The sequence below is a fragment of the Uranotaenia lowii genome, chromosome 2 (assembly GCF_029784155.1).
Source record: "Uranotaenia lowii strain MFRU-FL chromosome 2, ASM2978415v1, whole genome shotgun sequence".
In the NCBI taxonomy this organism is placed as follows: Eukaryota; Metazoa; Arthropoda; class Insecta; order Diptera; family Culicidae; genus Uranotaenia; species Uranotaenia lowii.
Window position 1 is genome coordinate 360,989,495 of NC_073692.1, and position 72,089 is coordinate 361,061,583.

General features: G+C 36.5%; 1 protein-coding gene across 1 annotated transcript; it reads left to right on the forward strand.

Annotated features, from left to right (window-relative positions):
• Positions 1-13,966: 13,966 nt before the first annotated feature.
• LOC129748496 (zinc finger protein sens) lies at positions 13,967-41,524 on the forward strand. Its single transcript, XM_055743146.1, has 6 exons — positions 13,967-14,515; positions 23,346-23,481; positions 23,540-23,692; positions 23,766-24,571; positions 32,329-32,479; positions 39,245-41,524. Exons 2-6 carry the CDS (start codon positions 23,346-23,348, stop codon positions 39,709-39,711), a joined length of 1,713 nt encoding a protein of 570 aa, XP_055599121.1. The 5' UTR covers positions 13,967-14,515; the 3' UTR covers positions 39,712-41,524.
• The last annotated feature ends 30,565 nt before the right edge of the window (positions 41,525-72,089 follow it).

Sequence of the window (72,089 nt, forward strand, 5' to 3'; positions counted from 1 at the left end):
TAGCCGATGAGCGCTTAAGCGCGTACTTAGTCTTCCATCACGGGTACAGTCTTCGTTACAGGTCTGGATGGGAATTACGGCCAGAGGCTCCAGTTGGGCTTTATGACGTAGAGGTACATAGTATCTAGAGTCGACCAATTGCAGCCATGGACCCAGAGTAGCATACTGGGGAGAGGCGGTGGCTCACCGTGCCTTGGCATGCAATCCGTAAAAAGGATTTCCCTCCTGGTGGATCAACTGAAAAAAAAGACTAGGACTAGGACTAGGACAAGAACTATGACTAGAACTAGAACTAGGACTAGAATAAGGACTAGGATTAGGACTAGGACTAGGACTAGGACTAGGACTAGGACTTGGACTAGGACTAGGACTAGGACTAGAATTATGACTAGTACTACAAATATGACTTTGACTATGACTATGACTAGGACGTAGACTTAGACTTAGACTTAGACTAGGACTAGGACTAGGACTAGGACTAGGACTAGGACTAGGACTAGGACTAGGACTAGGACTAGGACTAGGACTAGGACTAGGACTAGGATAAGGACTAGGATCAAGACTAGGACTAGAACTAGGATTAGGACTAGGACTAGAATTATGACTTCGACTAGGACTAGGACTAGGACTAAGACTAGGACTAGGACTAGGACTAGGATTAGGACTAGGACTAGGATTATGACTAGGATCAAGACTTGGACTAGGACTAGGATTAGAAATAAGACTAGAATTATGACTTTGACTAGGATTAGGACTAGGAGTACATAAGATATGTCTTTTGGACCGCTATTTTGAATTCGAAAAATATTCACATAAGAGTATAATGAACTTATTACTGTACAGTACCGTTCATAATTGTACAGAAATTGGAAGCACGCGAACTGTCATTTCGACTTTGAACTTCCATAACTTTTTACTTTGTTGATATTTTTTGATCAAATTGATTGCGAAAGATGGATCAACTATCAAACTATTATATCACAATATTTGAGCTTTATAAAGTATGTGTGGCCTGAGATACAGTTAATCTATGAAAATCGGACTTTTAGGACTTCTACCATTCAAACTGCAACCTCTCGAATATTGTGCAACGCTTTTTATTGAAATTTTGAAGAGTGATTGCTGAAACATAAAGTGAGCATGCTGAAGTTTTTAGAAAATTCTATCAACAGGATCAAAAGTTACGCGAGTACAATATTTCAACCATGCACCTAAAATGCGATTTCTATTAAATTTTGGACGCATGTTTCCATAGAAAAATAATATTTTGTGTTCAACAACCAGTAAATCTATTTAAATTAAAAACTCAAATCAATATCATGAGGTTCTGATTTCAAACCAAGAATGGATCATTTATTCCATTTTTTTTCTTTTATTTATGCTATTGTCAGACATTTTTTGACTGATTTGTGGATGAAATAGATTTTGTTCTCATGAATCGTCCAAAATTATATAGAAATCGCATTTTCAGGTTGATGCCTAAAATATTGTAACTCGCGTAACTTTTGATCCCATCGATGGAACTTTCCAAAAACTTCAGACATGCTAACTTTATGTTTCAACAATCACTCTGCAAAATTTCAATAAAAAACGTTGCGTAATATTCGAGATATTGCAAAAAGTCTGATTTTCTTCGAATAAATGTCTCTCAGGCCACACAGGCTTTAGAAAGCTCAAATTTTGTGATATAACAGTTTGATAGTTGGTCTATCTTTCGCAAAAAAATAGATAAAAAAAATATCATCAGAGTAAAAAGTTACGGAAGTTCAAAGTCATCGTGACAGTTCGCGTGTTTCCAATTTCTATACAATTATAAACGGTACTGTATGTTTGTTGGAAGTATTTAAGCCCCTCATTGAATTTTAAATTGTTTTCTTTGACTTGGATTTGTATTTGGAACTAGAACAAGGTCTTAGTTTTCAATAACTGTAGGATTTTGTTAATGAGCTGAATTAAAAAAATGCAAAATGCGCGATTGAAATGGTTTTCCAACAATAGAAACTAGATCAAGAAAAATAGAATTGTAATTATTTCCATTGTTTTTTGTTTTTGGATTTCATAATTGATTCGTTTGATTCGTTCAGAATTTTGAACGTAATGTATATAATAATTGCAAATATTCTTAATCCTGATTCAGCCCAATATACTGCACTTGAGTTATGCTTTTTTAAAGTTGTCCACAGAGAAACAGTGCTTTTTCAGCTATTCATAATTGTTCTACTTATTTCAGCTGGTTATATCAATCATCAAAGCTAAGTTGATTTTTTCGCATCCAATTATAAATATAATAGACTCAACTACAAACTTATTATTGACTTTACGCAATCAATTATGAATATAATGGATTCACCTGTAATAGATCCAACTAAATTTATATGATTGATTTTAGGCATTCAACTATAAATATAAGAGATTCAACTATACATTCCTGGTTGACGTCTCACATTTAACTATAAATACGATAGATTCAACTGTATGGTTATAATTGATTCAATCGTTCATATGATAAATTCAACTACATTTGTATGATTGATTTTAGGCATTCAACTATAAATATAATAGATTCAACTGTACATTTCTGATTGACCTCTAAAATTTATTATAAATATGATAGATTCAACTGTTGTGGTATAATTAATTTAACTGTAAGTAAGAAAGATTCAACTACAGTGGTATTATTGATTTAATTGTAAATATGATAGATCTAACAACAAATGTATAATTGATTCTAGTTATTGAACTATAAACATAGTAAATTAAACTATATTGTTATGATTGATTGTGTGGTAATTTTTCTTTTGTATGGGTTTAGAAGAGGAAAATTTACATGAGAGTAGAATAGCTTAGAGTAGGATAGCGGCAACAGAGCCCGAGGGTTCTGAAGCACCAGTTGAGGGAAGCGTTAAGATAGTGCTCGACGGACTGGGACAATTGGGCTCTACTTGAGCTTCGAGTTAACCCAACCTCCAATTCAACCGAGCAGTAACAGTATGACAACATACGCCAAAGTCTCGATATCATTGTCAGAAGGGTTCACTATCTTACCGTAGTTGAGTTATCCCTACCTGTCACCTAACTTTACTCGATTCAATAACTTTGAATTTATGATCGTTTTTACTCGAGATTAACATTGATTGGCAAATAACACATATTTCCCGAATTCAGAACAAATCATCTTGATAAGAAGCTATCCCTTAACGCAGCAATTAGTAGAATTTCGCTAAACACAAATAATAATTGTACCAATTTTTGAAAAATTAAAAATTAAAATAGAGATACAATAGTAATTTGCATGATCAACTGATAATATCTATCGTAACATCTATCTATCGTAACATCATATATCTATCGTAACATCACGCGGCTGCTCTGTAATTATATTGACAACTTGGTTAGCATAAAAAAGGAATTACTAATCAAAGGTGTCTATCACTCCAGCTTTTATAATAATTATACGTTATACAAACAATAAAATAAATAAACTGATTGACATAATAATCGAACTTAATAACCGGACCATACTGTTGATGACAATGCTGTTCTTCTAAAATCTCGAACTCTTAACAACTTCTCAGAGCAACTTTCATCAATCTGTTTCGGATGAAATAAATTACACTCCTATTTATAAATCTCCAATATTATTTTCCTAGACTATCATCTATCTTTTACTTTATTATTTGAATTTCACACCTAACCAAAAAATAGACAAATCTATCAAAAAGTATTGAAACAAAAAGGAATTATTCTTGACAGGAAACTGTCTAAACAGCATCTTGACCCAATTAGCCTCTAGTTCTTGTAAAATGCTTGATTTAAGAATAAGCCATCGAAATTCATAAACCGCAAATGCACACTTGCTAGTAGCACATTAAACATTGAATACCTAACCATGTGCCTGTTAACATCCTTATCCAACTAATTCTTGTACCATTAAATAGCCTAACTAATTTTGGCAGTTATCATTCATTTACAATACTGTCTATTCTAAACTAACTTGCGCATGGTGGAAAAGTGGAAATATCAACATTTAAATTAAAAATTGTGATATTTCCACTGCGCAATGCTGTTGTTGTCCAACGGAAGGGAGGGCAAGTGTTTCAACTCCCATTCACCTTATCAACATGGATCATCAAAGAAAAAGTTTACGATATTGAACCACCTTTTAATTTATATTCTATGATCTCATATCGAATAAGGCTACGTGCAACCGCCCTTTCAGGTTTATGTTAGTTTAGAGTCTGTTTCCAAACCGTCAACTTTCATAAACACAGTAATGCACGCCGTCGCCGTGACCCATTACAGCCTAGGGTACGGGTTATGATTGATTGTGTGGTACTTGAATACTAAAGTGTTCATACGTGTACATCGGCAAAATTAAAAAAATCGTGAGTGTGAGACCAGTACGTGTTCCCTGGAGCGATGGTATCGCTGTTTTAAGGACTCAGCCTGGCAAAGCGCAATCGCTCTCCGGGAATGGGAAAACATTTTCCTCTACCAGTTCCTGGTAGCGGTCATATAAATAGTAGACGGACAGACCCCATCGTGGCGGCTAAAACGAACTAGATGCAAAATGCAGAAACAATTTATTAAAAGAAAATAAAACGTAGCCATGAAATTGTTCCAAAAAAAATCATCTTAAGATATAATAACTTCCAATTTCAACAGAATTTAAATTTACAATATTTATAGTTAACTATCATATTTATAATTAAATCAATTTGTTATTATTGTTGAATCAATCATATTTATAATCAAATCAATCAAATAATTATAGTTGAATCTACTATAATTGTTGTTGAATGTATGACATCAATCATACTTTAGAGTTGAATCTATTATATTTATAGTTGAATGCACAAAACTTATCATACAACCATAGTCGATTGTATTATACATGTTGTTGAATGTACGAAATCAACCAGATTGTCTATTATATGTAATGTTGAAATTTTGATAATTATAATTGGTCGAGAATCAATCAGATATATGACTGAATATAAGTGGATTATTGTTGAAAATACCATACTTTTTTCTCCGTGATTGGACAATTTTTTATTTCAAAAAACGTAAATCGTTTCTATAAGTTTTTTTTTAAATATCTCTTTCTCTTACTCTTTAACATATAAATAGAAATTAGTATTTTTTTAACTCGTAATACCTTCTTTAAAATCCAACAAAACGCAATTCATAATTATCAGGGACCTTTATTTCAGTTCATTTACGTAAATACTGTAAGGTTATTCGTTTACCTTTTCATTTTAATTCTCGTTCAATATTATTTTCTATTTAGTATTAAGTGATAAAACTAGTACAGTTTCCTGCTATGTTCATATGTGTAGGCATAATAAATCTATTTCGTTTAAAAAAACTTCAACTCAAAAGTCCCCAGTTCAATGATACGAGTTCAACTCTCATCCTTCGGTCGTTTGTTGCGACAAAAGCCGTTGACTTGCCAAAGGTTTCATCACATCGTTGAACTTGCTGGTCTCGTCTCGTATATATGTGCTCAAAATATAAAAATCTAACAGCAGCAAGTCAAAGGTAGGTATGACAGTGGCAAGCTTAAAAAATGCGGGATACCCTCATTTTCAGCTGCCGAAGCGAAAAAAAACAGTCTAGAAAAAAAGAAAAACCATTTACAAATCAGCTCATCCATCCTCGGCGAAACCGTTGAACCCCTACTTTAGATAGTTAGGGTGCCCTGAATGTCTGACTCTCTCGCATATAAGTAGGTAGATGTATGGATGGGGGAAAACGGCTTAAAATACAAAATAATGCAGTCAACGATCGGGGTTTTTAGTTTTCTATCTCGTCTACATTCACCTTATCTACCTTCCTCTTTCTCTCGTGGGACCATCTCCTCCCCATCTTCCTTCCAACTGGGGTGAAAATCCTCCACATGGTCTGCGATTCGTTGAATGTTTTTTTTCTTTTCCTATCGTAAACAGCCATAACCCGATGAGCTGATGGATGGGCTCAAATTCCCAAAAGGGGTGAAAATCTAACTTATGTACAGATGTGTTGTGCTTGTGACTTTATATTTTAGTTAGGCATCAGGTCAACCTGAGGTGCATCACTTTGGCTTCGCTTTTCTCTGCTGTGTCGTTGCGTTTCTGTCTTGTACGTTGGCATCATTATTGTCATCGGCAACCATCATCATCGATGTCATGTAACTAGTCATTACCAAACTACGTTTATTCTAACCATTCGAATAACCAGTCATCACGTTGGTTATATGAAGGGTTAGTTCAACACTCGCCCTCGCATAACTGCATCAGATATTTTGGATTAAGTTTACTGAAATCTTTATAGGATTCAGTTTTCAATTTGCATAAATAAAGTAAACATGTATTTTTAATATTTATCAGGTAATGATATCAAAGCAAAGTTGAGAATTATCAAATCGTGAATTCATCATACAAACCATTAATAGAACGATTTAAATCCAGACAAATTTAGTTTTAAACTAGAGCTGCATCGAATATATAGGACTATCCTTTTACTTTTATTTAATTATTGGGTGAGACGAATATTTGATTGATTATTTGGTCCAAAAACCACAGGAGCAATTTTACCTCCATGTTCCCTTCGCGTTTTTGGATATTCTATTTTCTACAGCATCACTGTTTTATAATTAGAATCAGCTAACTGAATTCGTAGAAGAATTATTACAAACGTACTTAGATTTGTGATTTAAAACGTGATTTTCACATTTTTGCTGTAACAAATCGTGACAAATTACTTTAAATACCAACTTCAGCCTCGTTGAGCGTTTTAAAGTTAGATGAAGAAATCCCTGTGCGACCGGCGCGTCTCAACAGAGCAGACCGAAGAATTCACAGCGTGGCATTTTTCAAGCCACTCGGGTAGAAATGGACAATCATATCTCTGATGAGGTTATGAACACCATTAACACTCGCGGACAATAATGGCAGATCCTTTATAAAATTGACGTAAAATATGATACAAATCGAACAACTGCTCAGAGAATTTGAGTTCAGTGAATAGATCAAGTGATTTAACAGTCCAAGCCTAAGTTCAAGCAAAAAGTATCATCGCTGTGATAAATATGAGCTATACTACCTATTTTCCTGAAAAATATATAGGAAAGTGACTGAAACCTAAAATTTTCATCTTTTTTATCGAAACACGTTAGCAGCGTTCAATTATCGTTACAAACTCCAAAAAAAGCCAAGTTGGATAAAATAAGCACAGAAACATTGAGCCTAACTAAAATCTTAGTTTGCTTTATTTGTCCGCTTTATTTTGAAAACCCGGGCCTGTCCAAATAATTCCTGAAAATTTGGAATGCAAACCCTATACAATGAATAAAACTTCACTGTATTTATTGAATGAAGAAAATATTTCAGAAGTTTCCTGCGAATCAAGCATAAGATCCTGATAAGGAAGCATTTTCTCCTCATCAAAATAAAATTTAACGGCTTTTACGGGGGATAGATTAACTTTTTCTTAGATTTGTCAAAACTAATACAAATACAAAAAAAAATCTGTTTTTCAAAGAAAATTTACAAAAATTTAGAAAAATGGAAAAGTATTTTACATTTAAAATCCTTTAAAATTGTAAATTTTCTTGGGCTTTGTTGGGAATAAAAAAAAGAACCAGGCAAATTGGAATACTGAATTTTGCTTTTAGCAGCTCTAATCAGCATATTCATTTTTAATTATTTGATTGATTCTCCCGCAATTTTTTCACGTGCTGAATACCAATTATTGTTCGAAGATATCAGAAATAATGGTTATTTGAAGGCTATAAAACGAATTCTTTAGAGTTTCTTTGTTAAGCATACAAAATATTATGTGTTTTCTGGGACAGCGTATGATTTTTTTTCTTTTAATAGGGGGCTCCTATGTAAAATTGCTCCAGCCCCCCGTTCTGGCTTAATCCGGCCCTGCCTGACATCAATATTTTTTAAACTAACCAATCAATTAAGGTGCAAACTTTCATAAAGGCATGATTTTATTTCTCTACATTTATGTAAATACTGTGCAAAATGCATGGGATAGATATGAATGATAATAAAATCAAAGTTTAGTGTTGTAGTGGAACTTTATTGTAGTTGAGTATTTTATGTCTATTTTGTCGGCATTGAACTTGACATACTTATGCCTCATTGTGAACTTGAAGCTTTCAATAGGAACTTATAAGAGTTATATTAATAATGTTTTTGATTCACCGCATGTCCCCAGGTCAGGGGAGGGGTTGGGGGGTTAACCCCCCCCTCTTCCCCATGAGAGTCCAGAAAATAATAAGCGAGGTATACTACTATGCACTCAAAATTTGAAATTCTTCTTATTCAAATTTGGATTATTTAGTAAGGTTATGTTGAAGTAGCAAATTTCACTCAGAACTGATGTCAAAATCTCGAAAACTAGTCATTTTACATTGAAAATTCTACTGAAATTTAAAAAAAAATCACTTGTTGATAGAAATTCAGTTTTGAATATGAATATTAAATTTGCTCACCTCCTTTCAGAGGTTCTGGTTCCAAACTATCACAATTGCACTTCTGTTTTAATTTTCCGGATACTGTATCCAAATTTAGATTCATCATTAGTAATTAGAAATGAAAATTTGTATTGAAATCCTGATTCAAAATTGAATTTGTAATTCATTCAAAATTTTATTTGTGATATTTGAAACTCATAAGCATTTTCAAAATTTGGATGATAATTTCCAAAAATGAAAAAAATAATATAAGAATGAATTCTGTTTCTTCTTCAGTTTTGAAGTTTTTCTCAAGTTGGATTAAAAATAAACAATTGAAGTAATGAGTTCCGATTGAAACCAAAAACACCAAAATTAGAGCTTTCCAGAATAATTTTCGCACGTAGCCAGGCCGGAAAATTCCGGGTAATTTTTTCATAATATCCGGAAAAATCTGAGCAAATTTCAAGCAAAAATCTAAAATAAATTAAGGAAAAAGTGAAAAAAAATATTTCAAATTAAATTTATTTCTTGAAGAACATTGACAGCGTTCAACTCGTTTAAGGCATTAGAAAAAAAATTGGTTTATTTAGGTGAAACAAAACATTGAAAAAAAAACTTTTTGACGTATTAATCAAAACTGAATCTGACATTTTTGTTTAAAATACCAAAGAATGTGAATAAAATCGAGTAAAATCCGTGCAGTTTTCTCCAATATCCGAGCATTCGGGACGGACCGGACTTGTCTTGAAAATTTCATTGAAAACCGGACAAACCTTGATAAATCCGGACAATTTGGTATGCGTTATCATTATTGAGTGGAATTTGAAACAAATTTCACTTCTTGGTTAATTTTGGAAATTCTGAACTGGATTTTAGATTAAGAAACAATATGGAACTTCGAAAACAGATCCATTAATTGAACTTGAATTCAGGATCATTGTTCAGTTTAAGAATTAATATTTATAAAATTTTAATTCAGATTAGCTCGTAAATGAGTTATGCAATCAAGATAACAATAGATGATTTTTTCTTTGATGAATTCGAATCGCAAGAGCAGATTTATAATTTTGATTCTTAATAAAATTCCAAATTGTTTACCCAAGTCTGTTTGTATACACAATTCAGCTAAGAATAACAAAGGTTAAGAAGAATTGAATGTTCTTTGGCAAGAGTTGTTTTATAAAATACCTTAATTTTATTTTAACACTCTTTGTACCGGAGGGGGTAAAATGACATTTTTTTTTTCAACTATAACTCCTATTATAATTGTTTTTTTTTGCAAATTTTTCTTGATGACTATTTTTGTTTCAAAAAGCACGTATTTTTTCATTAAAATATTTTTTTTTTAAGTTTGTAGATTTCGAAAAACTTATGTGGTATAAATATTTATACCGCCGGGGGTCAAATGACCCCTAACACCTTTTTCACTAAAACTCTCTTAAGCTAAAGCTAAATCTACAATCATTGATTTCAAAGTTATTCGAAGTCTAAGAAAAAAAAAATCCGAAAAACATGCTTCGGGGAAAAAAGCTGTAAGTCATTTATTAGGAGCTCGACAAAAAATCACTTAGTGCCTAAACAAGCAGGAGTTAGAAGAAGTATGTTGCACATATGAAAAAAAAATTGTTGAAGATCATGAACAACAAAAAAAAGTAAAAAGTGATGAAAAATTGTTCTTTTTATGAATCAATCGTCAAAGTTGATTTGGAAAATTGACGTAATTTGTGACATTTTGGCATCTTTAGATTCATAAAACACGGATTCTGTGTTTCGTGTTTTATAAATTTGAACATGCCAAAATGTCACAAATTAGGTTAATTTTCTAATTCACTTTTCAAAAAAAAATTCTACTTTGACTGGAACAGCATTGGCGATTGATTCATTAAAAAGTACGATTTTTACACCACTTTTTTACATTTTTTGTGATCATGATCTTCAAAAATTTTGAAAAAAAAAAATTCTTTATGTGCAACATACTGCTTCTAACTTCAGCTTTTTTAGGCACAAAGTGAATTTTTGGTCGAGTTCCTAATAACTGACTTAAACCCGAAGCATGTTTTTCGGATTTTTATCTTAGACTTCGAATAGCTTTGAAATCAATGATTGTAGCTAAATACTGTCTGACAACTATATTTAAGTCACGGTACAAGCTTTCCAAAACTGTTAATTTTGTAATAATCGGTTGAGAAACAAGAGAGATTTAGCGGAAAAGGTATTGGGGTCATTTGACCCCCGACAGCATAAATAGGTATATACAGAGTGCCGGTATGTTTAGTGTTAATAAAATTATCCCCACGATTTTATTTATGGAATTGTTGTTTAAAATATTGCTTATAATGAAACTTTAAATTTTTACGTAAAAAAATCTGCAGATAAGGCCATATTTTCTCGATGTATTGCTAAACTTTATAAATATTGCAGCATTTTTTTTGGAAAACATCGTAATCCATATATTCTTGGTTTTTTCTTTCACAGAATCAAAATTTATTACAAAGAATGTTGTAAATTGATAAAAACTTCATTTCTGCTTTGTTTAGAAATAGGAATTGTTCCAACAGAGCTGGTATTGAAACACAAGAGCGAATAGAATAATCGTTTTAATTGTGTATCAATTTTGTTAATCGGAATAATTAGCAGGTCAATTCTGAAACTCTGTTTTTCTTATTTTAAACTCTGTTGAAACACTCTTCCAAAACAAAGCACGAATGAAGTTTTTATCAATTTACAACATTTTTTGTGATAAATTTTGACTTTGTGAAAGAAAAAACCAAGAATACATGGATTACGATGTTTTCCATACAAACATCCGTCCAAAAAAGAATGAAATCGTCTGCTGGGCGATAGTAAACCTGATTTTCTATACGGCACCATTTTTGATCATCGATTTTGACGAAACTTGGCCTGGTATTAGATTAAATATTTTTACATCTTTGGACCAAATTTCAAGATTTTTCAATGAAAATGGTCGAAGATACAGCAAGTTTAGTGAAGGAACTCCAATTTTCCCTTTTTTACGGAAAGAGCTCTATCTTTGTTTTTCGTCATTGTAAAGACTTCAATTTTCGTAGAGTGTTAGTTGAATAGTTGAACTAGATTGTGTGAAATTTTCATGAAAAAATATCAACCGAGAGAGAAATGGCAGCTTGTCAAAGTTGGAAGTGGGTGCGTAGCGTTTCGCGATTTCATTCTTTTTTGAACGCAACTGTATTTGTATAATAAAGCTAGCCAAAAATAAGCTTACCATTTTAAAGTTTGTAGGAAATATTTTTAAAGTAACTATATAATACGAAAAACTTTAGAAGGAAAAGAATTAATAAATGAATATTCAAATAAGTACCGTAAACTAGGGGAACATTGATCTCTTTTTTAACTCATTTTCGAATATTTTGGAAGGGGGTGTTTTTTTGTAACACTTAAAAGTTTTATAATACTTACTGAGGTTAGGAGTATAAAGCATGATCATTGATAGCAGAATATTCAAACGATATTAGTGGCTGTAATTAAATGTTTATTACAATTCCAGATTTCATGTTTCGGGGTAACTTTGATCACTATGGTTGTTATGTATCTCAACATCTTCAAAATTATTGATTCGATGCCAATTCGCACAGAATACTTAAAACATCAATAAGAGTTTTTAGTCACACCAAGGTCTTTTTTTACACTGATATACGTACCGCGTAAAAAAAAAAACCGTGTAAAAAAACCGTGTTAATTCCCGAAAAACGTTTAAAAAAAGCCGTGTAAAAAATCCGTGTAAAAAAAAAACCGCGTAAAAAAATACCTAGGTGTACAAACATTTCTCAATATTTTTTGGCATTAAAAACAAATGAAATTTTATCTTCGTGCATATTCCTAAGACCTTCCATTGTTCCTATATTATTTTTTATTCAAACTTAATCAAAAATTTCATGTTGATCAAAGTTACTCCGGTGATCAAGTTTCCCCAGTTTAAGATACCAAGAATCATTTTTTAATTCATGCGTACATTTCATAGAAAAAATAAGTAACTTTAGAATGATTCTCACCTCACTTTGTAAAACGTAGACTTTTGAAAACTCACCGTTGAGAAAACTTGCTGCCGACCGAAAAATTCTCCGCTGAAAATAAAACATGCCGCACGATCAGATTGTCAACCTTTACGAAAAATATGAATTTCCTAAATATTAACGCTCGGATATTGTAAACCACTTTAAACCATGAAGCACATGATCACAATTGAATTTATTTAGCTGCTTCACATCCTCTCTATATCACATTGACTTGTCACTCTATACATTGCAGAAGCTTATTGATCTTCAATGGCAATGGTTGAAATGAGTATTGAATCCAGATAATCATTTTGGCATCTTGTGATGTTCTTGATTATTATTAGTGGTACTTCGTCTATCAGCCAATTCAAGATATGTCACCCAATGCTTAGCTATGCTTCGCGATTATTCTAGGTCTATTTAAATGCTTTTCAAGAGAATTTTTGGAACCGGCATAACATGATAAATTTTCGATTCGTGCCAAAGCAATAATTTTTTTGCAACTTGTTGCATAAATAACTTTCCTGAATGCTGATATCAAATGAACTGTTTATCAAAGAAGTATGTTCAGATGAAACTTTCTAATCAAATAAAAAGAATCATTATAATCCAAAATATATTCGACTCAAAACTCTTTAGAAAAAATCATATTTATCAATCAAAAACCTCCACTCCGACCCTCGGATTCAAACCGAATTTCAACGATATTTTCTCTAATCTGTTTGAATGCAACTGCCGCTTGGGGTGCCGAGTTTACCCCCCCTCACCTTTTCCGTTGGCACTAACCAACTAATTATCCAATGCGGGTTGATGGTTATTCTGCTTTTTTTTTTGCTCTCTTCGAAAATAAGTAGAACGACCGGGGCCGAACGCCAGATGATTCAAATGAACACCTTCTGCGTTTTTATTATATGGAAGGAAGAATCGCGCCAAAAGAGACGAGCCGTAAAGCGGCTCAAAACTTAAAGTTGCTCGGGTATGAAGTGGGTATGTATCGCAGGTTTCGCTTTGTCCGGACCGTTCCGAAACCGCGATTGGAAACCTAGTAGAGGTCTCTACTCGATGGGGGGAACCGAGTAGGTTCCCGACGAGAGGGTTAGCGGCAGGGAAATTCATTCTCCTTCTCACCTGAAAAGCGGTGGCACACGCCACACTTTTCTCATTCGGGTGGGGTTGTTGTGGGTTGATTTGAGATCGTTGCTCTCCGGTTCAGGTAACTTCGCTCTCTCTTATTTGAGTCGTTTGTAGGCTCGGTTCGGGCCATGTGGGTTTTCTCGCTTCGTGGAGTTTCGTGATTACACCATACCTAACCGTTTTTTGTTTCTGTTGTTTCTCGTTTCGAATCATCGACACATGGTGGCTCTTGGAGGCGAATCTCTCCTCGGGTTTGGTCCTGTTCCTTTTTGTGTGTGTTCGCGGCCGGACAAATCGCGCTCCGGAGGACCCTTGCTGGTGCCGATCGACGCCACCGTTGAGATCAGTCAGGTGCCGGGCACCCAATCGAACGGACGTGCTTTTTCTTGGTTTTGGGATGAAATCTTGAAGATTGGTTTTTCAAGCGGATTCGGGTCTTTCGTTTTGTCTTGGTTTTTTCGTTGGGAAAAGTGTTGAGTGATTTTTTGGAATAAGACCAGCTCGGATTTCGAACGGAAGGGATATTTTTTGTGTATCGATGCCGCAGTGCTAGTCCTGTGACGGACGACAGGTGCAAGATTGCTGGAGTTTATCTTGTTTCCTTGAGGAGAAGAGCATGGATTACGAGTTGTGATCTTTCAGTGATCGAAGCAAAGATCTTTCAAAGTGATCAGTGATTTTTGGGAATTTTAAGGATATCAAACGTTTTCCATTGGTGAAGAAAAAAATCATCAGAAGACAGTGAAGTGGTCATGAGAATTGACTAAGCGTTGAGACTACATTTAGGAGTTTCTTCACTAAGGAAGCATCTAAGGACATCTCCGGAAAACTTCGTCCAACTATCAAAGGAGAACCCCCGTCTAACCTATTGAATCATAGTTCAACGATCAACCAGTTCAAGGTGAGAGCCCAAAACGTAAAATTTCCGTCTCGTGACACTTCCTCGATCATCGCGCTGAGAGTGATCGATCAAATCACCTGTTGTTACTGTTAAGAAGTTCAGGGTCCCTCGAACACCGAAAAAATCTTTCTCCGAGCCCCGAAAAACACCTGCCGCCCTCTGTTTTGCATAAAGAGGAAACCCAGAGTCAAGTCGAGAGAAGAAACAAAAAAAAACTGAACGATCCGAGCCACATTTGTGTGTATACCCGATTGCGTCTCGAGTCAAGATGCAACCGAGATCAAACTTGGGTCCGTCTGGGCTTTTGGATCGAGTCTTTTTTTTGTGTATTCCTCACTTTTGTTGCTTTCTTAAATTCGTCTTAACAACCACAAGCAAAAACAAAAAAAAAAAAAAAGGAGAGATTTTTACGAGCTCAGCTGCAACTCCCAGTCAGTCAGGCAGAGGAGTCCGAATCAATGAATCCGCAACAACTCAAGAAAAAGGGGTTCGTGTCTTGTTTTTCGGGGTCCTGATTTGGGCGCTCAAGTCACTGGCCGGTTATTCGCCTTTTTTTCCTCGTGTTTTAGCTGTTGTTTCAAGCAGCAGTCGCGTGGAGAAGATGCGATTAATTGAGTTTCCTTCTTTTTGCGGTTGCTACCTTTAGTTTTTTTTGCGCTCCGTTTAATGCAGAACAGATTTCACGGTTTTACTTCGGTGAATGGAAAGCCAATTTTCTGGACCACTACTTGGGAGGAATAAACATAAAAAATCCTCCCGAAAAAGATTGATCTGGGCAACCGATAAGCAAGTTTGGTGGATTTACTGGGCCGTGTGTGTGTTGATAACTCCTGTCAGTGAGGTTGGAACTTGTTGAGGGACAAACCTTCTTTCTTGCTTTCTTTAATTTTTTTTCCTCAATCATTCGGATCCGCAGATTTGCGCTAATTGAGTTGTCTCTTTTGGACAGAAGTTGGTATTTTATTCGCCGATAATGTGGACAACATCATCCGGATCGAGTTCAAGCGATAGCCGCCGATGATTAATTAGCGAGTTGGAAGTGCAAACTGATTAACCGTGAAAGTAGAATTTCATGTTTCGACATTTATTTTGAAAAATGTGGAAAAATGGTTCCGACGAGAAAACTTGATATTGATGGATTTGTTTTCGATTGCCGGTTAAAATTGGGTTAAACTTTCCATTTTTTCAATAAGATAAATTAAAATTTATTTCGGAATTCATTTTCTGGGTTCTGATTTCGAATTGAAATTGAAATTTGAAAATTGCATTTTTTTAAAGTCTGAGTTTTGTTTCTAACTTTAAATTCCAATTTTTGATTCTAGGTTATGTGTTGGCTTTGGATTCTGAATTCTGATTCTGAATTCTGATTCTGAATTCTGATTCTGAATTCTGATTCTGAATTCTGATTCTGAATTCTGATTCTGAATTCTGATTCTGAATTCTGATTCTGAATTCTGATTCTGAATTCTGATTCTGAATTCTGATTCTGAATTCTGATTCTGAATTCTGATTCTGAATTCTGATTCTGAATTCTGATTCTGAATTCTGATTCTGAATTCTGATTCTGAATTCTGATTCTGAATTCTGATTCTGAATTCTGATTCTGAATTCTGATTCTGAATTCTGATTCTGAATTCTGATTCTGAATTCTGATTCTGAATTCTGATTCTGAATTCTGATTCTGAATTCTGATTCTGAATTCTGATTCTGAATTCTGATTCTGAATTCTGATTCTGAATTCTGATTCTGAATTCTGATTCTGAATTCTGATTCTGAATTCTGATTCTGAATTCTGATTCTGAATTCTGATTCTGAATTCTGATTCTGAATTCTGATTCTGAATTCTGATTCTGAATTCTGATTCTGAATTCTGATTCTGAATTCTGATTCTGAATTCTGATTCTAAATTCTGATTCTGAATTCTGATTCTGAATTCTGATTCTGAATTCTGATTCTGAATTCTGATTCTGAATTCTGATTCTGAATTCTGATTCTGAATTCTGATTCTGAATTCTGATTCTGAATTCTGATTCTGAATTCTGATTCTGAATTCTGATTCTGAATTCTGATTCTGAATTCTGATTCTGAATTCTGATTCTGAATTCTGATTCTGAATTCTGATTCTGAATTCTGATTCTGAATTCTGATTCTGAATTCTGATTCTGAATTCTGATTCTGAATTCTGATTCTGAATTCTGATTCTGAATTCTGATTCTGAATTCTGATTCTGAATTCTGATTCTGAATTCTGATTCTGAATTCTAATTCTTAATTCTGATCTGAATTCTGATTCTGAATTCTGATTCTGAGTTCTGGTTCTTTATTCTGATTCTGAATTCTGATTCTGAATTTTGATTCTTTCGATTGGCATTCTTTTTAATTTCAACTATTTCTTTTCTCACTTAATTTGAATTTCTATCAATTTTTGTAGATTTTTTTAAATTTTTATCATTCTAATTATTTTTTGTACTTTTTAATACTTTCTTTCATTTCGGTCATTTTAGAATTTTTTTTTCATTTCTGTCAAATTTGGCATTTTTTCATTTATGTCATCTTTGTCATCTTTGTCATTTTTGTCATTTTTGTCAATTTTGTCAATTTTGTCAATTTTGTCAATTTTGTCAATTTTGTCAATTTTGTCAATTTTGTCAATTTTGTCAATTTTGTCAATTTTGTCAGTTTTGTCATTTTTGTCATTTTTGTCATTTTTGTCATTTTTGTCATTTTTGTCATTTTTGTCATTTTTGTCATTTTTGTCATTTTTGTCATTTTTGTCATTTTTGTCATTTTTGTCATTTTTGTCATTTTTGTCATTTTTGTCATTTTTGTCATTTTTGTCATTTTTGTCATTTTTGTCATTTTTGTCATTTTTGTCATTTTTGTCATTTTTGTCATTTTTGTCATTTTTGTCATTTTTGTCATTTTTGTCATTTTTGTCATTTTTGTCATTTTTGTCATTTTTGTCATTTTTGTCATTATTGTCATTTTTGTCATTTTTGTCATTTTTGTCATTTTTGTCATTTTTGTCATTTTTGTCATTTTTGTCATTTTTGTCATTTTTGTCATTTTTGTCATTTTTGTCATTTTTGTCATTTTTGTCATTTTTGTCATTTTTGTCATTTTTATCATTTTTGTCATTTTTTCTCATTTTTGTCATTTTTAATTTTTTTAAATTTGACATTTTTGTCATTTTTCTCAATTTTTGGAAGTTTTTTTTATTTTTACATGTTCATCATTTTTATTATGTTTTGTTATTTTTTTGTCATTTTTTGTTATTTTTATCATCTTTATTATTTTATTTTTTCAGAAGAAAAAATTCTTCAAAACCTAGAACGACACACCTGCGCAGTGAATTTGAAATATTCGATTTATCCAATAGCCTTCACACCAATTGCTCTTCGATTCGATCCGGAAATCTATGTAAGAGTAAAGAGTAAGATTTACTCATTTTAGCAGTCCCAAGCCTTATAGTTCTGCAACCAGATGAAAAGCTTCTGAATACACTGCACGCTCCTTTTTTCAAACTCAAAACTAAGTTGTTTTGGTTCAGAAAAACGCTTCAGTGGCAGCTCTAACTTTGAGTTCGACTGGGCAATCTCAAAACTAAGTTTTGATACTCATTCATAAAACTAAGCTCGGCAGGTGATCTCAAATTATTTTTTTTATTCGAGGGCTGAAATAAAGGAAGGTTCAGAAAAGGGTTAGGCTTAATAGCGGCACGATAAACAAACGGGAAAATTGTGCCTACAAGACACTTCCGGTCAAAACATCAAAGGAAACTTGCGGATGTTAATTCCCGGGAAGTAACGTCCGAAAGTTTCCGGATAATCCAAGCCGCTCACCATATCTCAATTTTACGCTGAACTCGCTGAGAATTTTCAGTCCAACAAAGAGAGTTCAATTTTTAGTTCATAAGGTCGAACTCAGTTTTGCTCCTCGCCGAAGGAAAAAAAGGGATTTGTTTTGAGTTCGCAGATCAAACTCCGTTTTGAACCATCGCTAGGAGGAAAAAGGGAACTTAACTTAAAGTTCATAGAATCGAACAATTTTTTGAACATCGTTCAATCTCAATTTTTAGTTTGGAAAAAAGGAGCGTGTGGATTTCATTTCAACGACAAATTAATACCTAAACGTGCGAGCGAAAAAAAAAATAAACCGCACCCGATGAAGGCTTACTTAGCTCCATTATATAGGATGGAGGGGGGGAGGGAAGGGAGGGGTCAAAAGTAAACTACAAGTAAACGCAGAAATTTTTTTTACTATGGTGCTGATAACAAATGTGCTGACGGGGAAAAAATTTGAGATATTCGTAACAGAAATTGAAACGTCAAAAATCCATCATATTTTCTCATGATAATTTTTGATTTAAAATTAAATATTTAAATCACTTTAGGATGTTTCTTTGAAAAAATCGATCATATGAAATGTATTTCAAATCTGCGACCAATAAAGGGTCGTTGAAACTTACGGTTTCCTCCGGCATCCAGAACAGCCGCAGTCAACGTCTGCTGCCACGAGCAGAACCAGAACATTGTTGGTTCCTCTTGCTATGTCCAATTCGCAATTGATGGTTGTCGAGAACAATAGGATGGTGATGAAAATGACATTACAAATGTTTACATTATCACACTGTGAAGCCAAATTACTCAAACTGGGTTCTTGGTAACTCAGCAGTGTTGCTAGATGTTCTGAGTGGTTGGCTCAGAATTTTACACGAAAATGAGAACATTAATAATAAATAAATGAATAAAGATAACTTTATTTCTCCACTGAAACTTGCGTTGAATTTTTCATTTCAACAAGGGTACTGGTCCAGTACCAAAACAGTAACTCTAGCACATGTTTGTGAAACTTTTTTGATTTTTATTTTTTCACGCTAAGCCAATCAAAAGTCCCTTAAACAGGTTCGTAAGAGCTTAATCAGTTCAGTAAGCTTTTTTTCAGCATTCATGAAAAATTATGTCAATTTATCCACGTTAACTTAGTTATATTAGGCGGATGGTGATGTTTGCAACGAAAAGAATGCGTGGCTAGTTAGTCAGTAGACCACGACCATCCATTTCAATCTTATCATCAGGATGATCCAACCATACATGTATTTCTATCTGAAACTATTTCATTGAACATTTTTTTCTTTAAATAATTTCTTCAATCTTCAAACCATAGTTGTCATCACCTTTGTAAGGTTTTTCCTAAGGATATTACCCGTGTGAAAATACTTGAGTTATACTTAACCCTCAGAACGAAAATGCCATGCTTCACAAGTTACCCCTGTTAAAATTTCCACCGAATATTGTCGTTTCACCACCATAATGCCGGAAGAACAGAAAGTTTTCCACTTTCGATCCAAGTCTAAGTTTTGTTGGGTTCTATTTCAAGGCGCTGACAGTGGCGCCCGAACGAGGAAAAAGTTCCCCGGGCGCACGTCACAAATAGCTTTTCCCCTCGTAGTCAACAGCAGAACTCCTCGCCTTCGTCGGCTTCATCCTAGCCTACGATATTATCGTCTAATTTGTTAATGGTTATCAATTATGGGTGGTAGACGAGAATGAACGTGTTCATATGCATACATGTGTGGAAAACGACTGTTACAATAGAAATTTTCTGGTCGTTGGGTTTGCTTGTTCACATCGTGTAGTTACTTGGGTTTTGAGTATGGGAAAAGCGGGGGTTCCAGTCCGTCCACTCAAACTCGTATGGGGAAAACTGTAAAGGAAATTGGAATGGGGGGAGGAATCTCTCACATGCGGATTCACCGTGTAGGAAGGTGCCTTAAGTGGGTTGTAGCACGCGACCTGGCAGGAAGTGGTTCTTACAACAATTTAATATGATTTTATTTGCTTGCCTGCTTCAACATGGAAAGTGAAGTGATTGATTTTATGACTTAATAATGATGCGGCACTGTTTGGCAAGAACGGTTTTATTGAATTAAAGTTGTATCAGGTGGTTCGGATCATAAATCACTCAACCGGGCTCGATTTGCTGATGACCTTTGGCAGTTCCAGAGCGCCGTCAATTGGACAGCTAAAAAAAGTGATGACTAACGATGTGAACAATCAATAAAAGCACTATTCATTCCTGGAAAACTATCCGGATAAAGCACTGTCCTCGGAACAAGGAATTTTCTTGAGTACCTAGCAAATCCTATTTGCAATGATTCTTCAAGAAAAAATACCCTGTCCACTGTCCATCAGTTGCAGTTCAAAACATAAGACCGATAATTATAGATGACACCACATTTCTAGAAGGGTAGAAAAAAAAACGTTTTGTAGCTACAGGACATTATCGGACAGGAAATCGATACTGCCGCGAATGGAAATGACCCTTTTCCAGTTGGATAAAAAAACCTGACGAGCGAAAAGATTTGTTTGTACAATCGGAATTGTCACCACAAAACGATGAATATTTTCCACACTGGCCACTGGCCCAAGAAAGTTATCACAGGACTGCCAAGAGTTAACATTCGAATAGAAGGAATGGTAATTAAATTTGCTTTGTGAATAATCGCTCACCAGGGATGAACTCTAAGGGAAAACTAGAAAGATTTAAATGTAAATGAACTGTTAAAAGTTCTTTGTTAAATTAATCTGAAATTTAGTACAAATTCCTTTACAATCCTTTACAATCGAAATCTTCTAATTTTGGTTATTTTTCGGACTTGGATTTCAAGCAAATAACTTCCGTTTTTAAATAACCGACGTTTCGTCCATTTTTGATGAACTTCCTCAAGGGTACAACACCCTTGAGGAAGACCACACAACAATGTTCGAAACTGCGGGCATTTCAGAAAGGAAGTTGTTTGCCTGAAATCCAAGACCGAAGATCGATAACATAAACATAATCTTAACATTATGGTGTAGTGTGTGCGTGTGCAAAAAATGTGTGTGCGCATTTAAAATAATTCAATAAGATTTAAGCGAAACTTTGCGGACTGATTTTGCTCAATTTGGGCTCAAATTGTAGAGAATATTGTCTTCTAAGAAGCTTACACATTTTTCCATGCATCCCAAGTTATGTTTAAAAATGGATTAAAATATACCTCCTGCGTTTACACAGAATTATGACTGCTATTGTTCAATACACGGTATTTGACAATTTTTAACATAAATCTTTGTCTGTGATAAATCGTTTACCTTGAACGAAATGCACATCAAAATAGTCCAATTAAAAGGTTCAAAAAAGACATTTTCTCAATAAACGTATCAAAGGTTGAAAATACAAGCCAAATGATACCTAACCCACAAGTCAGACTTTACTCCAATAATGATCTTCCTTGGAGGTGGAATTATCGGCATAAGGTTCTAAGCCAGACCGGCATTAACACGCTTTCTAAAAACTGGCGTTTTTTCCCAGCGCAACCGGATTGTATATGTCTTCAAGAAACCAAATAAAACATATCCCATATCCTACCACAAGACAAAGCAGGATGGAAACAATCAGCCGGCAAGGATATTGTCGATAGATGTACCGAGTGCTGTGTATGTTTGTAAACTGGCATTAAAAACATTCTTTGTTTCCAACCGACGGCAAAAAAAAACGCCTGCCAAGATGAGAACAGAAGTTGGCCAATGCAGTGTGTTTTAAAAGATGAATATTTGACATATTTTTGAAATCAAAGGTTTGTTTATTAAGTACAATTCAAGCATAAGGAATAAGAAAGCTGTGTGCTCGATGAAGTTTTCCATAGTGAAATATAAAGTAAACTGTTGTGTAACCTAAGGTGAATCGAAAATATCTTATTTCCACAAATATTTCTGAACCAAAGCAATCGAGAAACTCAATTTAATTCAACCACGTTATCAAAGTGGCTGAATTGAAGGGAATCTTTCGATTGCTTTGATTCATTAGAATTATTCCACTAAGTTGGACCACAACACATATGAGAGGAAAAGGACATTTTGTTCGATTTGAAGGATTTAACCCTTTCAGGCGTCCCCCCCCCCCCCGGCCGAACGGAAAAATCAATCTCGAACCGTGCTTCTACCTTTGCAAACATTGTGACAATTTAATATCCTCGTCTAGGGCCGATAATTGTAGGCTACCTATATCAATTGACAGCACTTTGTTTCGGCGTACACAGTGAAAATATGTCGAGAATTAAATTTCAAACAAATTCCAATTTGGATTGAAAAATTCTCTGTTTTATTTACCGTGTCCCCGGTTGCGAAATCTGTACCCATATTGGAAATGTTTGCAAATGTAACTGATAATTGCTACCTTCGAACTTCAACCAAACCTTACCCAGTCCTTCCCGGTAACATATTCAGTGTGTTGTATTTTGTTTGATTTTCGATTCCATCAGCTACACTCTGACAAAAAGCAAATGGTAGGAAAATGTAACCCACATACTTCAAACATTGTCTGTCTGCAGGCCAGTATAGGAACAGATCAACTTTTGACTCGACTTTTGTAGGTCCTTCACTGTTCAGCCGGGGATTAGTTAATTATTCATAATTTGCGCAGAAGGTTTTCCGTCGCGGTTGGAAAACACACGCGCGTCGTTCGGTCCCATTTCTGAATAGTTACCACCCTAGGTTTAAGGCTTAGCCGGAATCGGACCGACCAATCCGACAATTGTGGCGCGCCATCTTGTGTCAATATTTGCCTATGGGTATAGCTTCTGTTATTGGTTGTGTTGAGTGATGTGATCTACCGTAGTCAATTCCTTCCACATGTATCCATAATTGATGAGATTGATTTGAATAGTGATTTCTCAACGGATCGACTTTTAATTGAGTTGAGGACACTGGTCGATGATGGTGGGAATGGGGAGAAACTCGGCTCATGGTTGTTTTTCTAATCAGTTGCCGTTCTCGGTTCGTTTATTTCAGATGGCGCATTTGTCTCCTCCTCCTTCGCCGCCGGCTCTCGCGAACCAGAATACCGATCTGGGAATGGCTTCCTCCAATCTAATGCAACGATCATCAGCCTTCAATTCGGTTCTAGGGCAGAAATGGAACGCGAGAGGTAAGTTCACAAATCTTTAACAAATTCTTAGCGCTACAACGTTTTTTTCCGAAACTAGATTTGCCACTTCTCTACAATCCCCTGTTTTACTCGGGAGCAGCATTCCTCTGGCCACAGTTCCTACTACCGCAGCAACCAATCACCCCCATTTCACCGAGTTTGGTCAGCTCCCGGGACTACACATTAACCCCGGAAAAGGAAGAAATCATCGGTAAGTTCTAAAATAAACAAGTCAAAACCTCTCCAAACAGTAACAACCATCCATTTCTCCATCCACCAAACAGACGAAGACATGCCACTAAACCTGTCGATGAAACCATCTTCTTCAACGCCAATCTCTCGCGGCTCCGCGCTTACAAGTTCCTCATCGGCAGCAGCAGCAGCGGCAGCCGCTGCAGCCGCCTCCCTAGCCCATTCGATCCACATCTGGTCTCCGGCGAGTATGTGCGAAAAGGAAACCATCTGCGACGACAGCCAGAGCAACATCGACATCGAGAACGACGTTGAAGATGACGACGACGTCGAAGGCGATAGCGATCGGGACTCGTCCAGTTGCGGAGGTGAGCTACAGATCGACGAATCGCGATGTGACGAAAGGGATCAACTGGTGCAGCAGAAACAGCACCAGCAGCTGCTTGCGATGGAGAACCATCAGAAAGCGAGAATCCTCACCGAGTACAACAATCTACTGATGGCAAACAGTGGCAGTGGGGCAAGTGGTGGGAAAAGTGATTACTACAACTACAGCAAGATTAGCAAGGGATACTTCAAGCATCTGCAGCAGCAGCAGAAGAATCTGGAAATCCTTAGGCAAAACCGTACCGATGTGTTTGTGTTAAACAGTAACAATAGTAGTCATGGTAATCTGAACAACAATCGCGAGGGAGTGAAAAATAACAATGTTGGAGTGTACGGGGGTGTGATGGAAGGGGTTGGGGGAGAAATTCGGGTGAAAAGTGAGATGGCGCTGCGACCGGACTCGACGGCTTCGAGCGGTGGCTTCGGGGATGGGTTCATGTTCAAGAGGGAACCGGGTTCGGCTGGGGAGCTGATGCGAAGCGAGGACAGGAAACCGGTGCGGCTTTATCAGGTGAGTTTGCTGTTTTTATAACTTCTTACTATTTGTCCCATTTTGGACATTTATTAAGTCCAAAATTCGCTTGATCAGATTATTAGAAGTCATGGTCTTCAAAAGTTTTGAAACTCACGGTTCCTTATCTGTTCCTCCGGCAGAAAGACGATCGGTTCCGGTAACAGCAGCAGATTTCTGCTGCCACGAGTGGAGCCAAAACATTGTTTTGGTTCCACTTACTATGTCCGATCCGCAATTGATTATTGCTGAGAACAATAGGATGGTGGTGAATGACAGTACAAATGTTTATATCATCACCCGATTAAGCGAGACTGTACTCAAACTAGGTTTGTGGTAACACAACTGTGTTACCAGAAATTATGAGTAGAAGTACCGAATTACTCATTGAGAAATGAGTACTTTTTCGGTTAGGGCATATGAGAAGAGGAAAGTAACAATTAGCGATCGCTAATGCAATTACTCAAGGACTTGACAACCAAATGTGAATGAAAGATACCTCTATTCCAGTCCGAAAACCTGCGTTTTTACATAGTTCTCAACAAAAAGAAATCAGTTGAGGTGAATTTAAGTTAAAACAAAGAAAAATTGAACGTAATAAAACAGAAATGTTGGTTTCTAACATGTTCCACTGGAGTAATTTCTACGATCCTAAAATTAGCATAGACAAATAAATCTTTTTCTGCTGGTGGTCAGTGATTCGGCAAAAAGCATTTTTTTTTAACTTTTACATCCATCCACAATTCCGCTGTTCCCTCCTGTCTTTTAACTCGCGGTAAGAAAATAATTGAGTCCCACCAACCTAAACAAGCTTAAACTTTTTTCCAAGACCTGATATTTCGGGGATGTTCCGATTGTTATGATACCGAAACAAAAGCTTAACCCCGTATCGGTTTCATTTCACGGCAATAAAACCAAACGCCTAGCAATCAGTTCAACCTTCGAGGGGAGCCATAATTAATTCATGATCCCGAGTCGGTGTCATTCGGTTTACCGTAAAACATTAGCTACCGTAAGCCGACGTTAGTTTAAGGAACTTCGAAGCAACTAGAGCGAGAACGAAATTGTAAATCAATAACACCGGAGCAAGTTCTGCCGGTCATCCCATCGGATTTTAAGTGGGGTCATCTGCTCATGAAATATTCATGAAGCCTCAGCCTTAAGAAACTTTTCGGAAGAATCACTCAACGTTCGTCTTGGTCCTCTTGGGGAAGTCCAAAAATCTCTAAACACGTGGTCGGATTGTTGTCTGTACGCGCTTGTGGTTGCCAAGATTACGCATGGAACACTTCCTGTTGTTCCAGTTTCTACGACTTCTGAAAAGAAACGCCAAGTTTTACTTTTCGGACAAAATAACAACGGGTAAAAAATTAGCATAAAATTTCGGAACACACACCGAACCAAAAAAAAAAAACAGAACAGCTCTCGGGTTCGTTTCTTGCTTTTTCTGCTACCGCACTGTCACCCAACTGAGCAAACACTCAATGAGGAGTCATTGTACATAGCCATTTAGAGCTCACCAACAAACTTTGAATACCGCAGCAAACGGACGGAGGACGTCAGCAACAGCAACCCGTGGAAAAAACTGAGCAGTAGGCGTTTGAAAAATTGACCCCCCGGCCAAAGTTTCCGCCGAGAGCGAGCAAACACCTCATTAACCGATTCGTGTCGGATTGTTTTCAGTTCATTTGTCAAAACTGTGTGCGGTATTCAAACGGGGTAAACAACGAAACGAGCTCTAGCTGGACCAGAAACGTCAAAAGCAATTTGGTCGGGGAACAATCTTCCTTGCCGAAGAGAGAAGAATCAAGCACATTCATCCGTGGAGCCATTTTCAAAAGGAATCCCGGTGCGGTGCTGCTCCGGTGACGGATTTGTTATCCGTCAGTTTTGTTGTTTTGCTGAGCGACGAAGAAATGAAAACGGGAGCACTTGAGCAAATATTGGATCATATCCGTTGAAAAGTTGCTGGCCGAGCCGAGCTAACAGGGAAAAATGAATCTGTTTGTAATCCCGGTCGGTACCTTCTGGGTGGGAGCGGCACTTTTTCTAAAGAGCAGGTATAACGCGTCCAGAGGACGCGAGGGATGTTTCAACGTTTCAATGCCAGTGGTGCTGAGAAGCCATGACAAAATTAATAAATTGATACACTAAAACGAAAGCAGGATGACAAATCAGATGGGCATTAATGACCGGCAAACATGTATCTCGACTTTGGTGGACAACAGACAAATGTCCGAGGGTGGTCTGAATTGTTCTCAACTTATACGTGATGATGGCAGCACTAGTTTTTTTTAGGGTAAAAAGTTACCTACCAAAGATTTAGTTTTTTCTATATAACACTCTTGTTTGTTAATTGATTTTAAACAAAACGATAAGGTTTTTACAAGACAACACTATCCATCATTTGAGCCTGAACTGAGCCAAATCGAGCAATCCTGTTTCACACAAACTTAATGGAATTATTGTGTCACGCACACACAAAGCCACAGACATAGCCGTTTAATTTCAAGTTGATTTTTTTTTGCAATAGCTCCCAATAATTTTTATGGGTTTGAACCAAAGTTGCATACTTTTGAGACGGCATCATCCTGCATAATTTGAGCCTAAACTTGTTCAAATCTATTCGTTCTATTCCCTTGAGGCCATGTGGAATCATTCTGCCATACACACACAAAGCCAAAGACATAAGCGTAGAGCTGGAAGTTTTTTTTCAGAATCTCTCAAATTTGTGAACGTATTCAGAACAAATTGACAAGTTTTCTAGGCGGCATCACTTTCTTTCATTTGAGACTACATTGAGTCAAATCGAACCACCCAGTTCTTCTGCGGTCTGTGGAAAAATTTTGACATACACACACAAAGCCACATTCTTAAGGGTAAAACTCAAGTTTGTATTGACAATATCTTCCAAAATTTTCTACGGATGGAAAATAAATTTTCAGGTTTCCTTGACGGTATTTTTTCTTACCATTTAAGCCTAAATTGAGCCAAATCGATCAACCCAGTTTCACACAAACTAAATGGGATTATTGTGTCAGCCATAGACACAGAGATGTTAAAATCGCGAGTCTACATACTCGCACTTTGCCCTTCTTTGCAGAACGATTTTATTTCGTTAAACTCAATCTGCAATGATGCTATCTAAAGCGGGCCATAGACTACACAAATTGGCCTGTACAAATTCGATGATTCCGCGTCGATTGTTTGATCTATGCTCGCCCACACACTATACAAACATATTTCACGCGAACACAAATGATTGCTGGCGAAAACAGCAACAGCAATAAAAAAAAACCATCTCCACCCCGGCTGGGAGAATGTTTTGTACAAAATATTTCGATCCCGACCGATTTTACTCCAACCGTTTGGGCGCTCATTCAAGCAGTGCCATACACTATGCAAATCGTGCTCACAGCGACAAAATTTCATCGAATTTCATCGCATTTGTACAAATGTTGTGAAGTCTATGGCCCGCTTAAAGTTCAACTCGGAAAGCATCAGGAAGTAAGCTTCGGGTAAATTCGGCAGGAGTAAACAGCAATCGGGGGGGAAACATCAGCGAAGCAAACGAACAGTTCTGCGAATTAAGCGGGCCATAGACTACACAAATTGGCCTGTACAAATTCGATGATTCCGCGTCGATTGTTTGATCTATGCTCGCCCACACACTATACAAACATATTTCACGCGAACACAAATGATTGCTGGCGAAAACAGCAACAGCAACAAAAAAAAACCATCTCCACCCCGGCTGGGAGAATGTTTTGTACAAAATATTTCGATCCCGACCGATTTTACTAAATCCGTTTCGGCGCTCATTCAAGCAGTGCCATACACTATGCAAATCGTGCTCACAGCGACCAAATTTCATCGAATTTCATCGCATTTGTACAAATGTTGTATAGTCTGTGGCCCACTTTAAAAAAAACCGTTTTCGTTCGGCAGCCGAACACATCAATCGGACAACGCATGGGGGCGTGGCTTAAATTGATAGATACAAGGGAACGGGAAACGAGCGAGAGAAGGGTGTGAGGAATGTTAAGTCGGTCCATCGGGCAACGATCGCTCGTGAGCATTCGTGTACGGTAAGCTTCGTTCTGTTGTTTCGTTGGTATGATTTTATTCCTGCGAGGCATGGAAAACATCAATTCGGAAATGTTCTCTTCGTTTTGTGTGCAATCGCGTCATGATTGGAACGAAGATAAAATCAATCTGCACACAACAAGTTAAACTCGGAAAAAATCAGCCGAATGATTCTTTCCGAAGCGAGTCTACACATCGCTGCATAGACATAGCCGTTTAATTTCAAGCTGATGTTTTTTTTTTGCAATAGCTCTCAATATTTTATATTGGTTTAAAACAAAGTTGCATACTTTCAAGACGGCATCATTCCGCATCAATTGAGCCTAATTTTCTTCAAAACGAAACTTTCAATTCCCTAGAGGCCATGTGGAATTATTATGCAATACACACACAAAGCCACAGACTTTAGCGTAGAACTTAAAGTTTTTCTACAATTTCACTCAAATTTGTGTACGTATTCGACACAAATCAACAAGTTCTCTAGACAGCATCATTCCCTTTCATTTGAGCCTAAATTGAATCAAACCGAGTCACCCAGTTCTTCTGAGGTCTAGTGGAACATTTTTGACATACACACACAAAGTCACAGGCATAAGCGTAGAACTCAAGTCTTTATTTACAATATCATCCAAATTTTCGTATAGATTGAAAACAAATTTTCAGGTTTTCTAGACGATATTTTTTCTTATCATTTGAGCCCAAATTGAGTCAAATTGAACCACCTAGTTTTACACAAACTATATGGAAATATTGTGTCAACCACAAACATAGTTGTTCAATTTCCAGTTGTTTTTTTTGCAATAGCTCCTAATGTTTTTAATTGGTTCAAACCAAAGTTGCATACTCTTAAGACGGCATCATCGCACATCAATTGGGCCTAAACTTGTTCAAAATTAACTGTTCTATTCCCTTGAGGTCATGTGGAATTATTTTGCAATATACACACAAACATACAGAGCGTGCGTAGAGATGGGAGTTTTTCTACAATATCACTCAAATTAGTGTACGTATTTAAAACTAGGTAATTGACAAGTTTTCTAGACGGCATCATTCTCTTTCATTTGAGCCTGAATTGAATCAAATCGAGCGACCCAGTTCTTCTGAGGAGTTGTGGAAAAAAATTGACCTACACACACAAAGCATAAGCATAGAACTTGAGGTGTTTCTAAAACATTACTCAAATTTGTGCACGTATTCAAAACAAACTTACAAGTTTTCTAGAAGGCATCATTCTCTTTCCTTTGAGCCTGAATTGAGTCAATTCGAACCAACCAGTTCTTCTAAGGTCTTGTGGAATATTTTTGACATACACACACAAAGCCACAGGCATAAGTGTAGAACTCAAGTTTTATCAACAATATCATCCAAATTTTAGCATGGATTGAAAATAAATTTTCAGGTTGTCTAGACGATATTTCTTTTTGATCATTTGAACCAAAGTTGAGTCCAATTGAGCAACCCAGTTTCACACAAACTATATGGAATCAGCCACAGACATAGTTGTTCAATTTCCAGTTGATTTTTTTGCAATAGCTCCTGGTGTTTTTAATTGGTTTAAATCAAAGTTGCATACTTTTAAGACGGCATCATTCCGCATCATTTGAGCCTAAACTTGTTCGAATCTAACCATTCTATTCCCTCGATGCCATATGGAATTATTTTGCAATACACACACAAAGCCGTAGAGCGTGCGTAGAGCTGGGAGTTTTTCTAGTATATTGCTCAAATTCGTGTACTTATTCAAAACAAATTGACAAGTTTTCAAGACGGCATCATTCCCTTTCGTTTGAGCCTAAATCGAGTCAAATGGAGTCACCCAGTTCTTCTGAGGTGGCGTGGAAAATTTCTAACATACACACAAAAAGCCACAAACTTAAGCGAAGTGCTGAATGTTTTTTTTTAAATATCACTCAAATTCGTGTACTTCTTAAATAATTACAATTTTTCTAGACCGCATGATTCTCTTTCATTTGAGCCTGAATTGAGTCAAATCGAGTCACCCAGTTCTTCTGAAGTCTAGTGGACAATTTTTGACATACACACACAAAGCCACTGACATAAACGTTAAACTCAAGTTTGTATTTGAAATTTCTTCTAAATTTTTGCATGGATTTAAAACAAATTTTCAGGTTTTCTAGACGATATTTTTTCTTATCATTTGAGCCTAAATTGAATAAAATCGAGCCATCCAGTTCTTCTGAGGTCTCGTGGAAAATTTTCGACATACACACACAAAGCCACAGGCCGGAGCGTTAAACTTAACTTGTTATTTACAATTTCTTCCTAATTTTTTTGTATGTATTGTAACTAAATTTTCAGGTTTTCTAGACGATAGTTTTTCTTACCATTTGAGCCTAAATTGAGTCAAATCGGACCCCCCTGTTCTGCTGAGGACTTGTGGAATTGTTTTGAAATGCACACACAAAGCTAAAATTCTAAGTTGAGTTTTGCTTTTAGCATTCTCAAATTTTCGAAGGGTTTGAGTCAAAAAAAAAAAACATTCTAGAAGGCTTTTTTCCTCATCATTTGAATATAAACTAAACAAATGGGATCTTCCATTTCAAATTTTACACAAATATCTTACAGATTTCATAAAGTTTGTTAAACTGTTGATTTATTCAAAAAACTATCCAAAAAATTCTTTTGAAGTGAGTAAAGAATACTAACTTTTTTGTAAACCGAATGCTAACTCAAGCCTCTATCGAGAGAAGCAACCTTTCCTTTTCTTTGCAGCTATTCACAATAGCATTGCCATTATCATTAATCAACGTGCTTTTCCACGATGAATAATAAACGCACAAAATTGATTGTAAATTGATTTTATCATGAACCGTGTTCGGCCATCTCACTCAAACAAGAACCATCCCCATTCCCAATCTACCGTTTTCACTTGTCGGACGGACGACATAATCCACTTCCGGGTGGCTCTCAGCAATTTACGAAATGACGATTCTTCTTCCTTCAGTTGATTTAGTGTCTAGGTCATTGCAATCAATCCCGATTTCCGTGGAAGGTGTCATTTAACCAAGAGAGCGGGCATAAATCCTACCGGTTGCGTTGATTATTTCCCGAAGGTTCAACACGCAAAACAACATTCATAACATAACAATTATTAATAATTTACACCGGAAAAGCGATCACCGGGAAAGTGTCCTCCTCAAAAAATAAAAAAAACGCCAAAGGATTGAATCCTTCAAAAATAGAAGAGGGGTGGACACTTATCTGTAAATTACAATCATCCATTCGTGCTGTGTCCCGGGAAAAGAATCCTTTTTTTTCCTATTTTTCGAAGGAATGGGAACCCGCTTGATGGAACTATTTAATTTATTTCTTGTTCATCCTTCCAAGCCGAGCTCGGCTCTGTGTCGTGTCTCGTTTCCAAATGGAGCTCATATTTTCATTAGATAAATAGTGTGACCCTACCTCTCCCAGCGACTGTCCATCACTTTGCCGATACCTGAAAAGGGGTGGCGCAATTTGCGTTTTTCTTCAGTAAAGGGGAGAGGTGTGAGCTAATCGAGCGATAAAATTTATTTTGATGAAATTAATCTACTTAATTACACGCGATGGTATTCTTGAGACTTTTCTTTTGATTTTATAATTTAAAATTGATTTAAAAGTTTTAATCTACAAGACTAATGTTTTGATTTATTTCTCCATAATTTTTTCAGTGTAAACAGTGCGGCAAATCGTTCAAACGCTCCAGCACCTTGTCGACGCATCTGCTGATCCACAGTGACACTAGGCCGTACCCGTGTCAATACTGCGGAAAACGGTTCCACCAAAAATCGGACATGAAAAAGCACACCTACATTCACACCGGTAAGTTTTGTTTCGTTACTACACTCAACTAAATATTGTAGTCAAAATTACCTTAAAAATAATGTAAAACAATCTGACAATTTTGTGGCCTTTTTTCCGGTAACTTATTTCCTCCTCTAAGAAAATGAATAAATAAGAAAAAAAAACAGGTCATTCAAACGTTCGTCTTCCCTAGAACTTGACCCTATCTTCACCCGACTGGTATTGAAAAACAAAAAAAAAACAAACAAAACATCTGCCAAGCACGTCCAGCAGATTCAAATTTGACTCCTGGGTTTTTTTTGTCTGTCCCGTTTTCCAAATCAAAACAAAAAACGCTAAGCTACCGACGACTCATCTTCTGACTCAACTTCCTCTCCTCAACCCGATCAGAAACATAAATTAAGCCAAGAAAAAAGTGAGTAACCCAAAAAGAACCATCACAACACGTTCTTGAAGGATTTTTTGTTGTTGTTCGTTTCGTTTCACCTTTTAGTTAGGTAGATCGAATTCTTTCCCTAAACAGAATTTTTGCGTGATGTGGCTCTCTTGCTGGTTGCAAAAATGAATAATGAAAAGCACGAGCCAACATCATTTTTTGCAAGGCTTTTTTTCTTCTGCTGGTATATTTTGGATTGCTGCTGCTGCTGCTGCTCGAGTTTTTGCACATACAGATGATTGCTGATTTTTGTTCTGTTTTGCCCATATTTTTGGAGGCCGTGTGCCGAGGATCTGATTTTTTCTTTATTTCTCGGTAAACCTTGTATTCTGCAGGGATTTACAGCTGCCACTGTTAGTAAGGGTTAACCCGTTTTGAATCAGGTAGTTGTGTCTAAACTAAAAAAAAAATTTTTACTATGAAAATCACTGAAATTTGAAAATTTTGTTCTGGATTAAATTTTTTTTATTGGTAAGCTATCTCTAATTTATCAAATCAGAAATTCAATCCTGAGTTCTAATACTGATTTTGAATGACATCATAGCCATAGGAGGCCATGAAAGACAGAAAAACACACTGAGCGAATCGAGCTATCATAGCTAGCTAGCAATTTGCAGTCAAAATAAGCTTACTCAGATCCAAATTTGGATAGGAACTGATCAAAATAAGGTTGATATAAAAATTTCTTCAACAATTTTACAATCGGATTCATTTTTTTTTGGGGTTTCCAGACCTAGTCTAGTACTCAAATTAGTGATTTTCAAAAATGTGTAGTATTCTTTCTCATGGTTTAAGCGTGACTGGATGAGACAATTTAACAAATTTTATATTCAAACTGTGGAGAATATTGTCCGTCATGATGTCATCAACAATTTTATAAAATGGTAAAAAATTTAAATAGGGATAATCAAAAAAGTTTCACTTTTTAAAAAATGTGTGTGCGTTTGTCTGTGCATTCATTGCATTGCATTGCATTGCATGTTCACACGACTCCAGCGGAATTGGACGGGATTATTCGATTCAGTTTATGTTCAAATACTTAAGAAAATGATCTTACACAGAGCTGCAAAAAACTATGTAAAAAAATTAAAATTTGAAAAAGTTATCCCAAGAAAACTGCACAACTATATTTTAAAAAACAATCATGAAAATGCAGATTGATATCAAAATGGGTTAAAAGTGTCGAAGAAACCTTCAAAAGATCATCGCCAAATATGATAGAAACTCGGAAAAAACTTAAAAATTCGCCAAAGGTTGAACAACGTGCCCAACATCGTTGGGGTTTGCGGAACAGACGATGAGCAAAACAAAATCTTGGATACGCCATCCAAAAAAAAAGAAGCAAGAGCCAGCAGCCGTTCGGTTGTCTGTTTCGCTTGTAGTTTTTTTCCGATGCTGTTTTCATTATTAAATTGAGCAGATGGCGCTCCTGCTGGGATCGGATTCATCTCCTTGGTTATGTTTTTTTTTCTGACTTACTGAATGGAGCCAAGGAATCGATTGCATTAAGGGGGGTGCTTCATTTTTGTGTGTGGTGCTCTCTGTTATTGTTGTAGCGCGTTAGAGATTTTTGTTGTGCTGCCTCGATTTTTCCTGGAGAAGATCATTAGAAACCATATTCCTTTGGGAAGTTTAGCCTAATTGAAAAGCGTTATTATATTCAAGATAAGCGACTCCAAAGGCCAGAGGCCGGACTTTTATTTTCATTCCCTCGGATTGAGCTGGAAAATTGCTTGCTGCCAACTTTCAAAAGGATGGATTGGGTACAGGGGGGGGGCCAAGGGTTACGGTATGGATAAAATTAATGTTTCTGTTGTAATTGTGGACATGATAACATGCACACAGCGCAAACAGACACGTTGATTTTGTTGAGCTGCCTGTTGCATATATATTTGGTTTTTATATTCGCTACAATTGTTCTCCCGTTCGACGACGCCGCAAACCCGGACCAACTCTTTCGGAGCGACGCGGACCAAGCCTGTGGTTTTCCTTTTATGGCAACAGTCATATTTGTTCGGTTTGTTGTTACTGTTGTTTTGGTATGCCGATTAAGGAAAATGGGCTTCGTCGAACTGTTAGTCAGTTCCCGAACGAACAAATTTGTACCTAGTAGCGACGACGAGAACCGAAAACAAAATCAATTCAATTACCTACTCCTGGTCGAGCGAGGGAAAAATGGGCGAAGGGAAATCTAGCTTGAAGCACCGAGCTCATGAATTTATTATTTGTCACAAACAATTAAAGTCGCATTAGTTCGGGGTAGGGGAGATGTGATGGCTATTAGGCTAAGTGGCTGGTTAGGAATGTTGTTTTCAACCCTCGGCTTTTGATTTGTCAAATTTTTCTGGGATATCTTTTAGTATGTCTATGTCTTTGAGCATAACAGGAAAGTTGAACAGCAATGATGTTAGCAATCGCTAGCGCAACTGATTGTTTTTTTTAAATACAGGAATCAATGAGATCAGTTGTTCATTCACTACCAGAACTCTACGTTGGTGATGATGCCAAGAGGTTGAGGTCAGTTATGCGGCAATTTTTAGTGACCTCTATAGGGCCCAGAACTGAGAATTCACATTGACGATCCTGTCGGAAGGCGCAAGTCAGTTTAGCGACAGTTTTGAGTCAACCTTAATAGAACCCAGTTATGCAGAAGTCTAGAGACGACCTAAATAAGATCTACTGCTGGGACTCCACCCTGGCGATCCTGCCAAGAGGATGAGGTCAGAATAGAGTTCACTACTAGGGTTATACACTTGATTGAGGTTAGGTATGCGGTGGTCAGGAGTTTACCTAATAAAAATCCACTAGTGGGTCTCCACATTTGCGATCCTGCCAGGAGAATAAGGTCACATGTGTGGTAGTCTTTAGTTGACCTTAATAAGGTTTACTATTGGGATTCTAAATTGGCAAACCTGCCAGAATGTTGAGTTCGGCTATTCAGCAATCAAGAGTTCAGCGACAGTCTACTAGAACTTCTCACATGCGATTAAGCCAGCAGATAGAGATCAGTTGTGCGAAAGTCTAGAGACGACCCTAATAAAGTCTAGGACTAGTCCTCTAAAGGGTGATACGGTCAAAATTTGGTCAAGGGAAAACGCGTGTAAATCGGTGAAATCGCTTATTTAAAAAATCTAATTAAATTTCTTTTCCAAGTTTAATTAGTATAAAATTCAGGAAAAATATTCAGTTATGCTTAACCCCTGCAATCAGATTTTGTACAGCCACCTTGTCCACCTTCTTCGCCGCAGGAAGCCAGTTTGCCTTGAACTGCTGCTCGTCCTTAGCAGTGTTTTTGGCCTTCTTTAGGTTCCACTTGACAATAGCCCAGTATTTCTCAATTGGGCTGAGCTCTGGCGTGTTGGGAGGGTTCTTGTCCTTGGGAACCACCTGCACGTTGTTGGCGGTGTACCACTCCATGGCCTTTTTGCTGTAATGGCAAGATGCCAAATCCGGCCAAAACAGTACGGAACTACCGTGTTTCTTCAGGAAAGGCAGCAGACGTTTATTCAAACACTCTTTCACGTAAATTTCTTGGTTGACAGTCCCGGAAGCTATGAAAATGCTGCTTTTCAAGCCACAGGTTCAGATGGCTTGCCAAACCAGATATTTCTTCGCGAACTTTGACAGTTTCATGAGCTTGAAAATATCTGCTACTTTTTCCCTTCCTTTTGCCGTATAAAACTCCTGTCCCGGAAGCTGCTTGTAGTCGGCTTTGGCGTAGGTTTCGTCGTCCATTACCACGCAGTCAAACTTCGTCAGCATCGTCGTGTACAGCCTCCGGGATCGCGCTTTTGCCGTCGTATTTTGTTTATCTTCACGATTTGGAGTCACTACCTTCTTGTAAGTCGATAGTCCGGCTCGTTTTTTGGCTCGATGCACGGTTGTAGACGATACACCCAGCTTATTTGCGGCATCTCGAAAAGAGAGGTTAGGGTTTCGCTTGAAACTACCGGCAACTCTCTTTGTCGTCTCAGCGACTTCCGGTTTTCGATTTCCCCCCGATCCAGACTTCCTGGCTATCGACAAACGTTCCCCAAAAATTTCATTTGTAACGGTTGATTTGGCAACTTTTAGCGATTTTGCCAGCTTTGCGTGCGAGTTGTTCGGATTTTCGCGATGCGCGAGCAAAATTTCGATACGCTGCTCTTCTTCCTTGGACGGCATTTTGAGAACTGAAGAGTGAATTCCAAAATCAAAATAGGAGCAACATTCTACACACACACACACCTTCAAAATGAGGGGTGTTCAGGTTTTTTAAATGCAAAATTGAAAGAAATACGTCAAGTTGATATTGACCAAATTTTGACCGTATCACCCTTTACATTAGCGATCCTTCCAGAAGGTGTGTGAAAGTCTAGAGTGAAGCTACTGGATTTGCAGACTGGCGATCCTGCAAGGAGGTTTAAGTAAGCTGGGCGGCAGTCTAAAATTGACATATACAGTGTGAACTACTGAGACTCCACATTGGCGTACCTGCCAGTTAGTTGGGATCAGACTAGAGTGGACCTAAAAAGGGTTAACTACTGGAGCTTCACTTTGACAATTCTGCCAGGAGGTTTAGATCAGTTTTGCCGCAGTCTAGAGTAGCGCTGAATAGAGTTAGTAGGATTTATTGAACTGTTTAAATTCTCTATCAAAACTGAAATACATACGCAAAAGAAAAACTTCTTACTCATAGGTATGTCATTGTTTACTTTAATAATCGACTTGAAGACTAAACACCTTCCATTTTATCGCTACCGAAATTCGGAAATATTGTCACAAATGGCCGCCGACGGTTCCGATTCGAATTGAGCCAAACTCTCGCATTGCTCAAAACAATTTCAGCAAACTTTCCGACTCAAACAATCGGCTTCCTTTGTTCTCCTCACCCGATCGTGGTGCTGCTCGCTCGATCAAATCCGAACAAATATTTAACTCTCGGCATATGGTTTTGTCTTTGCGTTGACACGAAACGCGTTCGGCAACCGACCGGAATCTGTTCAAATACTCGCCGCAATTGGTTGCTTGGATCAACTTGAATCCAACGAATGAGCCGAGAGATGATTACTACGATGAATAATGCCGCCTATTGTTTGTGGTTTTGCCGTCGAGGGGTGTTTGAATGTTGTTTGGATTAATAAAAAAAATTTCGTTCGATTGTCACCTAATTCCGAAGCTTCAAGGTTGTTTCAATTGGGTTGATGGAATTTAATTACGGCAATCGATTCAGATTACTTATCAGCTTAATTGCGTCCTGCCAAGGTAAAGTGGGGTGACAATAAATCCAACGAAATCCAAAGGATTTGTTTGTCACGATTTGTCATATAATTATCATTGCCAGTTGTCGTGCAATCTTCTAACGGGGGAGCTAACCCCTTTTGTTTCCTTTTTTTTTCAAGTGGAACTCAAGTTCCAATTAATATCGAAAGGAAGAAGCAGCCGGGACACGCAGTTCTAAAATAAACATCAAATCAGCTCCCACCACCTTTCCATTTTCTCGATCTGAAAAGGACACCACTTCCATCAATCCAATCCAAACGAACGGGAATGAAGCGAACAGTTGAGTTCAATTAGGAAATGGGGCAATAAATTTGTTCAAATTTGTACCCACAAACCGAGGGGTCTTTGTCCTTTTCCTACCGTTCGCGGTTTCACTTTCTATACGCAAGAGGGCAGCAACCAGAAAACCGAAAAAGGTCCGTTCGGCTCACAAACTTATCTGGGATTAATAAATTTCTGGGACCCCCTGGCTGCCTGCCAGCTACTCCGTTTTTCCGAGGGCACCCAGGTGTTCCCTATTACGGAATTCTCGAGAGCTTGGGCCTTTTGGCTCAGTGGGTATTGTTTAACCACCACACGAACGAGAGAGAGAGCGAGGTTCCAAAAGTTGCGCGATCTGTGCGCGCGGAGCGCGGTAGCAATTTATGTGTCAGCAGGGTCACAAAGAGACCGATAGCGCCCGGGAATTCTGCTTGCCCGTGAGCTGTTTGTGGTCGCGGGGAATCGCTGCCAAATGCCAAATAAGGATATCAAGCCAAGAGGTTTACGCCGAGCTTCTCATGAGCTTTTAAATCGCTTTAACGGTCTGTTCAATGGGTTTCGGTTGTTTGTTTGTTTTTGGCTTCCCCCGGGGTATTGTTGAGTGCCGATCGGTTGCGATAGATGGCGCTTCTGATTTCCTTTTGGTCGAAGCCGAGATTCCATGCCACCCACGAGCAACAACTTGGGGCCTACGGCCGGTCAGCCATTTAAGAAGCTACATTGACAGTTTGACTGCGTTGACAGAATTGACAGTTTGACTTTACACTTTATGTTTACATTGTTGAACGATTGTACTAACAACTTCATTTTTCATCTCTTTGCAGGGGAAAAGCCGCACAAATGTGTCGTTTGCCTGAAAGCCTTCAGCCAGAGCTCGAATCTGATTACCCACATGCGTAAGCACTCGGGCTACAAGCCATTCTCATGCGGGCTCTGCGAGAAGGCGTTCCAGCGGAAGGTGGATCTGCGACGACATCGCGAGGGTCAGCATGGGGAACTGATCGGACCAAGTGGGCCTATTCCTCTTCCTCCGCTTCCTTCCTCGACTTCCTCACCGATGGGCCAGCAAGAATTCAAACCGATTTTGCTTCCCGGATCCGGCATGACTTCTCCTCTGGATAACCGACCCAACAGCTCCTCGACAAATTCCTCCGTCTCAGCAGTGGCGGCCGTTGCTGCGGCAGCCGTAGCCGCAGCAGCTGCAGCCGCAAATGCAGGCTTCCACCACCAGCATCATCTAGCAGCCAGCCATGCGGACATCAAGATGGAAGTAAGCAGCAGTTGTTCCTGATTTCCGTGAACTTCATCTAGGGATCTATTTTAGCTTAAGAATTAGGTAGGTACTCACCCGTTCCGAGTCAAGCTTTGCATACCAAAACATCAACAAAACAAAGCAGCTGTTGGGTGGGTTCCACTTTCGGCGCTTCCTTTTGTTGATGTTTTTGTTCGAGATCCTCGCGTGTCAGATGTCGACTCATCTTCGGCGCCTACTTCGGTGTCTCAAACTAAAGCTCTTCGATCCACTCTCGGAACGCGCGAGTAAATAAATCATGATCAAGGTTTTATTTGTACAGTTCAATCATAACCGTCCGCACTAATCAGTCGAGTTCGAAACGTACTGTTCAAAGTTGACTCCTAAGTTATTATCTAAGTTTAACCCCTCCAATTAGTCTTAAATTTACATTTCGATCTAGTAATACCAAAGTTGAATCCACATCATCTGGCTACTGTCAACAAAAAAGAAATTGAGCGAAGCTTCGGAACCAAATTATGTTTGTAAATAAGTTTCTCACCCATAAGTTCCTGTACATAGAAAAACTTAGCATTTATTCAACGACTATTATTTATTAACTCAAAACTACCAGCTATGTTCGAAACACCGATTTTTACAAAAACGGTCTAGTCTTACTGTAAACAATCAAACGACGAACTCCCGTCAAGTTAGGTTTAATTTGTTGGTAAAATCAAAACAACAAACAATAAAAAAAACTATCATAAAAAGGGAAACGAGAGGCGCTTTTGTTACCGAAGAAAATGCTTGCAGAGATGCATTTACCCTAGGAGAAATAAAACATAAAGAAAGGGAGGATCCCCATTTCCCCCAACCATCACGTAATAGAACGTGTGAAAACAAAACAAACAAAAACGGAATTCGAACCGACCAATCAAAGCAGCCCGAACGCTGCTTGCAGGCAAGAATCACAAACAAAACGTTATAGTCATGAATCATGCTCATCAGCAGCACAAGTGCCTCACACTAGGCAGGCGGCTCCGATGTCAGCGCATTCATTAACAGCTACCGAACCAAAGACGAATCCCCCCTTCCCGTTCGAATCTGTAGGGGTGCTTAACACACACCCTGGGAGACACCGAGAGGAGGGCGAAGATTTAGCGAAAACCGCACCCGAAACGGCAAGACACGAAAGCAGACGTCGGAACCACTGTTCGCGTTCTACTGTAATTTGTGTTCTCTTTCTCTTGCTGTTTGATCTTTTTTTTAAACAAATATTTTATTTATCCAATTGTTCCTTTTACCTTTCTGTAATTTTAACAAACTATCCTTGTCACTTTCTCTATTTTTCCTCTTGAAGCACTCAGGAACAATTTCCTTACTTAAACTGCACCAAAATTTGAAGTGTCCCAATGTAATACCACCTGTTTTCGACTGTAAATTTTACCCCGGCTTATTGTTCGTTAATCAAAATTATTTTGTTATTTAGTCTTTTAATACAGTGCGACGACACATTGCATAATCAGCTGAATTGATGATCATCCAAAAATTAGTGTTAATACCTACTTGAGTAGACTCTATGTACTTAGGAGGCGACTTGTTAGAATATTCAATTGTAGTTGTGTTAAGGTTTTTACCCCCGTTCATCAAATAATGCATTTGTACATATCTGGCATACATTCAAGTGGCCTTTTTATAAACAACTAAGGACTTCTAGAAAGTAGGTAATATTTTCAATGGTACTTATGTAGATCTTAAACAAGACAAGAATGTTACAGGCATGGACCGTTAGTCAGTAAGTAGCGGAAAATCGTTGTATATTTTTGATACAATGAACGATTGTAATAAAAAAAAACAACCAATGCCTTACCAATAAAAATAAAATCATTTAAAAGCAAATTTGTATTTATTTTTGAAATTTTGAAAGAAATCATCCATACGATCAAAAATACAGAGTTTTACTTAATCTATTGCATTTGCTTATTATGGAACTTAATGATTTTCGGAGGAGAAACATCTGATATTTGCCGAATATAGGTTGTCCTCGATGAAATTGTCACACTATGAAATTGCTTTAACTTTTTAACCATAGAGAAGAAATTAATGAAAATTTGGGTGGGTTTAGTTTATAGTGCATTGTTTACATCCTGCATTTTTTAAAGTCCTGTGATCAAAACTCGGGGAAATGGAGTCGAAAGAACAGCTCGTGCGTGATAAAATATTGAGAATTTATCACTAGAACAAGGATCTTTCGCATCGTTCCATCACCAAAACGTTGGAAACAGTAAATTCCACGGTGTCGCGAGTGATTAAGCGGTTCGAGGAACGATTGACCACCGATCGGAAGCCCAGAAGTGAAGGAAAAAGGCCTTCAACCGAAACCCGAAAGCCTCCGTTCGAGATGTGGCTAAGAAGCTGCACCTAAGCCGAAGGCCGCTAATCGCGACGAGAAGTAGAAGAAGTCCACCAAAACCCGTGCCTGGAAGTTGTACCTCAACATGCTGACGAAAGTTGAATGCTGCATCATGGACGACGAAACATATGTGAAGGCCGACTTCAAACAGATTCCCGTTTTTCACGGCCAAGGATAATTTCAGCGTGACGGAGCATGTCCGCACTCAGAAGATGTCCAAAATTGCGAATAAATTCCTGGCTTGGCTAAACGACCTAAGTTAGTGAAGACAGTCGAGGAACTGAAGAAAGTATGGGTTTACATGCAAGAACGGTTGATTCACAGGTTGTGCATTTGCATATGGACTGTAAATAAAATACGAGTAAAATGGTAAAATTTAATAGTTGGTTTAATAATTATTTTTCAATCCCTGAAAATGTAATGGCAATCGGATGAAAACTCGAATTTGGCGGATCAATTTTGTGTGTGGTAATTTCATCGTGGACACCCTTTAGATCGTGATTACTAAGTAGCTGCCTCAACTCATTGGCTACAGAAGAAAAACTATTGCGCTAAATAAGTCCGGGATCTGGAGTTGTTCCTTTTGGTTGTCTAAATATATCTATAATGGAGCGAATAAGATCGAAATGGTACGAAAACTGATTGTCACTCTCTTATGATTGTCGTTTATGTACTATTATTACAACCACGTTGAACAATCAAGTTTATATTCTATCTATTTATATTATAAAGTCTGTTGTTCAAGATTTACATTCGATTTAATTTCTGAGGATTCTCCAAATTGTTTTTTTTTAACTTTTTAGTATGATTTCTTTTTTGCTTTTTTTGCCGAGTTTTTCGTGCGGGCATTTTCAAAGCTTGTTGACCGATTTTGTACTAAGATATTTTTGCTCAAACAATGCATTAATAATACGAATTAAAAAGTTTTTTTTCATTACATATTCCATTATTCATTTTTAAGTTCCTTCACATATACAGTTTTTCGTATTGAATACAAACTTTTGAAAATACATCCTTAAACCTTTGAAATGGTAAGCTAAATTTATATAAGGTGGGTAACAGAGTAGGTAACTTTGAATGTTTGAATTTGTTGAAAAGTAATAAAAATAAATAAAAATAAATCAAACTTTTAAAAGTACAAGTACTAAATTAAAATTTTGCGGTTCAAATCTGATTCTTGCAAACTTATTCAAATTCAAGACTTTTGTTTAAAATTTGGCTTAAGATACTAGACAAAACACAAAAAGATGGAACTCCCTGTAATTTGACTAACAGGAAATTTTCAAAAACTATTTTTCATTTTAAATCAATCAATGAAATTCCTGTGGATGATTGAAGAAAAAAAAACAGGTTTTTCATTAAGAAGATGGCAAAATCAACTCAAATTCTTCTTTAAATTTTTAATTTTCAGCTGAATTTGGTACCGTAAAATGGGGTGAATGGGGACATGGAGGTAAGTCGGAAAAAGTTTATAAAAGCGATTAAAATCTCCAGGATTTTGGAAAATAATGTAGATCTGTGTGATAAGAAGGCTTTCAGCTTTCGCAGGAAGTCTTTAAATAAAAATGTAAATTTTATTTGATTTTTATCTCCCTGGAGTTAAGCACCACCACAAACATTTCTTCGAATATTTTTGCGGGTGATAAAAATGATGATAACTGGGGCTAGCCAAAATAAAAAAAAATAAAAAGCGAATGCACTTATTCGCTTTCTAAACGATGGAGCTAAAATCAACAAATTTTTGTATGTTGAGCAGTTTCTAAGAACACGAGTTTCTCAATAAACAAGCAACTGTTCCCGTTCACCTCAATAAAACACAAAAAACGAGAAATTTTCCCGATTCACCGACTTTTACGGTATTAAAAATGACTGGGTGAAGAATTTTAAATTTTGAAATTAAACTAATATACAAAATTGAACTTATGCGTTTTCTTGGAATTTGAATTCCCCAACGAAGTAGTCATCTTAATAATTATATCTTGATTGTGAAACGCATCTACGAGGTGGATCTGAATTTTGAATACATAAATATTAGTTAAAAATTTTAATTCTGCACCTGAACTAAGTATTTAAACTTTAGATCTGTTTCCGAATCACAAAAAAGAAATCTGAAATATACGAAAAAAAACTATTCCTAATTTAGATTACAGATCAGTATTTCCATTACGAGTCCATAATGGACATTAGTTTTGTTAGATTCTCATGCATGAATCGATAATTATAATTCTGACGTTTTGGGTTTAAATCTGAATTTATGATTTTTAGTATAACTTCTATCCAACTTGCGAATTTTAATTAAAATGCGAATAAACTGAAAAATGATGATCTAGATTCTGAGTTTTCCATTCTGGATCACCAAGAAGGGTGGGAGGTGTGTGTGTGTGGGGGGGTTGCAAATTCAAATTTTGCTAGAAAGAGTAACAATACCGTAAATGTATAATAAATACAAAATTTTATTATATTTACATTTAACTATTCAAAATAACTAAGAATCGAAGTGACAAATCAGTGTTTTTTTTTATCAGTAAGTTATTGAAAAGTAATTCAAAATGGTTATCCTTTTTCTGAACAAGACGTTTTAAGTAAATATTTTCGAAATACCAGAAAACAATATCAAAATTTAGAATAAATTCAGAATTTAAAGCTTCGGAAATAAAAATCATAAAATATACCTACATAAAATTAACAACCATTTTTAAAAACAAATTTATTCCAATTAAAAAATAAATTTCAGATCAGGTTAGAAACAAACCATGATTAAAAATTATATTTAATCAAGATTTGAAATGTGAACTTTCGATAAGGAACGAATCTATTTAAACTTATGAGAAATTATGATAATGAGTAAATTCCATCTGATAAAAATGAAAATATCAGCCAATGATCAAAGAAGGAAATGAAATCTAATTTTATATTCTTACATTTATCGAAATAAATGATAAAAAAGGTTCATGTTCGATTGAAGCTCACACACAATAATAACTTTTTAAATTGAAAAATACAAAATATTCAATTCATCATCTCTGACAAATTACAGGTTTAGAAATGGGTAATTTCTTGAATGATCAAATACGACACTGATAAAAATAAAATAAAATAAACAAAAGCAAGAAAAAAATAAATAAAATAAAATGAATAAAGATATAAAATAAATTAAAATCAAATAAATAAATAAACAAAAATAAATAAAATAAATTGTCAAGCAATTTAACTTGGAATCAAAAACGGTTATCCGGGGATACTCCCCTGTTAACATCCAATCCACTTTAAACGTAGTCTGCGCGCGACTTGAGACTCCAATAAAAATATCCGTCGTATCGCTTTACGCCTCACCATCCCTCTCGTTTGAAGCTTTTGCTAAAGGCTTAGAGGATCTTATTCCCCAAATTCCTACACCCATGTTAATACTTGGTGACCTCAATGCCCACTCAACTGATTGGGGTGGAAAAAGAATCGACCGAAGAGGTCGCTTCCTTAAAGATTTCGCCCTAGCTAACAGCCTTACTATTTTGAATGACGGTTCTCACACACGAATTTGCTTGAATCATGGTCACTCGGGCCCAAACTAAGATGGTCTGTCCTTGAAGACAACGGTGGAAGTAACCACTCCCCGATACTCCTAAAACTTGTTCATCCCACCCCCACAGTCGCCACCAGACCCCGATGGCGATATCAAGATGCTGACTGGTTTGTTTATCAAAATTGTATTGATGACCTTAACCCCCTGAAAAATCCTACTACCATCCTCTCCTTTAATGAAATCCTAATGGACGCTGGCTCCAAATTCATCCCTCGGACAACTGGCACACCTGGCAAATCAGCGGTCCCATGGTGGGGCCTCGAAGTACGAGAGACTATCAAGAAAAGGAGGAAAGCACTTCGACTACTAAAGCGCATTCCAAATGACGATCCTCGAAAGCAAAACGCCTTATCCGACTTTCAGAATGCCAGATCGTCAGCCCGATTAGCGGTTCGTACAGCAAAAACTAACTGCTGGCAGAAGTTTACCGAGAAGATCCACCCGAACGCCCCCTCCAAAATCCTGTGGGACAAAATTAAGGTCCTAAACGGCGAGACCCGTAAAAACCAGTTCCATCTCCTTCTGAATAGGCAATACACCAACGATTCCTCCCTTCTCGTCGAAGCCTTCTGCAAACACTTTTCCTGAACAGCATCCTCCCTCAATTTTCTTGCCCCCTCCGATACATCTTCTTCACTCGACCTCCACTCACCCGACCTCCACTCACCCTCTCCTTCCCCCTCACTCAACCCTAACGATCAAATCTACAACACAGATTTTAGCTCTGAAGAGCTCTTCTCTGCCCTTCACAAAGTAAAAGGACTTTCTTTCGGACCCGACGATATTGGTTACCCCTTTTTAAAACATCTATCCCCCTCAGCGAAAATCACGTTTCTTAATACAATTAATAGCATTTGAAATACCGGGAACATCCCTGAAACCTGTAAACGTGGTTTAGTCATACCAATCCCAAAACCCCAAAAAGACCCCTGCAACATTGACAGTTACCGTCCTATCACCCTCCTGAACTGTGCAGGGAAAATTATGGAAAGAATGGTTAACCATCGTCTGATCACCAAACTAGATCAAAACAACCTCCTGAGCAACTATCAGTTTGCCTTTCGCCCGGGTCGATCCACGGACGATTATCTCTGTCACCTTGAAAATATCCTCGACAGTGCACTAGAACAACATCAACACATCGAACTCCTGTCTTTAGACCTATCTAAGGCATTCGATCGTGTCAACCAAAGCACCATTCTCAACTCCCTACATAAATGGAAAATAGGAGGACGTTTATTCGAGTACATCCAAAGCTTTCTTTCTAACAGATCAATCCAAGTTCTCGTAAACGCTACCCTATCCAATCCCAAATCTGTTTATACCGGGGTCCTCCAGGGATCAGTCATTGCACCGACACTCTTCCTAATAGCCATTAACTCTATCTTTGATATCATCCCCAACAACATCAAAATTCTCGTTTACGTTGATGATATCCTCTTGATTTCAATGTCCCCATTTGAACGAATGGCACGTAAACGACTGCAAACCGCTTTAAATGTTGTTGCTGACTGGGCTCCCTCTGTTGGGTTTCAGTTTTCTCCGGAAAAATCTAAACTCCTACACCTTGGCCCGAATCGTAGAAAACTCAAGAAAATCCCTCCCATCACCGACTCCTTGGGGTTTGGATTGATGACCACCTCAATTTCGAACACCATCTAGACCAAGTAAGAAAGAATGCCACTAATAAAATCAATATTTTACGCATTCTGAGTAAATCATCCAGCCTCGCACATCGCGACTCCCTATTACGATTGCTACATGGATGGCTTCTCCCAGCGGCTCTCTACGGTCTGGGCATTGTCAGTCGGGCCAGTCCCACCCTCTGTCAGAAACTGCAACCAATATACAATCGATGCATAAGAATTATCAGTTCGGCATTCATCACCAGCCCAACATTATCGTTGATGGCCGAAAGTGATCAAATCCCTTTCAATTATCTGACTGCCAAAAATCTCACATCAAAGTCCATACGCTGGCTAGCAACTGGCGGAGACAGGGATTTATTCCTTATTGCCCGCACTGAAGTCCTTCTCAAAGACCTCACTAACATCCCCTTCCCGGACATTTGCCAAAGGAGAACCACTGCCTTTCGGTACTGGACCGAAAAAAATCCTTCTGTCGAGCTCTCTCTATCTCACTATATCAAGGCAGGTCAAAACTCTGCAACTGTCCTACCCCACTTCTACAGCCTCGTTGAAAGAAAATACCGCAATGGTCCCCACATATTCACCGATGGGTCGAAATACTTTGATGGGAAAGTCGGCTGTGGTATCCACGATCTGATAAACAATCGGAGCATTGGTCTGCCCCCACAGTGCTCAATATTCAGCGCAGAAGCCTTTGCCCTACTTAATTCCCTACAACACACCCACCCTAACTCCAACCCCCCAATAATCTTTTCTAACTCTGCGAGCGTGCTTAAAGCCATTTTATCAGGCAATATAAAGCACCCCTGGATCTCTTCGATCAGCGATATTGCACTTGACAAAAGGGCAACTCTTGTGTGGATACCTGGCCAAGCGGGTATCCCAGGTAACGAGGCTGCCGACCGCCTTGCATTTGAAGGCTCTAACATGACCCCTATCAGAGTGCCCATCCCACAACAGGATGCCTACCGATTTGTCAAAGCCCAACTAGCACTTGCCTGGGAGAGAACCTGGTTCAACAATCGAACCGCAAAATTGCGCAAAGTCAAAAATTATCCCCAACAGTGGGTTGACGGCTCAAACCCTAGTTATTGAGAAACGTCCTCCTCAATAAAGAGGATCCTCCTGTGTGTCCCTCCTGTGACTGCATAGTCTCGGTCCGTCACATTCTGATTGACTGTCAGATTTACGCAAGACAGAGGACTGTGTGTCAGCTAGGCGACAATCTCCGCCTAGTTCTATCAAACTGCCCATCAGAAGAAGGCAAATTGATAGAATGTTTAAAAAGTTCTAAACTACTGAATGATCTATAGAAAAAAAAAACCAAAAAAAAACAAGAAACAAAAAAAAAATATTAAAAAAACAACAAACAAAAAAAAAATAAAAATCTAACAAAATTGGAACACAGAAACAAAAGGAATTGGGAAGAATGACAGCTTGCTGTTAAATTCCTTGAAAAAAAAATGCTATGATGTACGTATGGAAAATTTTAAAAGGGGAGCATGTGACATCGTCGATTTTCCCCTTTTAGCTCTCCACGGGGACGAGAGTCATATTGAAAGACAAATGATGTTGAGCAATCGCTAGCACGACTGAACGTTCTAGCATCTAGCTAGCAACCCAGTTGTGCATTAATCTCGAGAAGAACTTTAAAAACGGGCAGTCCGGAATTCCATATTACCTATGGGTTCAATTAAACCCTCGTGTTCCAAAATGAATGTTCTCTGCTAAATGAATTGCGAACTCAATTGAGCACGATATAATTTAAATTTTTCGATGGTAAATGGGTCGATTCAACTGCTGTAGCTTAGTTATTCCGGATCATCTGTTGGTAAGCCTGTCAAGAAAAGGAAAAGCCTGAGGAAATAAAAAATTCAGAACTGGTCAAAGGTGTAAGAACTAAAATAAAACAATATTGTTTGACTTGCTTCTAAAACCAAAATTTAAAAAATACGAATAATTTGACATAATCTTTGTAGGTTTTCCTGATAATAAAAAAAAATATATATATGTAAGGTAGATGTCGAATAACATTGATTTCTGGAACTAACGTACAACTTAAGCACAAGGACAACCTCATTGCGTGTCTAAAAGTTCGAATTGTTCAGAACCTTCTAAACTGTAGTATTAACGTAACGGTTTGTACAAGTCGGTGAAATTAAACTGAGCCGAAATGGATTTCCCCCCAAGGGCATCCACAGAAAAAAAAACAGAACGCACCCATCTTCCAGACCCATATTATTAATAGATGGAGGGACCAGGAGAGCAATGCGAAATTTTTGCGCATGTGCTCGCGCTTATAATTAGTAGGGCTGCGAAAATCGACCGCAGCTCTAAATTTGGCTTTATTTTATGGTTGTTTTTCTTTTGAACTCCGAGCTGGTAGTTGAAGTTGCAGGGGAAAAAGGCAAAAGGATGGTCCACTAGCTCGGGGCCATTTCAACCTGTTGCGGGACGGCCTCCCAAAGGTAATAACGCAACGATTCATGCCAACAGGTCATTGATCAGTTTTTGGGTTTTCGCCTTTCGTCAAATTTAGCCCTCTGGGCGTTGACACTGCGCACTTGCACTGGCCCGGGTCATCGAGTTCTGAGGGATGTTGCCCCTAACATAGGACACTGAACCGATAGGGAACCATAAATCCCGCAGAAATGTCTAACTTTTTGAGTAATGTGACTTGAAGTCGCAAATTTGCTGATTGCGGATCTCCAAAAATGAACAAATTTGTCGTCTCAATTGGAAACAATGTTTCAGAATCACATTTCAAGAAATTTATAAGCGTTGGTGAATGCCTTTACAACTTAAAAAAAAAACTCAATGGAACGATTTGTACCAAAACGCCCAAATTTGCGCCGTAAGTGCGGATGCTGGTCAATTTGGCCGTGAATGTTTTAATTTACCGATTTATGATTTACGGATATGCGTATTTCGGTGCTCTTCAGACGGTTTGCGGCTACTGGAAGTCGGTTCAGTGTAAAACAAAATAACACCAGAAAACCACTCCAAAAAACGCACCTTTGGAATGAAAGTGCCCGGATTGATTGGAAGTGAGCAAAATGCAATCGAACATTCTGCCGACAAGTGAAGCCGCGCGCACAGATCAATCCTTTTTGGCAGTTTTTTCCCGCTCTCTGACACGGTTCAAAAGTGTGCGGAAATACTGAACATTTTTCGGCATCGTACGCTTTGATCGGCGAGCAAGGATTCAACAGCGGGTTCACCGCGATCAAGGAACAAAAGTCCCGAAACCGATTCGATAGAAATTAAAATAGCTGCTATTTTACTCATTAACGGCCATTCATCCATCCTGAGCCGGGCTGGCTGGTGAAATGATTTGTTTTTTCACCGCCATCATCGGCCGGTTGTTACAACATAAATCAATCGAACCGACGAATGCATCTTGGAGGATTGACCTCCGGAAGATGCTGTTTAACCCAAATTGAGCAGCAGATGGCAGGTGAATGTATTTCTTTTTTTTTTGTATAGGAATCCTTATTTAACAGCAGGAATTATCAGTGCTTTCAGTGTTTACTGATTTGAAAGAAAAAAATCGACTTCAATTCAAATTTAACTCCAAAGAAATGAAGGGACATTATTTCGAGCTCATAAAAAAAAAAATCATGAATTAATCTAATACCGTATCGTTTCAAGGTGTATGCAGACCCGATCAGGAGAGCATATCAAAATAATAACTCGAACGTATCTTACCAAGATATTTACATCTGATTCAGTTATAATTAAGTACTCCAAATTTTTTTTTTTAAGTTTCTCCAATCTGAATTATATCTAATTCTGATTGACAAACTTGAATGGGGTTGAGCTCATATTCAATGATCAAGATTTTTTTCGGATTGTCCTAAAATAAAATGATTATATCTTATTTTGATATACGTACAACTTTTTCTGAAACACGGACATCGAAGTCAACGGCCCAAACCGTACGTTTATGAGTTTCGCTCAACAGATTCATAAAATTGAATCAAATTTTTGGGAAACCAAAACTGGGGCATGGTTTTATCAAATAATGTGGTTTATTGACCTTCCACTAGAAAATTTTCTCGAAGCACTCATATCTTGATAAGTTATAATTTTGATATAATTTGTTCAGACCAATATCAAACTATGCTATCAGAACGAGATATAATCTTGATAGGAGCATATCAAAAACTGATATAATTAAGCTATGATCGTATAGATTTTTTGATATAATTCGAGATATTTTAACATCCTACGAGTACTGAATTATAACTCATTTAGAAAGAAAAAAAATAAGTATCAAAATATCTCATTTTGATATAATTTTGTTTTTCCCCCCTGATCGGGGAACGAATCAGTTTTCACATTGTTAAAGTCATACAAACGATGGAATACTGGAAAAATGATAATTTACAAATAAAAAAACATTCCTGTCTTCTTAGCAAGTTTGCCAGAATGCTATTCAGTCTCACCATAAGACTACTGAAGGATCTAAAAATCAGGACGATATTCGATCCCACAAATGGGTTTCAAGCATTTGAAATGTGATGCTTTTGAACTTGATATAGGCTTGATCTTTAATCAGGGGACTTCAACCCTTGGCTTAATATATTCCCAATGGACAATGAGTCCATTTACTACTTTTTTTTTTGCCGGGAAGAGAGTATTATAAAAGTTAGAAGACAGTAGGCGAGTGCCAAACCGTCAACACGCGTTTTTTCCGGCTCCGCAAATTTCATGCTGGTTTAATAGAAAAATAACAAAAATTAACAACCAAATAAAGTTCAAGTGTTCAAAGTTCGCCAAAGAAATCGTTCATGTGATAGTTACGAGTTGGAATTGCACAACTGCCTTTAGAAGAAATTTGTGGTTCAGTAAAAGTTTAGAAAACCTCATCTTGGAAACCCTGTTAACTCCTGATCACCCCAGGGATTAGGTCTTTTTAACCAAATTTTTAAGTTTATTTCTGGCTCTGATTGATCTCTAGTGCTTTTAATAATAAAATGTCCCTCCCATCACAAATAAAATTGCTCAAAAACGAGCTAGTTGAGTTGAAAAAAAAGCTTTTCTTGAAAACCCCAAACACAGAACTTAGAAGCGTTGCTAAATGAATGAGGTTAAGAATGCTACAATTGAAACATTCTTAATTCTAAAGTAATCAATGTTCATTTTCAAAGATTTAAAATATGTGCAACCAACCCCTCCACACGAAAAATCTAAATTGAACCTTCATGTTCCATGTTTTAAATTGAGTTGTGGGATTTTTCAAACCCCAAAGTTTAAAAAGCTTCGGTTCTACAGAAGAAACAAACATAATAATTGATGATTATGTGGAAAAATTTCATGTCAATCAAAGTTACCCCGGTGATGAGTGTTACCCCGTTTTACGGTAACTTCCTTGATTTTTTCGCATTTCTAGAATTCAGGAAGCGGGCGACATATTCTTCTTTTTTCCTGGTATTTTTTTCCATTTAGATTTTTGTAAATCTTCAAGAAAATATTTTTTTTCAAACACCTTCATTTTATAAACAGCGCAGACTTTGCATCCTTCGAAATTTTTACCTATTTCATGAAAAATAATTTGGATTGCTCTTATTAACTGTGTTCAAAACAATGCTCATCATTAGATTGAACAGTAAACGTAGCACTTAATATAATGATTCTTCTGAATTCTAAGCGGTGTTGATCATTCAATCAAGCAATAAGTTTAATATCTGATTCAATCATTTTTGTGATTTTTTTTAAATGTTTTCTCATTCGTTACTACGGGATTTTGGTACATATCGCCTGATTTTAGAACACCACTCGATTCAGCGAAAATATTTATAGTAAATCATTTGGTTTTTTAATTTCGTATGTGAATTGCTCGATTGTTACAGCGAAATTTATGCACAAATTTAAAAAAAACCTAGAGGAAGCTAAGGCTATTTAGCCAATTGTATTCATTCTAGTGCAAAAAAGCAACACGATCAGCTTGAGGATGAATAAATGTACCAAAACTGATCATTCATGATAAAAAATTGTTGGATTATATTTTGTTCGACTGCATTTCTAAGAAAAAGTTCTTAAATTAAGGGAAAAAGAGGCAAAATGAGCCACTTTTCGTGGTAAAAGCAAAAATTGGAGTTCACCTATCAATTCAGCCGACATTTTCACATACATGAATAACTTGAACAAGACTTTTTTTGTAGCAAGGCACCTACAATTGGAGTTATACCTTTACACCCGAAAAATGGGGGAAATCGGGTCAAATGAGGCGTTTAGAGTCATTTTATCAGGAAGTGGTGTAGACCATTCCAATCCCCGTGTTTTTTTTTTCATTAAGAATGGTTTTTATTTCAAGCGAGACATTCTTTCCTCAATTGGGTACCGTAAACTGGGGGAACTTTGATCAGCCAGTGGGGTAACTTTGATCAACATGAAATTTTTGCAGATAATCATCATTACCTAGGTATAAAGTTAAAATATCTGTAAACTGTTTACTACGTTTGAAAGCTTGAAAATTGAATTACAAATAAGCTAAATTTGGTTTATATTAGGAGATTTTTCATATTACTTAAATATTATTTTAAAATCTTAAAATATCTAGTTTTTTGAAGGCTTACAAACAAACATCTAACCTGACCAAATTTAGGCATTTAAGAGCAAATGGGTTGTTTATTGTGAAACTTCAACTTTTTTCTTGGTTTAGTTAAAATCTAAGTGTTATTTTCATGATCATTTGATGATAATTTTTGGATATTGAAAAAAAACGGTCATTTTCCATGAAAAAGCTCGTATAGAAAAAATGGCTAAAAACCATATCAAATGTTTAGGTTTGAAGAAAAAAATAACATGGGAAAAGTGCGAGAACGTAGGGAATTGTATAAAGGCAAAGTTTCATTTGTTTTTAAGGCCAAAAAATATTGAAAATGTTTATAATTTTTGCCCCTAAATGTATGCAGAAACATTGTCCATCTTTCGAGAATATTTGTTTTTGAAAGAAAACGTCAAAAACTCAATTGAGTCCAAACAAAATATTACTGTTATCGATATTTTGAGCCTTGTGTGCTTAATGGCATCATAAATACAAATTTGAAGATGTTGAGGTACGTAAAAACCATAGTGACCAAAGTTACCCCGAAACTCGAAATCTGGTTTTGTAACAAACATTTAATTATAACCACCAATGTTGTTTGACTTTACTGCAATCAATGATCATGTTTAATACTCCTCACCTCAGTAAGAGTTTTAAAGCTTTTAGGTATCACGAAAAAGCAACCCCTTCCAAAGTATTCAAAAATGAATGAAAAAAGGTGATCAAAGTTCCCCCAGTTTACGGTACCTTTTTTGGCTCGAAAATCCCCACTGTGCGATGGGTTAACTCCACCTTTGCCAGCTTCAATCCAAGTTTTTCAACGTTTTTCCTCGTGTTTTCTTAATAAGCAAAAAACTAAGGGTAGATCGCTGAAATGTCCAAAAAAAATTCCGATAAGCAGAAAGTGTAGCCTCGTTATGAGTCATTCAAACCTAACCTAAAATAACCATTTTTTGCAAGTTCCAGAGCTCGTAAGCTGTATAGTCGGTACCGAGGCTATGGGACGTATGATTTCTGATGAACGACAAAAATTATGAAATACCCTATTTCGAACAAATTTCACCGTTTGAATCCTGTACCATTTCTGCTCACGGCAAGGTCCCGAGCATAATAAAGTATGTATTTGCTGATTGTTCTGTATAAAATATAATGATTTGCAAAAATTCTGCTCCTATGAAAAAAAAAAAAAAATGTTAAATAGAAAAACTATAGTTTTCGATGTTTTTAAAAGCCTTAAAAAATGTATCTTGTATGGACCCTTCTCAACCTACGATCTATACTAACCCATTTTACTTCAAGTTCAATCTCCTGATGGTTTAATTTTGTTATTGTCAGATTTTTCCAGCAATTTTAAAACGCTTTAAAGTGGCTCCAAAATAATCAAGTTTTGTTAGTATTGAAACAGCTGTATCGACTCATTTGCCCCCAGTGTCTTTAAAAGAGAAATATTGGATCAAAAACTAGCTGAAATTGAAGGACGAGGATGTAGCCACCTCAAAAAATAGATTGGACAAAGTATAAGTTTGAAAAACTAATCAATATCATGACTGAAAAAAGTGTGCACCGGCCGATGGGATGTACAAAGAATGAAATGGAAATTTTTCCTACAAAAATCGATTCATTTTTTCAAATTTTTTACATTAATAATCATAAGATTATCTTCATTTCCTTCTCAGAAAGTATTTAGATCAAACGAATGGTTTTTGAGATACACGCATTCGTAACTGTCCTATTTCTAAATGAACTAAGCTATATGGTATCAAAACAACTCTCGATCTTCCATTTTTTTTTCTTGATAACCATAATTTTTTCAGGTTTTTTCGTTTAAGAATAAATTATTTTGATTCAAACTATGAATCATTATTAAATAAAGTTTTAATAGACACAATATATTGGTACACCTGGGCCAATACAAACGAAGCTAGTTAAAACTTACCAAAATAATTGTCTAAATAAGAATTTTTTTTATGTGCGAGAGGAAAATGAATCTATTATCAGTTTTTGAAAGCCATACACGTTCGATTTTCAAAAATTCTCAATTCCTTAAATCCGGTTTTTTGAATGAAATTCGTGGCGTATAAATTAGCGTACAAATCTTCGAAAACAACGGTCATGAGATCGAATCCCGGTCACGGCATACAAAGTACACTTTCTGTGGGATGGTGGTTTTATCATTTGTAAAATGCTAGCCATCATATCCTCGAAAGATGTAGGGGAGATGGGGGCATAATGGCCACCTTAAGGAAAACGGTTATTTAACCATAGAAAATAGCTATAATATGGAGGTTACATTATTGTTTCGTGTTCAGACACTTGAAAAGCCTATTCCCTAACGGGCTGAAACGTGAAAAACTAGATGAAAACGTTAAAAAATGCATTTTAAAAAATTTTGCCAAAAGCTGAAAACCAGCCACTGTGGAGGCATAATGAGAACCCCCCCTGAGGCAGTATGAGCACCATTAATCAAAGCAAGATGTGCGTTTTTGCCGGGGAATCTAGCAGCGAATTCAATTCGATGAAGTCAGGTGAGTCGTAGATTCATCAAACAAAGCAATAACAAAATAATCTAGGTCTGTTTGTAGAATACAAACAATTCACGCACGCTCATACATTAAGTGCTTTGTTCGGAGGATGATGCTACTAGCCGTATAATGTAACAATAAAAAAATCGATCATGAATTGTGAATGGAAAAAAATCACCTCGAACAGAAATCTAACTCTTTTGATTACCTCTCCGACACCTTACCAATAGGCTAAATTGTCGGATGAAAACTAGTCAAGGTGTGGCGCTATAAATCAATTTTAATTCGCTGCTAGATTCAACGGCAGAAAATGCTCATTATGCCTCGATAATATGGTGCTCTATATGCCCCTAATCAACAAATTTAAGTAAAAACGTGTTTTAAAATTGATAAAAGTGAAAAATCAAAAATTTTATGATGGTAAAAATTGAGAAACAATGTGTACATCATGTTGCAGTGCGTACATTATAGATCAAGGTTATTTTAAGATCGTAAGAGCTTATTTCGTGGTGCTCAAAAATTATAATATTTTCGTAACTTGAGAACCAAGCTAGTTTTTTTTTAATATCTCTGTGAAGATGATAAGGAGATTCCTTTTTTTGTGAAAAATTAATACTATAGGAAGTACGAAACAAATCCTCATGAAAATTTATTTAAGAAAATACGCACTTTCGTAGAAAAGCGTAGTTCTCATTATGCCTCGGGTGCTCGTTATGCCCTCATCTCCCCTATGCTACGAGTTAAGTAAACGGAATCTCTTCAAAGAAGCATTAAGTTTCATTGAGATCCTGTATGTGTTTGTGTTCGTTTTAAAAAGATCATTGAAAAGCTATCCCAAAACTTTTTAAATCCTTGATTTTTAAATTTTATTTTATTTTTTTTTTAATTATTTTTAACATGAATTTGTTTATCAACCAAACTTGAGAAAAAATTTTGTCACTCTCCAATTTTAAACATATTTTTGTTACTGTATGAAACGAAATCAAAAATCGGATTTCGTAAACATGAAATAGTGGCAACCATGCTTGAAAGAAAGATAAGAAAGTTTAACTGCCAGTGGAAGTCCTAACCTTCTGAAGTGTCTACTGAAAAATTGATCACTAGTATGGGAGATTTTACTGCAATATAAATCTTTTACCATAGAAGCAAATAAAAGACCAATCGTCTTTTTTTTACATTAAGAAGGGCCAAGGTCTTTTGATCCATAAAACATGATAACAAAAATCTAAAAATTGAAGAATATGGCCAATCACATGTCACATATGAAAAAAATAAAAATGAAGATTTTAACCCTCTACTGCACACGAAACCTAATCTCTGTGGCTATTTAAATTTTTAGGTAGTAGTATTGCAAAACACTTCAAACTTTTTATGCCTCAAAAATTAAATTTCCAATTAAAAATTTCAAGACCCGAAAACTAAATACTATGACCGACAAACTAGACTGATTCTTGCTGCAAAAACTTGAAATAATTGAGACATTTTTATTTCACCTGAAAGTTGGTTTGCTTTTATTGGCTTCAGTAATCCCCGGGAATTTTCAGCGTTTCCCGGGATTCGAGAATTCTCGAAGTTGCCTGGGATTTCCCAACCTGGAAACGACGATCCTTTATTCTGGATTACATAATTTTTAACATATGGTTCGTTTCCTATTCACAATTAGTTGCATTTAGATTTTTTCTCCAGTTTGCAACCTAGTGTTCTGACTTCTGATCGTTTAATCCATATAAAACCTATTTTTCCTTCACTGGTTACAGCTATCGTCTTTCACATTCGTGTTCATCATCCCAAAGTTTAGTAAACTACATGTTTTTTCACATTAACATCATATTTTTTGTGCTTGACCAGCATTTGTATGGAGCCAACTCACTATGCACCCCACGCATCAGGAATTGGAGTTATGACCAAACAGCCTTCATTCGATTCCCCGGAAAAATCATACAAAATAGGTATCAGTTTGTCCAAACGACCAAAACTTTAAAATCTGAACACATTTTTTCTGAATGATATGAAAATTGTATGGAAAATGAGGATAAAAACAGCCATAACTCTCATTTGTGATACGCGTGGTGGCTCAAACAGCCTTCGTCCTTGGGACAAATTTCACAAGATCATTTGATTCTATGTTTTCAAGTTCGAACACGCTTTTTTGCATTCTTTGAAAAATATAAGTTAATTGTGCATCAAAAGGACACTATATCTCGTGAGGCGCCAGAAACTATACCCCTGCGATTGTTCGAAAATTTTGACTTCAAAAATCATGTTTTCATAGATTTTGTTAGTCTAAGAGAGCTGGAGGGATGGTGTTGAATTTTCTCAACCATCAATAAGCAATGATGCAAAATTAAAGACTTATCAGGCTTTAAAAGAAGAATAAAATTTTATTTACCTAGGGGAAAAATGTACAAGACGCACCAGTGGGATAATGTGGCACATGCTATTATTTCTCAAAAACACACTAACCTATGGCTTTGAATGACGTTTTTCTTCACGCACGTTCGAATAAATATTAACTTACTAGCTGATTTTACCCGGCCTTGCTCGGGTTCACAAAAAATATAAATCAAAATGAATCGTTTGGCTTTTCGAAATTTTGAAAGTATTATATTCATTATTGTTAAAAAGTTTCGTCTATGTTAGGCCTTGTAAGTTGATAGTATTTTTTAAGTTTTAATTGAGATTATTCACTGTGTTAATCGTTTTTATATTATTAAAAAACTTATAGCTATGAGGTTTTCTTCAATAGAAAGTTTAAATAATTTCTTTCGTATGCTTATTAATTCTAACACGAACAACATTTGTACCCACCATTTTAGGACGCTTGAATAGATTTGGCAATATATTTTTTATCTTCAAATGAGAAAACTGTTTTTTTTATCTTTCCCATCCCCCATCTAATGAAAATCTCACTTTTCAACATGGATGATCTCCTCGTAAAATGGTGTATTTAAGTTTTAGTTACTTAGAAACTTCTAAATAAAACTTCCGAACCTCGTCGAAGGCTCACTTTGCATGTTTCCAAATGTATGTGTGCTTTTTTTCGCTATTGTATTACACACTGTTTTATGATAAGTTTTTCTGAAATGTTGAAATTTCTACAAATAGTTTTTGAAGTTATCGAAAACAAATCATCTCGGAACTAAGATCGCTTATTTTATAATGTTATTATAGAGGTTTTATTTGGGTTCTATTCAATTTTTTCTTTTTTGTTTTTGGACACAATTAGGCCGCAGCAAATTTCAAATAATTTTTTTGTCACTCGGAGTTGGAACATCGCGAGGGGGGGCCTAATAAAAAATAATGCGAAAAACAAATAAATTGGAATAATTGGCATCAAGTAATTTTTATGGAAAAACTCAATAAAATCAAGAGTTCCATATTTGTTTTTTTGGTCTTGTAATCTTTCGGATGTTTGATTTTTTATCGAAATTAACTTAAAATACTTCAAACTTCATTTATTCCCCTCTTCGGGTTTTTCTGGAAAGGGGGGGGGGGGATTCAAAAGAGGGAATTGATATTTGTTCCAGCCAGCCTTATCCCATTAATTACTGTGGACAGTGATCAATGTAAAGATTATTAGAATTGGATGGAAGAATTGAACACATTGATGACGAATAAGAACTCCAAAGTTATAGATTGGCCAATGAAATTGAATTGTGTATAACTTAAAACCAGACTCGCAGACTTATAACTCTAAATCTAAAAAGGTAACTTTACTTTTTCTATGGAAATTCCAAGAATGTGAAATGGTTGGTTCTTAAAAGCTGGAATTTATGAAAATCGGTGGATTAGTTTTCAGAACTCAGTCCAAATAGTTATTTAGCTAAAAAGGTAAATTCACTGTTCACTATATATGATTGAAGACTCTCAAAGCCGCCCCAAAGGGCTGTTGGGAGCACTTTGAAGAGTGCTACAATTCTAGTCAATATATTACTAACATGCTAGTTGAATTTTTCAATCCAAAATGTACGCTCATTATTGCATCCGAATATCTCGTACCAGTACCACGTGCATTGAACAGAAGAAGGAATAAAAACACCCGCCAAAATTTCCCCTTTCAAATTTTTAATGCTTAGCAAGCTTTGATTTGCTTTCCAGTACCTACACGTGAACTCTGACTGGACTAATGCCCAGCCCATGGTGATGGTGAAAATAACTCCGCCAAAGGAAACGAAAATCGGTCAACAAAATGGGTGCCATGACTTTTGGTTCGTGGGAGAAAAAACAAAAGATGTATGGGAGGGTCCCTTTCCTTAGGTGGGAGGGGCTCAAAACTATTACTAAAACCTTACCATGGTCCAAACACATAACTGTACCAAATTTCAGGCTGATCGGTTAAGCGGTTTGGATTTGTATAAGGTGCATACAAACAAACATATATAGTCCAACTCATCTTTATATATTAGATAACTAGCAGGCCCGGTAAACTCCGTCTTACCGTGTTAAATTTGGCGTCCATTTTCCATTTTTCCTAGTTTTTTTTTTTACATTTCCCTCCTTTCCCTTTACTCGAATCGACCCGCTTAATTCTATCATCTATAATTTTAAAATCCACTTTTTGTTAGTTGTTCCATAAATATCTGTATGTTGATAATATGTATGTTTCATTTCTTGTATTCCATTTAGTTGATTTATTCCGTTTTGTTCGAGTTCACATTAAGCTTTGAACCGAAATAAAAAGTTTCTCATTTTTTGGCATGTATTGCGTATGAATCTTTTTTAAAATAGAATTTTGAATATCGGAATCATTTTTGTAGTATTTGCCGAATATTTTGCATAACGCAGCGCTTTCTTATCCCAATTAGTTTTGGATTTAGAGCTAAAGAATTAAAAAAAAACATGAAAAAGATTTTTTACTGGCCATTTTCAAACAGCTTTTTTTTCGCCAGCCTCATCCTTCGAAGCAGTTTGAATCCATATTTTCACCAAAATCATATACAAAAAAGTTTCGCCTGGTACTAAATTTATAAACTTTACACATTTCAATTTTAAGTGTTCCCAAACAGCACTTGTCATGACATTAAATCTGTCTATTTTGTATACAGCAAATTCCTTTTTTTATTTATTCAAGCAAAAAAATCAAATTAAATCCTTTGAACTTTAACCCAATGGATCAAAGACACGATTGGTTTTGAAAAGAAGAAAACATATGTTTAGATATGTTCACCCATTATTTTAACATTCTAATTGAAGTACTGCGATGTTCTGATTTTGAAATTTCCTGAACATTCATTTAGGATTATGTTATACTTTTAAAACTCTATAACATTTAATTGAAAAGCAGATTTTTTAAATTAATTACATCGAAAAGAAATCATCTGTTCAGGCTTCGTTGGTTTCATGAGTTCATTTTGTTTCCTGGAAATTACGTATAAACAAAACCGTAATAAAAATTAGGTGTCCTTTTAACTGTAAATCTTAATTTTCAAAAATGAAACACCGGGGAAAATGCAAACGAATATCAACACAGTTCAACTTTGATATTCTCTGAAAAAATGAATATTTTCAAAAAATAATTAGTTTTGTTGACAAAATATCGAAGTACACATTTATCCCATTTATTGAGGCAAGTGAAAACACATAGGTCTATTTCAGATGCGTCAGTGAAAAGACTTTAAAATGAATTTAATACTTGTTCTTGTTTGTCTGTTTTATCAACTTTCATTGATATATCCTAAGTTTTTCTCCGGAATAAATTAATGCTTGGTACTTCAATTTCACTGAATGCTGTTCAACCAAAAGACCTTGATTTACAATGACCTTTGTAATAATTTTGAATATCCGCTTCAGATTCAACACTCGGGATATCCTTACTGGCCATTTGGGAGATAAAGTTCTTAAATGGAAGATGGCGTGTTCACACTTATTTCACCTAAGAAATTACAGGAATTAATATCATTTTTAACACTTTCAAGTCATATTAAAAGTTCATCACAAAAAAACTTTTCAACAAAAAAAGTGAATCAAAAGTTTTTTCTATGTAGCCAAAATATGTAAAACAAAAACACACTTTTCATTTTAAGAACTACTACTTGAACTGTGTGTAAACAAACAGTAAATTTGTTAACAGTTTTTTGGTGAATGATTAAAAAAAAAAGAGTTGAGTTTATTAAATCATATTGTTTTTTTAAGCCTAACAATTTTTAGATGAAGAAATAATGTATAAATGTTTAAAAGTTGAAAGTTTGCACTTGCTCTAGTCAACATTCTTAATTGAAATTTTTTTCCGGAAAATGCATATCCTCAATTTTATTATTAAAAAGTAGATTATTTTATTGATAACTTCAACTTACGTTTGCAGAAAATCAAAAAGTTCATTCGGCCTTTAGAAACTTCAATCCTATCTAATCTATTTAAAGGACAGACTCTTGTTCAGTTAATGTGTCTGGCGTTCTAGGCGTATTGGATTATTCGAAATTGAATGTAAAGTTTCCCAATTCCTTTTTTTTTTCAAACGTCCGCAAATTGTCATAACATTATTTCATATGCATCATTACCAAATTCATATTTTTTTGACAACAATTTACTACTTAAATTAACACGTATTAAAAATGGTTTTAATATTTAAAATCATCTATATGGTTTTGATTCGATCGATAAAATATCAATCCCTGTCACATCTAGGCGTCATTTATTAGGTACCATGTGTGTGTACAAATAAGCATGGAAAAAACCATCTAGGTTGCATATCGCCCCCACGTGCATGAGAAATAGGTAGAGGTACTTGGTTGAGAAACAGGCGCCTAATTTTTAAATTTTTCCAGCGATCAATGAACAGTATGCTTTGATTACTATTATCTTGCAACGACGTTTGCTCGCGACGCCTCGCCTATGGAGACGAATAACGAACCCCTCAAAGAAAAGAAAATCTCTTAAATTGGATGCCTGACTTTTCAATTTCAGATTTTGGCAAAACAAAATTTATTTATTCTATTCGATCGGCAAAATGTCAATCTGAGTCACATCTAGGCGTCATTAATAACCATGTGCTGTAGAAATGAGCTAGGAATCAAGAAGAAAAAAAATCACATCAATGCTTCATATCGCCACCACTCGCATTGAAAATATGCTTGTTTGAGAAATACGCGCCAAAATATTCTCACGGATCAGTATGCTATGCCTTGGTTACTATCCTCTCGCGACGTGGGCCCGCGCCGCCTCGACCATGGAGACGAAAAACAAACCACCCAAAGGAAAGAAAATCTCGAGAAAATGGATGTCATGACTTTTATTTTATTCAAATTATTAAAAATTTAATTAATACGGACAATTGATGCGACTTTGTGTTGTTTTTATTCGATATAAACCGATTCGCATGCCTACAGAATATTCTAAAAATAATTTTATTTGAATTGTTTGCGTCATTCTGGAGGAGTAGTACTACAAACACCGTTACAAGAGAATTTTATATAATAGATAGATAATACTATAATAACTTACTTAAATATAAACTTCCCACAAATTTCAACTTAAAACAATCATATCAATATTTTGGCAGAATGCGCGCAAGGTCACGTGTTTTGCGCTAAAATTTTTAATGATGTTAACTTTTGAGAAAACCAGTATATCAGAACGAATTGTCATTCTTTTCATCTGCTTACTCCCAAATAACGAAAAGTAAATAACAAATTTCGTCCTTCATCGAGTTTAAAAGGTGCACCAATTCTCGATTCTAAAATAAATTATCTGCTACCATTTTTTTCCGCGATATAAGCAAAAATTTAAATTTGTTGCCTTCTTGAAGGTTTTTTACCTATAAAGATATCATGTATTTGAAAAAGCGAAATTTTCGATAAGGTCGTGTTTTAATAACTTTTTTTCCTTTAAAGATAGACGTTAATCTGACCCCTGAATCGTCTTAAACGTTCGATTTGGTTCTTAAATGATTAAAAGCACTGTGAACAGCGTTCAAGCTTAACTGGTGCACTTTGGACAGTATTCTCTAGTTAGATCGTGTTTAATAATGTTAAATAATCGAATAAAATGTAAATACAATCTAAAACCTTGTTTATTCCAAAGCAACGCATCCTTAAAGTAAAAGTGGAAACGTCAGATGGCACCATTCTGGGATCAATGTTTAACGAATTAGTGTGATAAAACAAAGATGCACCCAACAAAAATGTAGCTCGGTACCTGGAAATCAGCTGCTGCCAGACTGCGACGGATCGGGAAGTAGCCAAAAAAATCTCCTTCTGATCTCTTTCTGAGTAAACACGGTCTGCAACATTGTTGCTAATGGGCTACAGTTGAGGCTGGATGGTTAGAAACATTTAAAAAGCGTTAATCATGGCACGAGTAGAACAAAATATTTCTTAATTTTGATATTATTTTTATGTAAAGCTTCGTATCTTAAATTCATCGGGATAAGTCTATGACAAAAATTCAAACATACTAAGCTGTACTGTAATTTATAGTCTCAGCGAATTCTTTGCCGTCTGCCACCAAATTGAAGCTGATCACCTCGTGTTACCCTCTGCCGGGCTAATCAATCTTCAAGGATCGATGAACGAAACGGGCACACATCTTTACACATCTTCCCGCTACAAATAGTTGCAGATCCAGCAGCAGCCAGACAGCAACAGAAGCCAGGAAGATTTCCAAAAAGCTGGAGCAGTTTGACAGCAATAAGAAGAAAAGACCCGAAAAAATGCCGTCCAAATAATCTGGTTCCTTCCGACAACATATGATCAACGAAGATGAATGAACGAGGAGGCCCAGGTTGTTGCTCATCTCTCAAGGACTCTTACCTACTGTTCTCCGGCTCTGTTCTTTCATTTCCTTCTAACGCGCTGAGGCCCCGGGGAGGAAACGGTAGTAAATCGATTTCCGACCCAATCAAGTCCCTGCAAGCCGGGAAGCTAATCTGTGGAAGAAAATTTTCGGAAGCAAGGTAATGCGGTGTAAGACACTGTTAAAAACAACTTCACTTAAGATGGAATTTTAGAACGGTTTCGATTGGATTTCCTCTGGCAGAGGCGTTTTGCTCCCGACTACTCCATGATTGCAGCTGAAAAGGCAGCAAGGATTTGATTCGGGTGATAGCATCTCGAGCTGCCATCCGGGAGTGTCTAATTAAAAGACAGTTAAACGGAAGAATTGGTTCAATTTCCCTCCTGGGCAGAAATCGGAACGATCTGTCTGGCAGTGAAAATCAGCTGTGAACCGGAAGAGATCAGACAGACGCCTTACTTCTTAGTTTTCTGTTTTCGTCGTCACATTTCCAGGATGCGATTTTGATTATTCGGGAAGATTTGAGGTCATGACTTTTTTTTATCATTTATATTTCAAAATGTCATACGGAAACACAATAGGTATAAAATCACCCACAAATCAGACTCCACCCCATTATTGAACTGCCTTGGAAGTGGAATTATCGGTATATGATTCTATGCCGGACCGGCATTAACAAATTTTCTAATTACTGGCATTGTTCTTTCAGCACAACCGCAAAAAAGATTGTAAATGCCGATCCGGCGTAGAATCTTATACCGATAATTTCAGCTCCAAAGAAGTTCCTAATTGAAGTAGAATCTGATTTGTGGGTGTAGCTTCAAGATCAAAATCACATAAATCAATGCTTATATCTCTCTTTAAAATTTTGTATGGGATGATATTTGCCACCGATCGTGGCCTAGAGGATAGCGTTCAATTCTTCTAAACCAGTGGTCTTGAGATTGAACCTTGGTCACATCATGCATAGTACTTTTTCTACGAACTGTTGATTCTAGCTTAAATAACTGTGTGATCATGTTTGCGGATCATGGGCATTAGACAACGTTTCAGGCACTCTCGGACGTAAACAGCTGTATTTATTCAGTTAGCAGTCCCGAACGGCTAAGAAAGTATGCCAAGTTCAGATATGGCTTGTCAAACCGTTGCCATTTAATCAAAGTTTTCAGTAAAAATTGATGTTTCCTTCTCGTCTATACATTGGCTATCCCGAACAATTTGATACTGGTCACCCGGGAGCGTTTTGTAATGCAATAGGTTATGTCGTCGATGATAACGCGCACCGATTTTCCACACAGCAGTTGCTCATATAATTTTCGCGCTCTCTTTTTGACAGACGGTTCTTGATTTTGACTCCACTTCGGCTTCCTCTGCTTCTTATACGTCTTTTGATCCAATCTTACCTTGGCACGATGGACGGTCCTACAAGGGGATCCAAATTTTTGGCCACATTTCTTCCTACTAGCGTGAGCACGCATGACCTTCTGGTCCAAAGTTTTATTCATCGTACCCGGTTCCTACCCAGATTTTTTTTCCCACAAAACAGCTTTCCTATCCATATTGTCGAATCGAATTTCAGACCGCTCCAATGCTTACTTCATAGTATTCTTAGATAGTACATCGTTTGTGCACGATAGTTTTGGCAGGTGAGTGCATTGACATCTCCCAAACAAAAGAAACATGTTTTCATAACTCGAGAATAGATCGAACAAATGGTATCAAATTTTACGTGGGAGGGACAGTGATGGTAAATTTCGCCCGTCACGCTTGACCCGACTAGTTTTGTTTCATCAAACGACTGGCACTGTTCTCAATTGACGGAGCCTCACTACTCGCATGACGGATAAAGCACGGCAACAATCAACATTTCTTCATCATCGGCTGGCAAAGCTCCTACACAAGGTCAAAATTTCTCCTGAGAGTGACTGGCAAATCTCTTCACACTTCGATCGGCTGCTGACGGCAGGTACAACCAGGGTTGCCAACATTTATTTTCAAAAATCAGGGAACTTGCGAAATAAAAATCAGGCAAAATCAGGCTACGTAAAAGTAACGGAAATTACGCTCAAAGTGATGACCTTTTTTTTTTTTTTTGGTCATCTCTCCACATTTTCACTCCAATATGTGTTGTGAGCCTACTTAGATGAATAACTCTACTGCATGAAAGCAATCAAAAGATTCCCTTCAATTCTCTTTTGCAATAAGAATTAACGGGAATCTTTCGATTCCTTTGATTCAGCCACATTTTCACTTTTTCACTTCAGCTATGGTACCTACTCCAGTTCCTTACTACCCATTTTTCATGACATTCGCAAAAATCAGGCAAAATCAGGCATATTTTCAAAAATCAGGGAAAAACAATGGCTTATCAGGTTGTCAGGCAGAGCCTCGAAAAATCAGGCAACGCCTGAAAAATCAGGCACATTAGCATCTCTGGGTACAACTAATTGAACGACTTGCTGGCAGAGAGCAACAATAGCAATAAAAAACCGAAAACGGGCTTGCTGGCAGAAGCAACAAAACAATAATAATAAATTCCTTTCTTTTTCGTCTTCGGTCGTCTTCGGCTGGCTGGCAGGAGCAACAATAATAATAAATGCGTTTCTTTTTCGTCACCGGTCGTTTGAATGCGATTGCTTGACTAGGTCATTCTTTTAGCTTCAAATGACTGGGGAATGAATGACTGGCAAACGAAGTGACTGGTCGTTAAGGAACAGTCAATTGAGTTTGACGGACCGAGAGGCTTCACAGTCACAGCTTGACGCCTCATGACGATGACTTTTGCCAAGCCTGGGAGGGAATATGGGTATGAGAAATGTTTCTAAGATTGTTTGGTACCCCTTCTTTCGTAAAGTGGGGAAACAGTAAGAAGAGAGGGTGCTTCCTCATAATTTTTTGCATAACTTGAAAATGATTCAAGTAAACAGGTCAAAATTTGGCATGAGAAAGTATTCGAATATAAAAAACGGTTTTATGACTACTCGATACCCCTCTCTCCTTCCTGTGAGGGGGTAGTAACAGGGGAGGGGGGCTTCCATACATTTTCTTTGTGTAGCGAACACTTATCAAGTAAATGGTACCAAATTCGGTATGAGCAGTTATTTGGGTACAAAAACTATTTCTTTGATTATTTTGTAGGCTCGTCGCTCCTACTTCTCTGAGGTGATACGAAGGGGTAGGGGGAATCCAAGATGAGTTTTGGCATAAACCGGAAATTAATCAAGCGAATTTGGCAGGTAAGGATAGTAAGTACTATCCTTGACCTTATACAACAGTTATATGTAATTTAGAGGCTACCGTAATTTCGAATAATAAACTTAAACTTAAATTGAAAAAATGGCATGAAGATACGAGGGATATTTTATGATTATTCATGGGGGTTGGTTCATGATTATTCTAACGTCTTTCTTTTTTTTTCGAGGAGAAAGAAAAGGAGGAGGAGGGCTCTCATACAATTTTTGTCCTACCTAGAAAACTTGTGGGTCAAATAGAATCAGATTTGGCTGGTGATTGTATTTTAATACGAAATTTTTCTATGATTCTTTAAGAGTCTCTCGCCTCACTGTGAGGAAATAGAAAAGAGGAAGCCCGTATACTAAAAAACTATGTCTCAAATAGTCTATACGATACATCTACTGCTTCAGAAACAGTGATTGACTCTGTGAATATAGTTATTGGATAAAACTTTACCTCGACAACGATCAGAACAACACATGGATGTTCTTTTGATAAAGTGATGATATATGGAACGATGGATGAAAGGTATGAACTATTTATTTAATTTTTTTTTATAATCGTAAAAATAATCTCGAACCGTTATCCTTATCGTCCATGCCATATGTCGAAAATTGGCCGAGACACGCATCAGAGATGCCAGATGGTTTTCCATACAGTCATATATTTTTTTTGAAAATATTAAGATCCTCAAAATAATTACATTAAATAAAGAATATTAATTCGATACTAAGCAGCATTCAAGTTCATGTTGGTATATTGTTAGAGGTGAAATTTTAAGAATTTATTACCTTAGTAAAAATCTTTTGTTTCTACTCCCCATTGTTATAAGTTTTTGCGCGAAGCATATTTAGAAATGTTTGAAAAAAATTGTATGTAAAGTTCATGTCTGCTTGTTTGTTTTGATTTCTTCAAATTATTATAAGATAATTTCACAATGTGAAACCCAAGTTTCAGAAAGTATCTGTGCATTTGAGAAATGATCGAACATAAGAATTTTTTTTTTCATATTTTATTATGTGTATAGAACCAAACTGAATAGCGACAGTAGGGCTAGCGATGCTTTTTTACTAGCGAGATTTCTGTCAGTCACAGGTTTGTTATTCTCTTTTAAGTCCAGTAGGCTATTTCGTTCGATGTAATACTCGAACATTGTTTACGTTATTTACTGTACATTTTCCTTAGGCCATCAATCGCATGCTTCAAGTCTCCTACACGGACAAAACAAACTGTACTACTCACTGCCGGGTTGATTAGCATTAAGCCCCCAGTGTGTAGTTTTGAGTGAGTAGTTTTGATTCATTGACTAGGTTATCATCGATGTATCCACCCATAGTTGAAAGTTCGGATCAAGAATGTGTGCATCTAGGTAAAGAAACAGATCCCATTGGCAAGAGCACCGGGAAAGTTTTTAAAGAATACGGAGAAAGGAACAACAGCCTACGGAAACAGAAATATAATCTTTAGCAATGTACTGGACTGTGCCCTCAGCACGTTCAGGACCGACTATACTGAAACAGATGGGTTGTTTTAATATGTATAAAACAAAAATATTTCTAGTTGATAACAAATTAAGGTGTAAAGTATTTGAAATTAATCGAAAAAAGACACCTTCGAAAATGTTCTAGTTCAAATTTCTTTAATTCTGATAAAAACAACCCTTTGCACCATTGTGAAACAACATGAAATATTACCAAATAAATTTACCTTCCAAAACCATCAATCTGATATCTTAAACAACCAAAATTGATTTTAAGAAGACGCAAAACAATTTCCGGAAGCAAAAAATCAAATATTGAGCTGAATTATAGTTTTTTTCATCAGTTTTCCCCAATATTAGCAAAATAAATCATTTCTACCCACTAGGACCTAAAAGCACAACAACCTACTTTAAGGTTTTTGTGCCTTATGTCACCAGTGAGTTCCTGCACTTAAGTGGCGTTTTAGCTCAGCTTAGCTTGATCAGCTACTCACATCCACCTTAAATTGTCAAATCCAAAATGCTTTTCAACTATAAAAATATTTGAATGAAACAAAAACAGTTTGATATTGTAAACTTTGTATTTTTAGTTGAGTTAAGTATTGCAAGGAATGCTTAGTGTGACAGTTCTAAAAACAATAAATCATAGCATTTTGAACACAACGATCGCTGGTGTGGCTTTGTAGAAAGAATTCCACATCGCCAATGGTTGCTACTCCGTGATTGACCGAGGCCATCAATTTTGCGCAAGGGTCAAAAAAATGACTAGCTTGAGACTAGCAACTCATTCTCAATGCACAAAACTGATGCTCTCTCTTTAAACGTCAATAACGGCGCCGGCCACGTCCTAGTAGTCAATAGATAGGTAGGAAAAATAGAGAAAAGGATGAAAGAAATAAATTTGTGCTTTAGGACCGAGGTTACCTCTGCATCCTAGCAAAAAAGGTTTGTTTGGGAGTGTGGGTTCAGGGATATCATTGGGAAACACTTTTGACAAGTGCATGATTCTGAATGTTCAACCTATCCTCTACACAGTCTACACAGTTCATTCCAAAATTCTTAAATCATGTTGTAGAATGTTTTCACGGGGTTCAATAATTTGCTTTGGTTTTGATCAAATATTGTGTTCTAGTTTGGTTTGAACTTTTTTTAATTTACGAAACCTCTGACTAACCTTTTACGTTAAGTTTTCAATGGCAGGCTTTTTTTTCTATATTATGAATATAGTTTTACTGTCAGATAAACTAAAATTTTCTTAAGCTGTGTTCACAAACAAAACTCGTAAGTACATTTTGTAATCAACTTCGTCATCTCATTGTCCAATTTATAAAATACTATCAATAAACTTTCAATCCTTGCATAACTTTAAATACTAATACGAATAAATTAAAGTTGCTTCTAAACATTATAATTAATTTAAAAAGTGTTTTTCTGTAACTAAACTGTAACTTTAACTTTTTTTGAAATACTTAAACAGGATTTGAACGTGCATAATATTTTTCATGTTGTTAAAGTTACTCAATTAGGAAGTCCTTTTTAATTTAAATGCACCTTCTGTTAAAAAAAAGATTGCTGTCCTACGTCTTGGGAATTTCCACAAAGTCCAATTATCACGCACAATCATTAACAATCAGGAAAAGTGGTTCAAAACAACCTTTCTAATAACGGCTTGCGTCAACAATCCAATTTAAAAAAAATCTCGTATCGAATTAAAGTTTATGTTAAATTATTAAAATACCTTTTCATGTGATCAACTTCTATAGCGTTCTAAGAGCATCTGTATTCGTGGTCTATTCTTGGGTCTAATTTATACATGAATTGAACCAGCGAAATAATATTGTTTGTTTAATATTGTTTATTTCTTAATCCATCGGACCAGAGGTCTAAATGGATGTGATGGGAAAAGCACAAGGCACAAAAACCCATCAGTGGAGATAGCATAGACGATACAATAATTAACAGAATATAAAAACTAATACTACTGATTTACAAAATAAAAGCAATACTAAGATCTAACATCAAACAGAATACAAAACAAAAATTAACTTAGCATTGTAGCTCGTAAGCGGTTCACAAACATATCACTCGTTAAATTAAAATCGAATTCACTACATACATTGTTGAATACTGCACACATGGAACGAATAGGCTCATTCTGACCGTAGAGTGTTCGATGAAATCCTAGCCGTAGAAATTCTCGCGTTCTCAGTTGTCTAGGCACCACGTTGAAGTCGACTCTCGCAAGAATGTTTGGCGCATCGATGTCACCGAGCAGCA

Bases quoted from the DNA above. Each gene is read 5' to 3' on its own strand.
- LOC129748496 (XM_055743146.1), top strand. From the start codon at position 23,346: ATGGCGCATTTGTCTCCTCCTCCTTCGCCGCCGGCTCTCGCGAACCAG. The intron at 24,572-32,328 runs GTGAGTTTGCTG...TAATTTTTTCAG, and splicing joins AACCGGTGCGGCTTTATCAG to TGTAAACAGTGCGGCAAATC. The intron at 32,480-39,244 runs GTAAGTTTTGTT...ATCTCTTTGCAG, and splicing joins GCACACCTACATTCACACCG to GGGAAAAGCCGCACAAATGT.